The sequence below is a fragment of the Sceloporus occidentalis genome, unplaced genomic scaffold (assembly GCF_023333645.1).
Source record: "Sceloporus occidentalis isolate IW3139 unplaced genomic scaffold, rSceOcc1.0.p SCAF_361, whole genome shotgun sequence".
NCBI classification, from domain to species: Eukaryota; Metazoa; Chordata; class Lepidosauria; order Squamata; family Phrynosomatidae; genus Sceloporus; species Sceloporus occidentalis.
The window spans coordinates 260,235-329,948 of NW_028317341.1; the positions used below are offsets into that span (position 1 = coordinate 260,235).

Here is a 69,714-nt window from a genome sequence, read left to right on the forward strand (position 1 = left end):
GAGGAACTCCCACCACTTTTTTTTTATTGTCACATTTCCAGATATTGTGCTGTTTTCTTTTTTTGAAACCGTTCTAGTTTTTACATAATACAATAGAATAGCGAATTAAAGTCTACTGAGGAAGACACTTTATTACCATTCAAGTGAAATCATGTTAATTCAATAAAGATTGCGCATGCCGATCGGGTATTTTCGTTGTGGGCAGACTGCAGCTTCTCCCGTAAGTTGAAACAAGAGTCTCTTTAGCAGAAGTGATGTCTCCAGCATCTCCTTCGGTGGTCTGGAGGGTGAGTTTTTTTTTTTATCGTTTTTTGATGGGAATTACTATTAATAAGATCATAAATCTATTGTTTGTATTCTGTTAATGTGATGTTTATACTTTTAGCATTGATCAGGCTAGAACTCCTTTTACCTGGAAGCTTAGGTGTTGACCTTCTTAATGAGGAACAATTTCATGGAAGCCTGAGCTGTCTGTGCGTGTTTTTATAGCTGATGGAGATTAATTGCTCTTGTTTGCATTATTTAGATTGTGCATCGTCTGGAACCATGGATATGTCTCATTTGAAAGGCATTGTGAGGTCCTTCAGGTTTCCTATTTATGTTCAGACAACATCACGCTTATAGAGAATTTAGTTATGTCTTTATTTTCTTTTTTTTTTTTTCTTCAGATTTGTTATTCTTTCCTTTATTTCCTTGCGTTTTCCCATGGATTCGCACCCTTACCTTATATAAGTATCTACATGGATAGTCTTTATAAAGCTCTTCCTCCAGTTATGCCTCTAATCATCCCTACGATGCCCAACAGTCCCGGTTTTCACAGGACAGTCCAGATTTTCAGGCACTGTCCCAGGTAGCTGCCTCACTGTCCTGCTTTTGCGGGCCACCACAGGGATTATGGGCCAGTTGAGGAGATCCTCTGATCACCAGCCCAGGAAGCTGTAAAATCTATGGAGGTAAGCACCGCAAGGTGGCTCTTCTGGTAAGGCAGTTGGTGGCATCAGCTTCGTCCATGCCAACTTCTAGCGCTGGATACAACCCTCCAACACTGGTGCCCTTGATTGGACACCTAAAATTTTGGGATATACCCTACGGGTGCCCCACATTGGCCTTTCAGAATGTTGGGAGGTGGGTTTTTGTATATTTCCTTTTTTAAATGGCTATGCAGTCCCCGTGTGCAGATAAATGAATAGTCTGTATATGGACCTGTACTCTACAAAGCTTGATAAAAAAAACCCTTCCTCCCCCCGATGCGCACAACAGCAATAGCACAAAACAGTTCTGTGTCCTTACACCAATCACTTTAAAACAATTTTTATTGACTGTTTTAAATGTTTTTTCTGCCTCGCTCCCCTTTTTTCTTGATGTCTAATTCTGGCCATGTGTCCTGTCTCTGTGAGTTTGCAAATGTTTTCCACTTAACCATTTACCTCCCCCTGACCTCTCGTAGCAAATTTTCCATCTTCTGTATTATGTAATAGAAAAATGCATTCAAATAGTTTGATTAAAACATGTGCGGTGTATCCAGCCACCGTTCTTTTTTTGGCATATGCACTGGCGCTAATTGGCACAACGTCAAATATGGGACCGGGAAGCCGTCTTTCTTTTCTAGGTGGACCCACTGAAGGTCACTTTTATAACTGTGGAGTCATGATCACGTAAATCTTTTGCTTGTTGAATGCCATATGAGTAACAGCAATGCTGCCAACCTCAAATCTTAGATCAAATGTCACTTAATGTGACTGCCACTTGATGTCTCCTACAAGCATCAACTTCCATGATGTGTTTTGATCCTGCTGTGTCTTCCAATCCCCCCTCCCCAACTCATCTGTCCATGCAGCTCATCTTTTCTAGAGCTTTATTAACATTTTATACCCTTAGGCACAGAATCTGCGGCTCTGTTGTTCTGCTGGAATCAAATTGAGCTTTGTATCTTTATTACGGCTCTACTGCATGCAGAAGTGGAGACCCTTACTGCCGTTATGCCCAGGAGCTACAATTTTGTGAAATCTATAATCTAAAGTGATCTAAAAAATGATTTACTCCTATTTAGTCCATGATAAATAAGATGATTGTCAAACAATGGCATGGCGGTGCATTCATGGTGAAATAGAAGTCCCCTAGTTGAGCGTTTCTTGACATTTTCCAACCTAATAACTGGTTTCTCCAATCCAATATGTCCATTATTAAACTTTTCTTTAATAAGACCGGTTTATATAAATATTCATATCAAATGTCATTGATTTTCAAGTGGAAGTCTGTTGACCTTGAGGGTATACACATCACAGGTTCAGATACTGTTCTCTATATAGCTGACCGTCCAACTCTTTGACCTACTTGTTCTTCAGGGACAGCTCTGGGTATGTTGAAGGCTATTGAGTATTATTGTAAGTGTTTACTGCCATCTGGGAAACCACCACATGGTATTGCATCCTCCAACTTTGGGTCGTGTCTGTTCCTAGCAGTAAGTTAAACTGTTTTATCTGGGTAACGGCGAAGACAGAGACCTTTGCTGGTCCATAAAATAAACTCAAGGGCTTATCTTCTAAAAAAGGTTTGGAAGAGCCAACACTGGTGGGTTTCTCGTGTGAGAAGGGCTGATTTGGGCCCTAAATAAACATAACTTTGATTCCAAGAGGTAAAATTGTTTATCAACTCACCATTTATCGTAGAAGCCAAACAATCAATAGCCTTGTAGCACTTCTGCCAGAGCCCAAAGCCCTTACATGCAACAGCTATAGAAGAGTCTGCTGTTCAGGGAGGTTCTGACGCTCTGCGTCGGCTGTGGTTAATTTAAGTAATGCGCAAAATAATAAAATTGTTTTTAAAGCCAACTTAATTTTTTTTTATATTCTTCTCACCTTTTTTTTTTTTATTTGGAATATGTCAACACATTATGCTTCCTGTAGCTGATACTTAGTTACACTGTATCACTCAGTTACGCCGTACAAATCACTGCAATTTCATCTACAAGGCAGGGGAAGATGGCAGGGTTAAAATATGCGTACGGGCTGTTCGCCAGATTCCATTGGCTGGCATCCAGGGCAGCCACTAATGATTGGTTGTTGGGAGTGATATGGCAATATTCAGATAGCTGGCGTGGCTGCCTGCATTGCATCGGCACAGGCTGTAGTGCAGATATCCCGGGCTTGTGATAGTTGCAAGGAATTTGTTAGGGGCGGAATGTAGGGCCCTGCTTTGGAGCTATGGACAACAAGATCTTACGGGTCCTCCAAAGTTTACCAACATACAACCTCAAGAACTGCTACGATCCGCACACAACTCTTCCATTAGAAGCTCCTCATTACCAAGAGGACCGCTAGAGAACTCGTTCTGGATCCTCCCCTGTGTTCAGTGTAAATACTTCTGTCACCCGCCTGTGTACACTGACAACTTTTAGTGTAGTTGGAGGCAGTGGGTCTACAGCCAGGTCCTGAAACACCCAAATAAACCGAGCCTTTGCTCAGATGTTGCTGGTTATCTCATTAACATCTCGGGGAGTGTCGGGGGGGGGGGTAAAAAGTCAGCTAGTAAGAGGATGGTCCTGGTTTTGAAGGCAATCCTATTATCCGCCGTCGGCCAGTTGATGAGTGCATGTGTGCCATTTTTGACCTATAAAGTGTGATCCCATTATAGTATTTCCGTGGCTGCTGACGTGTGTAAGGAGGTGATCCTATCGAGGCGACTTGTGGCAGCTGTAGCGGTGGGTGATCCTAGCGATTTCTTGCTGATGTGTGTGTAGGAGAGACTCCATCAAGAGCCATGTCCGAGTGCTGGTGTCTGAACGAGAGAAGGCGCTGTCAAGTCATCCACAGAGACAGTACAACAAAGATTGACAGCGGTTAAAGATCCCTGAATTCATTCTCTGCTTATTGGAACTAGAAAGCACATAAAGTTATATCGTATTAATGAAAAGCAATTAGAAGAATGCATTTGAGCTTTTGTCCCACCTTGATATCGAATATGTTTAATATGAAAATGTAATATGAGTACAGGTAACCAGGTGCTCCTCATATATTATACAGGGATGCACATACCTATATCACCCAGATAAGGATCATGTGGGCCCTGGGGCAGTAGAGTTACAAGGACCACCCTCCTGTGAATTAATGTACATTTTTTACATCAAAATAAGTATCTGAAACGTAAAAGTCATGATTTTATTCTTTTTTTTTTTTAGGCTCCAGCTAACCACATCTTTTCTCCTGCCTGCCAGAATGGAACCCCACTTATAAAGGCGCCTTGGGGTATCTGCTTCTTTTTACCCCAAACAATAATCGGTCCATGTATATTATCACGTGAGATCCATAAACCCACCACCCTACTGCCTCCTCATATTTCCATTAACCCTTAGAGTACTGGGGGGGGGCACGCAGCTGTCGACCCCAAAGGATTAAATCAGAAAATCTCTAGAATCATCAGGGCTGTTTCTGGACTATTTCTCTTGCTGCAGTTATAGGGCCTGATAACAAAAATATCAACTTTGTCGCATAAAACTCATTATTTCCTTTAGATTGTAAAATAGATTGTAAGCTTCCTGTAGAGGTTTCTAAATTGGGTCAGATATCTAATATATGTACCCTGTGCAGGGGATTTATTCTCTTGTATTTACTGCACCCCCCCCCCCCCCGTCTATTACAGAAGAAATACTTTATAATGGATATAATATAGTCCTCCATTTATAAATAACATTAGCTTCAGCATGCGATGGCATCAATTCTTATTAGTTGTGGTTACTTAAATAAAAGTTGCCATTATGGCCCTGAAAGAAAAGTATCTAAAACTAGGAAGAAGTTTACAAACACTAATGTATATATATATATATTACAACATTTCAAATATATATATATTTTGATGGTGGAATTTGATGGCGCTATATAAAACAATAAATAATAATAATATATATAATTTGTCAACAGGACAGATATTAGAGAAGCCTCCATAATATTTTTGAAGTCTTCAGAAGGTGCTTCTCTAGAGGATGTATATGGCTGAAATGATTACTGTGCGAAGTCACAACCACATGCTGTCTCAATGCCTTTTTCAATTCTGCTCTCTCCCCTCTCTCCTCTAGCTCTCTCCCCTCTCTCTCTTCCTCCACACCCCCCCCCCCCAACCTCACATACTGTTTAGAGAGCAAATGGTGGAGAGTGCTATACCACAAGTGTCCTCCAGGGGGCGAGCCATGGCAGCCTTACTGTATTGAAAGGATATGATACACAGACAGAGAGGGAGGAGCTGACTATAACTAGATTTTTCCCCCTTTCCTCTCTGCCTGTATTCCTGACACACGGAGGGAAGAGAAGAAAGAGAGAGAGAGAATCAGCCAGGGAAAAACCTTTAAACATCAACAAAGCCAATAAAAAAACATTAAAAACCCAGGATTTACAAAACTACCAGTTGTTTCCCCCCCCAGCATTCTTTTAGGGGTGAAAGACTTGTTATTTTGGGGGAGGTTTCAGTGGGAGGAGGAAAGCCTGCACCCCTCATTTTTATTTTTCTATTTTGCCATTCCCTCACTCCTTTTTTTTTTTTTTTTTTTTTGCCCCCCCCCCCCCCAAGTTGTCTGCACCCTGTTCCTGCCACCCCAGGAGAGCTGAAGAAGGGGATTGAAAGCTTCTGCCCTGTTCTGCACAGAGGTGAGTTGTCTTGCACAAACTGCACATGGGGTGGGGGCTCTGGAGAAGGGGGCCTGGTGCTATAGGGTGATAATGTATGGCTGGGCACATTGATAGATCCAGGTCCTCTCAGTCTTAACCTGCTGGGGGAGGCCCTGCATGTATGGAGATTTCGCAAGGATGAGAGGCATGTTCTGTTTGTACAGTATTGCTTTTTCATGTGTAAGGGGGTGGGGTGGAGGTGGCGGGGGGAATAAGCTTATCCAAAGCCACCCTGTGATCTTGACCCTAATCAGCGTCATTCCCCACCCCCTTTAAATATTTGCAATGTGGATGGTGGTCTGACTATAACATTTTACAGGGTGACCCCCCCCCCGTCCCCGTCCCCGTCCAACCACACAGTCTCTCCTTCCTCTTTCTTTTGAGCGTCACCCCTAAATAAAATGCACGCTCAGGGGGTGACTCGGGTTGTGCCTGGCTCCTAAAAGTGCAAACAAGGAGAGAAGTGCTGTGTTAATAGGAGTCTCGGACTCCGTTCTGCATGCTTACAAGGCCTATGTAAATAATTCCTCCGATCGCTGCGTATTTGTGAAAGGTTTTGGCAGGGAAGTGGTTAACCCCACTGTATTTTGACAGCATGGGCCATACCCAATCGCTTGACCTGCCACAAGGATACCCTAAGACCCCTCGGATACCCTAAAGCCCCACGAATACCCCTAAAGCCACCCATGGTTCCTTGCTGAATCTGAAGCGTGGCATCATAGCCCCCTTCTCTACCACTGGACTTATGATAAGAGACTTGCGTATGATCCTATGCTCTAAGTATACATACGTGTAAGTGGCGTGTGGCTCTGGCGTTTGTAATAACCTTGCAATGCTTCCGTGAGATCTACATTAGATGTGTATGTAGATATGGGACGTGTGGACAGGACAGCATAGGGTCAACGTTGGGGACAGAATAAAAATGTTTTCCCCCCTTTAGCCCAAATAATGTGCCGTCTGTTACATGCCGTTCACTCCCCGTCCCGGAGTGTCTAATCTGAGAAGCTGAGTTATTGCCGTCTTCTTTCCACGAGGATACGTTGAGTTCCTTCTGGTGTCACAACTCTCGTTGACGCATTTCGAACCACCGAGAGCCACCCGTGCCAAACTTTAACGTCTTAGGTGCTTTAGGCCTCGTTGCCTGCCGTAGGCCGTGCTTGGAGTCAGAATGCGGGTTTACCGTCTACGCACTCTTTTAGTAAATCTCACATGATTAACACCGCGATGTCCGTGCCCATTTGAGCACACAGATATTTTCTGCAGCCATCTTTCCGAAGATCTCTTAGATTCTATCTGGGACAGTTGCGTCGTCTACATATTCTAACGTGTCCTCTTTGGATGATAACGCCATTCCGTCTTGACCGATTGTGCTTCTCTTTGGTTGAAATGTATGGTGTAGGGTGCTGGGTTTGTGCGTCACATAGTTGTGTAGAAGCTTGTGTGTTTGTGTTGCTAGCCAGAGCTAGTTTTGTGACTGCGTGTTTCCATAAGCGTGTTTGTATGTGTTGGCTCTCTTTGTTGGCCACCCTGCGTGTAGGTCAGTTTTAACGCATAGCCGTTTCCCTCTGCCCGCGTGTTAGTGTGTCCTGCAGGTGGCCTTTGAAGTGGTGTTGGCGCTCTGTCACGCAGGCAGCTGTCGTGATTTGTGTCTTGTGTTTAGAGAGGGGGTGTGGAGCTTAGAGAGAAAATGCAGAGAGGTCTCAAAGCCATCCCCAAAAATGAAATGGATATAAACATGATCTCGGGTGGCGTGACATTAATCGGCTGAAGGAGAGCTGTGTGCATGACGAGGGGTCTCTCCTTTTGTGTGCACTCTATAAAGCCGTGTATACTTGGTTCTAATGGAGTTCCATAGTATTTACAAACGGAACCACCCAAACGACGCGCACAAAGCTCACATTCTTTGTGTGACAGCGAGAGGCTTGATCATCCGTGTGTATCACACATACATGTGTAGGGTATCTGAGAATGGTCTGTGTGTTTGAGAGACAGGTAAACTGGGAGTCTCTACCGAGATCTCCTGCTCGACATATCGAAGGATCGGGGAGCTCTTTATGTTTGTGACAACTGGGAGGCTGTTTTTAACACTAACTTGGGGGGGAGGTTCATGGCCACGTGCGTCACTTGTGATGCCCACCGTAGGACGTATGTCTCTGCTGTCTCATTGAGCTTCGTAGCTTCGTATTCAGGATGAAGACCTGGAATATTGCTGTTGAGCACTTGTTCTCTAGATCAATGTTCCTTCAATTTTTTCTTCAACTATATACTATATTAAATATTAGTTTTTTTCCAATCAAGTATCTCCAATATCAATGTTTTTTAATGTGGAAGACCAAAAACTGATGTTTATTTTTAAAACTGAATGAGATTTGATAGTAAACACATTTTGAAGGACACCCTGACTCCATCATGATTACTCCCTGGGGTACACATAGCAGGAGCCGGGAAACCCTGGTTTGGCTATCACTTTATGTGTCCGGTTCTGACTGTCTGCCTTCAAAGTGCCTGCTACGTTCAGCCGCCACCAATGTGTTAATAAGACAGCAACAGTCTGAACTCCAAACAGAGTCTGAAATTCTAGTTAAACCCTGAATATCTACATTTTCCTTCAAGACTTATTTCCTCTGCATACTTCTTGTGTAATCCTTGTGTTATCCTGAGGACCGCTGGTGATCCACAGTTTGAGAACATCTGGTCTAGGACATTGCTGTTTGTGTGACACGGGCTGTCTAGCTGAGCGCTGATTATCCAGGATACTGACTTTGTTGTTGACTTCTACGTCTGCTCTAGATTTTCTGGTTAAGCTCTGTTTGCGTTGACTCAGTCTAGTTGCGCCCTTTACTCTCAGGATTCCGACTGACCAAGTTCTGGCCAACGCATATGGCTCCAGACCATTCACCACCCTTCCCTGCAAGGACGGCCACTCTTTAATCAATGATGAAATACAACGAAACCTGAGAGATTTTGGGTTGGATGAGGGATATTAAATAATGTTGAGATCCACATCTGGATAAAAGATGCCAGCTCAACATAAGATTCTAGAATACTGGCGTTATCCAACTGGTTACTTTTCATCGTTTCCGTAGTGTGTGGGAGACGCTGTTACTTGCTTTTTTTTTTTCTGGGTGCCATATGAGAATATAGAACAGGGGTCTCCAATAAGTAGACCACCAAACCCACCACACTCTATATCTGGAGGGTATGGGGTGGCCCTATAACCATCAAAAAAAAAAACAAATGGACATAAAATTCTAATATGTCTATATTATGTAATTTAATCGGTAAACTCCATTAAGTCTTTACTATACTAAAGTAAAGAATGTTATATTTGGGGGAAAAAACAACAGATCGGCTTTAATCCTAAGTAGCACTTATTAATTATGAATTCATTATTAATAAAAAGAGTTTGTATGGGACACTGGCTTTTATTTTTGTTCTATTTTTTTTAAACAAACTATTAAGTGATGGATGCAAGAAGAGCAGAAGTAACATCCTCGGGAATTTAAAAGCAAAACACAAAAGATTATTTAGTAACAATTTAGTGTATCGGTAAAAAAATGTTACCCATAAACAGAAGAATGACTGGGACGATTTGGAAAAGTGTTACAATGAAAGAGCCTCCTCCCGCGGCATCAATTAATTCTATGAATAGGCATTAAAAAAAAAAAAACCCGGAGAACGTGGACTTAATGTGCTTTTATTGGAGTTTTGTGATTCAAGAACTCTGAAGGATCGGTGCCAGGCTACATTTAGAAACGCGGATTTCTTTGACCTAGACAGACCACGTGATCACTGACATAGCGATAGAAAAGTGTGCAGGTTACAAGAGAACTTGTGAGCTGCAGCCAGAAAAAAAAACCCCGTGTGTGACTTACTGAAAAAATGATTTTGTGTGTGACAGCCGCACTCCGACCAAAAACATTGTATGTGACGTTGAGGAACCAGAGAAGCCCTCTGTATCAGACCAACACTCAAAGGACCTCTGTGTGAATGAGCGAGAGTGTAGGGGACACTCTCAGCCTCATGTGTATAGCCTGAAAGTGCCATGTCTGCTAAACAGCGAGTCTATAAATGAGTTTGGCGTGTTACACGCCAACAGTGCATAATAGCAGTGTGTCTGTGTAACTGTTAATGGCAGACAGTGAACACGCTAAGAAGGGCTCCCTCTGTTTAGCACATCAGGTTTCTGGAGGTGTTTGCGCGGCGGCACAATAAACACGTCTTTTGTGCATGCATGCGCGGTTACGCACCGAATCCGCCGTGCCCGAGTGTCACTGATTAACAGAAACTATCTTTTAAATTATAAACAACGTATGCTTTGAATATTTCATTGAATTATAAATGGAACTAATTAGCGGGAGGTTTAAAGAAAAAAGAAAAAAAAGAGATTTATCTTGGAGGAGAAACCAAAACCGGTCTGGAGTTCTTTGAATTTCTGTCATCTGAGCTCTGTAGCTGTAGATGCCAAGTAAATACATATTTTACAGATTTGTCATTGGGGATGTTTAAAAACCCCTCGTTCGAGCGTGATTTAACCCTTCGCTCAAGCGTGGTGCTCTGCAACACTGCAGCCAGTGACAGGAACCTGTGTGCGGGTGACACCTGGAGATAAGGAGAACCCTTCGCTGATAGCCGTGTTGCCAGCGTGTCCTCTTCTGCTCATCAGATCACCCCCCCTGACACTAATGGGACTTTGACAAGACAAATTAAAGGGGGTCCCCGCTCTTGCTGCTTAATTATTTTACCGATCAACCCCCAGCAAAGCTTTGGCGAGAGCGGGGACCCCCTTTAATATATACCTAGCAGAACCCCCTCATTTTATTACCAATACCTTTCTACACCCTCTCTTGCACATGGAAGTCACTATATTCGATTTTCTTTTTTTTTTTGTTACTGGGTTTTTTTATCAGATACCTCCATAGGTTTTGAATGTATATATTACATATACGTTGTCGTTTTCCATAACGTTTGTATAATTGGCAAACAATACAAAAAAAAAAAAAAAGCATGAAATGTATCGCAGATGACATCAGAAAGACGTGAAATCTATCAGAGCTGTCCAGATCCAGGTCCTCGGGGTAATACTTTGCAAATTGGAATAAGTCTCATAGCAGGTCCCTTTAAGATTTTTTTGGACGTCCATATTAACGATTCCTCATTTTGTACATGAATGTGCGCCTTTTACACAATTACACAGCTCTTGTGTGACGGCGCACTGTATTTTTTTTGCCGATAGGAACCCTCTTCCTATAACTGGAAGGCTTTGTCTATAAATAGCTTTTGCTGCGTTTTTTGAAGTTTAAAGTGAATTGCGTTAGGAGAAATGTATGTAATTAGAAACATATTTAATATGCTCGGTTTTCGGCTGGGTTCATGTTGTGGAAACGGTTCTTTTAAACGTGAATTACCAAGAACTACCTTAAAAAGCAATTCGACTTCTTTTTGTTTGCCATCTCCATAAACAGCTTAAACGCCCCAAGTCAGGGGTGAAGATCCGGCGGCACGTGTGGCCCCCGGCCGCCTGTCCGTACGGTGGGCTACTGGATCTGCCCACCCCGAGAGGAAAAAAGATTTAATGAAGAGTTCCATTTAAAGGGGCAGCATTTGTAAACCTCTTAGGGTTTTACACCGAGTCTCAGGGGTTTTTGCCCCGGTCTCAGGGCGAAGGGGCAGATTCTTGATCTGATTGGTACTTTTGCTACCGGTCTGTTTTGGTTGCTTTCCCTGCTTGAATGCAGGTGCCTCAGTTAAGTGTTCTTCAAATAATGAAAACTCAAAGATTCCATTTGGTTAAACCATTTGGAGATTCGCCACATACAATGTTCACTATGAGCTGTTAAAGGGTTAACATTTTAAGAGTCTCAGAAAGTTCTGAGGTTCACTGGTGGCCCTAAGAGCCCTAGGGGCCTATATTTACTTCAGTGGCACTTGATGCATTAGTTCTTTAGGATTTTATGTGGCTTTTTAGCGCATCTGGATCATTTTTTAAAGTGATGTAAAAGAATGCCGGGAACCTTTGTTCCTGGGGACGTTGTGCGTGCGCTTCACTGGTCCTCCCACTTCCTGTTTCCTGCACAAGTTACGAAAAAAGTGCAGCGACCAATCAGAATAAAGATACTTGGTCCAGCCTAGTAAATGTTATGCTCTAAATGGAATTTCAGGTGCTGAACATGCTTAAAATATTGTGGTAAAGTGTATGGGAGAGTGGTGGATGGGATATATATCTCACCTGGTTTCCTCAGCCAGGCACGGTAGCAAACCCAGGAGCCCTCAGGTGAGGCTTCCTAAGCTCATTACTGGGGAGGAAGCCTTAAAAGAGAGGGCTGTTAGATTTGCAGGGGGAGGAGAGACTGAGTGAAGGAGCAGCTACTGCCAGCGCTGCAGCCCACCAGGTATGAAGCTTTACCTATGGACAACCTGTTACTTTGCTTTGCGTCAGACCTTAGGCTTGTAGAGAGGGATCCGGATGTTTAGTTGGAGCCGGACAGGCTTAGAGTTTGTTTTGTTTACAAGGTGCTCTGTGCCTACAGCATCCAAATAAACACGCTTTACGTTTGAAACCTGTGTGAATACAGTCATTGCCGCCCCATGCGTGAGCTGTCCCCTACAATATTTTAAAAAGTGTTGAATTGTTCAAAAAGAAACAAAAAAACGAAGGTAAGCGAACTCCTGCAGGAAAGAAGCACGGCTTACCCTGAAAGCTTTTTAGTTATACGAGCCGTAGCCTGCACTTTGATCGTTGCCGTTGGTTGAAATTTGATTTCCATTCCTGAGCAAAGTTTCATTTGCAGGCAATAAAATAAATATTTACAGCGAAAGTTCTACAGTTTTCACTTCCTAAAAACTCCAATGCCGGATGTAAACAAATTCCAGTCAGGGCTTTGTTCGATTTTAAGATAACTGCAAACTCACGAGTAATTAATTTGCGCGCAGGGTTTGTCCCTGGCGCCTTCTGTCTTCCTGCCATAGGAGGCGTTATAGGGAGGAGTAATACGAGTTATGGGGTGGGGTTATATGGCGTAGTAGGAGGAGTTATGAGGAGGGGTTATATGGAGTAATAGGAGGAGTTATATGAAGTAATAGGAGTTATGGGGAGGGGTTATATGGAGTAATAGGAGGAGTTATGGGGAGGGGTTATACGGAATTATAGAAGTTATAGGGAAGGGTTATATAGAATAAAAGGAGTAGTCACGAGGAGAGGTTATATGAGTAATAGGAGGCGTTATGGGGAGGGGTCATATGGCATAATAGGAGGAGTTATATGGAAGGGTTATATGTAGTAATAGGAGGAGTCACGAGGAGAGGCTATATGAGTAATAGGAGGAATTATATGGAATAATAGGAGGCGTTATGGGTAGGGGTTATATGGAATAATAGGAGGAGTTATGGAAGGGGTTAAAGATGATGTTAATGAGAGGAGGCGCTGATTAATGTGGAGTTGGAAGTTTGTGTTGTTTCTATCACCGTTTAGTTGTCAGATTGGCATCTCTGCCGTGTTTTAAATAACCGCGTTATATCGATTAACACGTTTTAGGCTCCTAGGGAACGGAGCAGGAATGCATCGCGTCGCAGTAAAGTGCACCGACACAATGGGACGGGGGGGGGGGGGGGTAAAAATAGCCGCTGCGCTGCCGCCACTCCAGTCTGCACAACAGGGCTGAGAGGGAGGCTTGGCCTGGGAGACATGTGGGATTTTGGCTGACCGCAGGGAAGGCGAGGGGCCAGGACAGACTGGGCTGGGTTCCCACGCTCTCACGCGTGGCTTACGAGGTCTGATGTAAGATTTCATAATATCCCAGGCAGACGACAAGAGGAGGAGGAGGAGCAGGTCCTGTTTGGTGGCCTCTGGAGTGGGAGTGCCATTGGAAGCACAGTGGCCTCCTTGGATCCTTTATCCCCCGAGTTCTATAGTTTGAAGGCTGTCCGAGTTAATGGTTGAATTCACTTTGTTCGTGCTCGGAAACGTAAGAAGGAAGAGCACTGGCGCTGTGTTGTTTTAAGGGGGTGCTATTATAATAGGGTCTCCTCCCCCCCCGAGCCGGTTGTTGACACACCCCTGTATTTTCTTGTTTGGACAGGAATTAAAGTTTTCTAGATTCTGAGCGAGAGGGGGGAGGGCAAGGGGAAGAAAAAAAAATGACTGTATGGAGAACAAGAGCAAAAAAAAAAAAAAATGTTCTGGGGGCAAAACCGGCGCAAGACAGAGCACCAAATAACCAGATAAGATATTTTTGACATATTTTTCATTTGTTCGACCCCCATCTTGGCCTTTGGAGACTTTGCTAAACAACTTTGAATGTGACCTAAAGTGACAGCTATGCAGACGGCGATACTGGAGAAGGAATAAGCGTCAGAGGCTTAGTCTCGGGGAACAACCATGAGATACGGCTTACTAAATGTGACCATTTCGCTGACTTCCTTAAACCAGTCCCGCCGTGCCGGGGGGCCAAGGCGGCGGAGTCGGCCCACGTTTTAGTATTAATACTCGCCAGGCTTTATGAGCAGCACAGTAACTGCAGATCTTTTCGAGAATAATAAGAATTATAGAAAAGCAAATGTTGGAGGGACCAGTGCTGATTAAACTGGTTTAGAAGATAAAGTCCTATCATTGTGTGAAGTCCTAACACTCCTTCATCAAGGTGACTATGTTAATGTATCAGAACCGTATCTAAGTCTGAGCTGGGAGGGCCAGTTGGGGCTAGTAAAAGTTTTTAGTTGAATGCCTGGCTTGGCGTAGCTGTCCGTGAGAGTCAGAGTAGAAACAATCCAGCTAATTTGGCTTCTTCTGTTCGTGTTCGGGTCCTTGGTGGCCCACCCAGCAGGTCTACCCCGGGGTCGGGTATCGGACACACTAGTGCCCCTCTCAGCTGCAGAATCCCACAAAATGCATTTGTCCCTTTCCACACACCCCAGCCTAATGCCCCGTAGGAATTGTGTTTGGCGGAACACATCTCCCGGCACATGCGTCCTCCTGAGCTGGCTCGAGGAAGGATTTTCATAGGGGACTCTTCAGACCCCCTGTGCTCGTGTGGGGAAAGAGCTCCTATTGATTTGAATGGAAGCACTTTCCTGCCGCTGATTGACAACTTCAAGCAGCCAATCAGTGACAAGGAATGTCAGATCATAGAGCAGAAGGGCAGCTGCTGCAGCAGGACTGTAGCTTCTAGGTCCGATAATTACTTTACATTTTGTTTTTTGTTGTGGAAGAATGTATAGTAAAGTACTCACAAAGGGTTAAGGTTATTCACAAAGCCATTTAATACACATTCTTCTATAGCAGGGGTGTCAGGAACACGTCTACGATGGCGTGTGCATCATATCTTCAAACGGCTATTTTCCGTAAATGTATTTTAGATACATTTTGTAATAACTTACGTTTGTTTTATTATTCTGCGCATGGCTTTGTTTACATAATTACGACCTTATTTGTAAATAAACTATGCTAGCGTTCGGTACCCTGATGTCACCCCACTCTTATCAGAAACAGCGCAGACGACAACAGAAAGCGCCTTATCTTCTCCTACCAACAGCTCTGACGTGTTTAACTCTTTGCAGGTCAGGGGGTTGTGTCCCTTTATCTATTTGGTCGTTCTCTGTCATCTGGTCCTAGAGGGCATTGACACCATAGCCATGTCATTAGCATGAGTACAGCCTATAGCCCGAGCTGGGGCCGGGCTCACACCGGTCCGGGAGCCAGCCGGGGGGAAATGTTGTATTTGCATGTGATTGCGTCGTATCGCCTAACGTTATCTCACCCACCATACCCGCAAAGATAAACTCAAAGCAGAGGACGTGCCGGGTGCATAACCACGTGCTTTCTTAACTGTTCCACTTCTAAAATGCATCTCTAACCTACCGGCATTTAGGTTTTTTTTATTATAGGAAAAGCTAAATAAATTAAATATTTAATTATTTATTAACTAGTAGCCATTATTATTATTATTTTTTTATTATTACTATTTTATTATCTTTTATTTATCGTACATTTAAAGGGTCCGACAAAACTAGACTAAGCGGTACATTGGGTAAAGAGGGTCCGGGGGCACTGGCATGTATCGGTGGGCCAGGTGGGGATATATATATATATATATATATATATATATATATATATATATATATATATATATATATATATATATATATATATATATATATATATATATATATATATATATATATATATATATATATATATATATATATATATATGGAAGTACCGGTATATATGTATGTTAGGTGAATGGGTACATATATAGTTAATGTATATGAAACCGGGTCGTGCTTATCTTTTCCTTTGTGAAAGCGAGATTGTACGCTCAGTCGTGGCAGCTGCCGGTGTGGAGGGTAAAGTTCTCCTCCCCGCCTTTTGTCTGCCCCGTCCGTGTTGTGACTGAGTGCAATTATGTAATTGGGGTAATTGAAGGTTGTGTGTTGGTGACTCCAAACGGTGTCCAGCGCAGCAGCTGTTTGCGCGGCAGGTGCGCCCGAAAATACGTGGAGGCATCTCGGTGACGCCTGTTGCCCCTTTACCCATGGGGTGGCCATGCGCTGTGCAGAGTATTGATCCTTGGATGAGAAAGCACTAAAAAAACATGTCTGTATATGTATTGAAAAGCCACCATATGTGTATAGCAGATGCTTAAACTTCCTTTTCTCTGGATCTGCAGATTTATTCCTCCCCATTAAGTTACACTTACTCTTTTGTTCTGTTTGTGGATGGAAAATGAGTTCATATATTAGTTTTGCCACCTTATTTTTAAACCAAAGCCAAACCATTCGTACCGATTAATTAACAAAAAGTAGCATCTGTGAGTAGTTGTTTTTAAATGAGTTTAGTTCTATTAAAGGCTGTGAGGGTGAAGGGTCTTTTGGGGATAATGCGGTTTGGAAGGGCCATTGCGTGGCTCTTATCTGCTGCGGTTGGATAGATTTACGTGTGTCAGCCTTTAGGATCTCGTGTGTTGTTTGCTCGTTTCATGTTCAGGTAAGCAAAGCGGCTCATTGTTATGACTGAGCTAATAGTGTTCAATAGAGCTCAAAGAGCAGAGGTCATCACCCTTACCCTGTAGGTCAGACCCATTAGGATAATGCTGCGTGAACAGCAGACCCTCATCACTTGTTTTTCCACCTCTTCTGGAAGACCAGACCAAGCTGAGCTTCCGTCTGTAGATCACCACGGACATTCCACTCAACTTGGTCACGTCAAGGCTGACACGGAACCTCAGCAAGTTCAAATGCCTCAAAGCCGCCAAGGTTCATGTTAGTGAAAATCCACATTAATCATTTACTCCGCAATCATCATCTTGAGTGTTTTTGACTCAAAGGATAGTCGGGTATGACAGCGATCTTTTATGGCTCCGTCCTTTTGAACATATGCAATAACGATCTTCTGCTCGGTTTTGGAGGTCCTGCTTTAGTTGGCCATAATATTCATGTTCCTTTACTCCTCGTGTAACTAAATGTCTATGGTTTCCGGAGTATTAAAGATAATCTTTATATTGTATACTCGTATAACCTCTTCCTGTTGACCCAGAGATGTCTCGCACCTGAAGGAGAGCCCTTGGTGGTCCAGGGAGCTTGTGGGACCCTACAATTAACCCAATAAAAGTTAATTATAGTTAAGCACTTTTTGATTCTGCATTCCCTATAGCATATGACCCCTGTACATGGCAGAGGTTACCCCTTAACGTGACCCTGCTGTGCCCCGCTCTCGCCCCTTTGGCAGGGACCCTGCATGGTTGTAGTAGTCTGCAGGTCTGCGGGATTTCTCCAGAATTTGTTTAGGTCCCGTACTTTTCTCCCCGCAGGCAGAGGAAGCTGAACCTCCGAGCAAACAGGTTTTGACAGCTGTGGACTGGTGTCACGGTGGGGAACCTTGTGCTGTTGGGGGAGTTACTGGGGGGGGGGTTAAAGAGTTTCCAAGGATCAAGAGCTGCTGGCATTGTTGTGTTTTAAAGGGATATTACCAAGTCCTTTTCAATGCATGGTATAAGACAAGTAGCATATTACACACCATGAGCTGCTCTAGGAGGCCACCATTTATTTATTCGCTTTACAGAGCTATGCTGATGAGCATTTTAGAAAACCAGTAGAGATGTCTGCTTTTTCAGTTTCCATCATTTTAGCATTTTAAATAGACTTTAAAGGTCGGATACCTGGACAGCTGTGGCCGTTGGTACATTTGTTCTGTACGCTATTGATCTCTATAGACGCATTTCCTGGCTTCTCCCTATTTTGCTCGTTTTTTAATCTATTATTGTGAGCGGCAATGCCTGTGACCTGTGACCCCGCCGCAGCTTTTGGCCTCCGCGTTGAATGATAATTAACTTTGATAATAACAACTTAACAGAAAATGGTCATCGTTCTATTATAATTACATTTTATTGCTGAGCCAGCAGATTCCATAGCAATATTACAAGGTAGGAGTTACCAATAAACCAAATGAATAATATCATTAACTTAAGACACTGGCACAGAGGGAGATCTTCCGCCTTTTTTATACAGCATTTGATCTATAATAATGAATATTGCTGGATATATATATATTTATATAGCAGTGTGGCTGTTTACTTAACTAAGAATCCATTGATGGGAATGGAGTTGGATTCTTGTCCAAGAGTGTCTGCCCTCGCATTAATTTCCATTGTGTGCCGAGCGTCGCTTATGTTCCCCTAATGGTCTATTCCTCTCGCCCCTCAGCTCCCTTCTCACCCCTCCGCTTTTCACCCCACTCCCTTCGACATTACTATGCGTGCATTGTTCTCAGTGCGTGGCATATACATATAGCGCATAGTGTCTTCATTCTTGTATGATGTGGCCAGTTGGTTTCCGTTGCATACAGAATGTTTCATTGCTGTGTATAGATACTCGGCGCCGCTATACATTTCAGCAATGTATTGTAGCCGCTGAGCGCTAGCTGTCAGTATGTATATACTTAGTATCATTCTATAGTGGTGTGGGTCAGTTGTCAGTATACAGATACACTGTATCACTATACAATGCTTTGTGTTACTCGGTGTTAATATACTCTGTATCATACCTTAGTTGATACTCTGTACCACTATACAGCGTATTGTGTTCTTGATCACTTGTATCTTTATGCTTTGTGCTTGTTTTCAGTGTATGGATACTCAGTATCATTATATGGTGGCGCATGCTCGTTATCAGTGTATAAACAGTGTGTTACTGTGCAGCTCGGGGCGTTTATTATTGTACTAATACGCAGCGGGATTACTATAATCGCAATAATACTTGGCATCAATGAGACGTGGGCTTTATGAGAACGGAGTCCCGCTGGCAGACATTTACAGAATGGATTCAAATATTCCCCATGCCCTTGAGCTTTTAAAAGCCCCCATATTTCTTTCCGACTCCCCAATAGCTGCTGGAGCCGTAAAATCTAGGTGTAAATACACATCTAGCTGTATGTGCAGGAAACACGGTGGCTATTATGAGTGTGGGGCTACTGTGCATCCCCGTAAAGTGCGGTAATATCTGGGGGGGGGGTCACGCTCCTGCCTGGTGTATCCACGCGGTGCTGCGTTGTGTAATAATGGGTTAATGAGATGGTTATTCCATTCTGCGATGTTAACGGGGGGGGGGGTGGAGCCCTCGCCTGTGCCAGGTCATGTGACCTGGGCGCTGATCCTTTGCCAGTCGATTTGACAGCCGGCCACGTGCGTCCCAAAAACAGGCCAGCTCTGTGACGGAGCCCCGGTGCCAAGACCCACGCCCTCAACGAGGAACGGCTCCGGACTTTTACGCATTATACGCAAAGTGCAAGCTCAGCAGCCTAGAAAGCGCTTGTGTTGTGTCTTTAGAGTGTGAGCTCCGCAGCAGGATCTTTCGATAGATGAAAGTTATACACCTCTAGATTGTAAGCTCTTAGGGCCCTCCTTACCTGTTGTTTCTGTAAGTCAAATTGTTATGTTATATACTACTTGTTATTACCCATTGTACAGCGCCACGGAATATGATGGTGCTATATAGAACAATAAATAATAATAATACACATATTTGTTAATGTGTGTTTATGATATTTTTTATGGGCCAGTACAGTCTATAGGGTAGAGCTAGTTTGTATAACACATAATGCATTGTTTAAAATAAAAAAATATATTTAAAATTCTTAAAAACACATTTATTTTAAACAAAGTGTATATGTTTGTGTGTGTGTGTATATATGTGTGTGTGTGTGTATATATATATATATATATATATATATATATATATATATATATATATATATATATAGACGTAACACAGTAATTGTGTCTCGTTATTAAATGTTATGGAAGAATATCCCTTTATGGCTGCAGTAAGTCTTGCCCTTGTGTTGAGTCAGGGAGGAGGGTGACCACGAGTGCCTGTGTGTGACACGGAAATTTACCCCGTGACACATTGGCGGCAGTAAGGGGAGGGAGAGGCGGGTGATGAGAGGGAAATAGAAAACTCCAGAGAGAGAGCGATGGAGGCGCCGGGGACACGTGGTGGGAGATAAGGGTAGGAGGGTGAGATTGGAGGAAAGGGAAGAGATTTAGAAAGAAGGTAAGGGTGAGTCTTGACTCCTCGAGAGGAACCTGGAGAGAAACCGGGAGCGAGGTGGTGTAGGTGAGGGCGACGGGCTGCAAGCTGTACAGATGTACGTCAGCTGGCCAGGGGGGCCGGTGCCATTGCTCTGATACAGGGTGAGGTGGGCAGGAGGGGAGACACCATTCTTTGAGTGGATGTCTGAGCGACAATTAGAGAGGAAGGAAAGAGAGGGTAATAAAACTACGGAAGTTATGACTGTGGTAGGTTATGTGCAAAGGGGGGGGCTCGGTGCAGGATTTCCATTAGGGGAAAGAGCCACGTGTATCAGGCACCTTTGAGCTCGGACCATCTGGTTGCCAGCAGACACGTGGAAAAATATTTAAACATTTTATTTGTTGATGAATTCCTTGCGTGGAATAATCCTCTTGATTAACATCTCAACTTCTTGATTCTGCTAAAACAACACAGGTTTTCTGTTTGCCGAGAGTTCATTGTTCAGTGGGTAGGAAGACATAAAGTATTCAGGTTCCCTGTGACCATCCCATGTGGATTATACTATGGGCAGGTTACCTTTGGCACTTTCTTTGTATGCTGATGTATTAGTTGGTGATCTAATGCAGAGATAACCATGTCTGTGCGTAATAATGTGAATACCGGGGGTTAATAACCATTTACAAAGAAACAAAACACTGGTCCTTGATGTCCATCTACATACATGCCACATTCTATAATGATACAATAAATGCCACATTGTATAACAATGATGACGCATATCCATACTGTCATACAATATACATGCCTCGTTGTATAATCTAATAAAACACATGCTCCATCATATACAGCGATAATATACACGCTGCATCATATAATAGTGCAGAGCATCCGTACACTAATGATATACGTGCTGAAACTATATAATGATGAAGAATGTCTTGGATAACCATCTATTAACGTATTACACCTGTGATGATGATGAGCAGCAATTAAAAATTAATAAACTCCACATAATTATGTTAATTATGGACATAGATTATAAATATGGGGCATTGTATAATGAGTCCACAAATTAAGAGTGACCAGATTTAAATCTTTAAAAGGAGGATGCCTCTAATGGGCGCACCACAGGCTGCATTTAAAAGTTACCTTCCCAAATTCTGTATTCCTATGAGACAAAAAAAACGGGGAATGCGATAGCGGGTGGCTTTTGCAGTGAAAGGGTTAAATCATTTCACAGTCTAAATCAGGGGAAAGGTATGGTTTTGCCTTCCCGTGCATCTGCGTGTGAGGACCTGCTGCTGGGAGGGAGGATAATCCCACAAAGGGGTCATGAACCAGCGCTGTGCATGCCGCATTGGCAGGTAGGGGGTTAATTCACCAACCTATGGAAGGGGCGTAAAAAAAGTCAACGGCAGCTCACTGCAAAGAAGTGCGGTGCGCTCGCCCCTCTGGTGTAGTTTTGGTTAAGGTAACCACAGGTTCCCTGGCAGGGGCAGGTTAAGTATATTTGGGCATGGAAAAGAGGAACTCCAGCAATGATTTATTTTTACAAATTGTGTTTTCATTTACAAACGATGGCAGTTTACAAAATACAATATTTAGATTTACTATTTTGCTTTACTTACTCTTTAAGTTTCTTGACTTATCACATACTGGCAAACAACGGAATTCCTCGGTCATAATCTTCACTCACCAAGGTCTGTAGAGAAAGGCTGTAACGTAGACTTTTCATTTCTGCCATAAAGCAATCACCTCCGTGTGTGTGTGTGCTGTACCCAAGTATCACATGACCGCGAGCAATGGCGATCCCCAAGTGTGGATGTGTTAAAGCAGATTAATCTGTTTCCTATTTCCCCCTAACCACCAAGAAACCCATCAAAGAGAAGATATACATGCACTCCAGATCTGCATTCAAATTAATTCTGCCCTGCGTGATACATGCTTTATCCCCGGTTAAAGGAACCATCTGGTCACCTTACTTTATGGGACAAAGATGAAAGACATAATCTCATGGAATTGATTGTTCATTGTGAAGGGCCAACGTATCGGGGTCCCTCACATCCTCAGACCCCGGAGACCCTCACTGAGATCCACCACAGCTGTAGATCTACTATGGCATTAATTTAAAAGCATACATCCGTCTCTGTAGACGCTAAGGAGTTAATTTTGCACTCTTTCCACAGGTACTGGACTTTCCAGGAAATTTCAGTACAGCTGATTGCATTGAAGTCTCCAGAAAAACCTTAATGGCATAGTTCAGTCAATGAATGCATTATAGAGTCAGATGCCTGTTAAATCTCCATCAATTGTGTCCGTAATAGCTGGCAACATTACTGTGATGGCAGCTTCTGCGCTTTTAATGTCGACTGCGTGAGTAAACCATGTTCTCACTGTGAAAACGCTTGGATCTGCAAAATGTTAACTCTGTAGTTGTTGATCCTGCTTTCATAATGATGGAGCTTGGCAACACGATGGTTAATGTTTGAATATTTCTTCATGTGGCTGACTATGCTTATGTTAACCCTGAAGTCATTCTGCAGATAGAATCTGGCAGTGAAGAGGTTACTTATCCAGCCATGTACACACTCTCTGTTTCTCTGCTGGTGCCACGCAGTATGGGCTCTGAATTTTTCAATTTCTCAGCTGCCTGGCAGTGCTGGGGTTAATTGTATTTCTGCACATGCTGGGCTATGTAGGAGTTAGTGCTGTACTCCGTTTGGGGTGCCTCTTACAGCCGAGGTTAATTCTATCAGCAGGTGACTGGCTCTGCAGTGAACTGAATAATTCTGATATATTTCTTTATATGCCGGCAGAGCAGGGGTTAAATTAAGTAGTCAAGTAGCTGTTAATTCTGTGCTGTATGTATGATTTAATTTCACATTCTTTTCAGGTACCTGGCATGGCAAAGGTTAACTTGGCACTCGCTTGGTGTTACATGCATTAATTCGACACTTGATTTGCAGGGGTTAATTCGGCATCCTGTTTCTAGGTAAAGGGCATTACAGGGGTAAATTGTATGTTCTCTTTGGAAGCACCTGGCATTGCAGGGGTTAATTCTGCACTCTGCTTCCAGGTACTTGGCAGAGCAAGGGTTAATTCTATGTGCTGCTTGCTGGTGCCTGGCAGTGCATGGGGTTAATTCTATGTCCTGCTTGCAGGCACCTGGTAGTGCAGGGGCTAATTCTATGTCCTGCTTGCAGGCACCTGACAGTGCAGGGGTTAATTCTACGCTCTACTTGCAGTTGCCTGGCAGTGCCGGGATTAATTCTACACTCTGGTTGTTGATGCCTGGCAGTGCGGGGGTTAATTCTACATTCTGCTTGCAGCGCAGGGGTTAATTCTGTGCAGTGCTTGCAGGTGCCTGGCAGTGCAGGGGTTAATTCTGTGCTCTGCTTGCCGGTGCCTGGCAGTGCAGGGGTTAATTCTGTGCTCTGCTTGCCGGTGCCTGGCAGTGCAGGGGTTAATTCTGTCCTCCGCTTGCCAGCGCCTGGCAGTGCAGGGGTTAATTTCATGCTCTGCTTGCAGGTGCCTGGCAGTGCAAGGGTTAATTTTGTGCTCTGCTTGCAGGTGCCTGGCAGTGCAGGGGTCGAGCCAGTGCTCTTGTTTCCTGCATCCTTAGACGCTCCCTCCTCTATTTTTAGAGCCTCCAGCGCGCACGCTGTTCGCCTTAACCCCTTCACGGCAGCGGAGGCCCAGGAAGTGTGTTTGTGTCACATGACTGAGAATCAGAGGACACAGCGGTCAGTCAGGCAGAGAGTATTAAACAGGCAGCGCTTTTCAGCGCGATGCGTGGCCCAGTTACAAGCATTTCCATATTTAATGTCTGCCGTCTACATGCCGGTCCAGAGAAGAATAACGAAAGCCCCGAAAGACATGCGCTTGCGTTTGGAATCCTTTAAGAAACGTATCTTATATTTTTATTTCCCAATGCATTTTATTATTGCCCGCCATAGACTGACAGCCGCTGTGTGTTGTGGATGCTGTAGAGATGGCTGCAGTGTTTCAGGGGCTGTCGTTGGCCGCATCGCACCTGGCCATAAGCCTTCGCGTAATAGCCATAGGCCAGCGGGTTTCACCGGTGGATAGATCATGGTTGGCCCTTTCGTTCTTCCTCACTGTCTCCCGGTACCTTTCTCCTCTTACTCATTGTTTCTTCCTGTTTCTTTCCTCCCCGCTTCCTCTCTGTGGATCTGTCACTCCCCGACCATATTTCTTCCTCTCTCCCATTCTATCTCCATTTCTGTTCTTCTTTCCATCACTTTCTCCCATTCATTTCCTTTCCTCCCTTGGCATTACCCCTGGACCATTTAGCCCTCCCTCACTCATTCCTTCCCGTGCCCTCTCCCCCCCCCCCCCTTATATGGATTGAGTTAGTAAACAGATTAAGATGTGGATCTGCATGTGATTGAAGTGCGACGCGGCAGTCCAGTGATTCCCACGCTGCATTTAGCGTGCTTATAACTAATATTAGGCCTGTCCGCCCTTCCTGGCCCGCTTCTGCACGTTTATTCGGCAGTGGGTAGAATTCAGCCATTCTGTACAAGGCCTAGCCATTTCAAAACGCCAGCGACCGTTTCAGTTTATTCAAAATGGCTGCTTTTGCTTATGGCATCATACTTTTTTTTTCTTGAGATATTGGCGGCAAAGCCATAAAGCGATTATCAGAGACGTTTCACAGATTACTATGGCGACAGCGCAACTTTTGGCGCTTTGTACCTTGGATTGCTCTTATACGTAAGCTTCTTTGTTCCCGTGATCTCATTTCTAGTTCATGTTTTTCCAGGTGTATTTGTTTAAATTATTGTGAAAACATGAAATCTTGACCATAGTAAAAATGGAGTCATTGTAAATATAGTGGGCAGTCCTTATATGAGATCCACCATTACAGACTCCTTTGTCCCGCCCATTCCCTGGGAACCTTCGGAGTGCTGGCTATCAACAGATTCCCCCCCTGCTCATATTGAAGCCAGGAAGGGTGGAGTCATGCCATAAAAGGCGTGGCTAGCTGCAGGACCCAGGAAAGAGCCAGTGGCATGAACTGGGTAGGGAGTGGGCGGAGTTTAATACCAGTTTCCTACCCACAGATCAAAATGACTACACATCGGCCATTTTTTTTTTCCTGGTCGTATGTTGCTGACCTTCATAGGTAACGTTCTACCCAACAGAATGGAGGAAATGAATCAGTCCCAACATGGGAAGGCTCTTTGTGTCCTGGGAAAAAAGGCGGATGTGGTCACCCTATATCGGAGTATGGTGACCATCAGCCATGTTTTCTAGGACACACACATTTTTTACATATTGCTGACCAGCCCAGATAAAATGCTGCCCTGCAGTATGGGGGATGTATAACTGACTAATCGGTTTCTTTCCATAAGTCTATACATCCCACATACTGCCGGGCAGCATTTTATCTGGGGTGGTCAGCGATATGTAAAAATTCTATGTGTCCTGGAAAACATGGCCGACGTGGTCACCCTATTTCAGAGGCCTGGTAGCCATCTGCCATAGCCAGACCTTCTGGTTCCCTGACACCCTCGTCTGGCTACCACTGCATATTTATTACGAGAATAACCAATCTCGTCCGTGTGCATCACACGGACATCTGCGCGGTTGGAAAACACGGACTCCACCGCAGGCCACCTCCGTGTCCTCATAACGCCCGTGTGTATGTTGTGCGTGTTCCACGGTTCTCTTGCCCCAGTAACATCCAAGCGATCTGTAACCCAAGTGCCGCAGTATCCGGGTTAGTGGATCAAAAGAATGTGGCTCACGTGGCGCTGAGTTATATAACACGACCTGCTCACCCAGGAGTCCCGTCCCCAGCCCCTGTTTGTCAGGCATTCAGCGAAGCATCGCCTGTCAAAGGTTCTGGTTACAGACAAACATTAACCCAGCGCTCGGCCTTCTTAAGCAAAGAAAACCAGGCTGATCCGCCATTTCAATATAACTTTTTGAAACAAGAAAAAGAAATTATTCGGCCCCAAAAAAGTTTTTCACCTTTTCAGTGGCCTCTTTATGCGGCTACAGACTAGAATGAAGGCGCCCCTGAGAAAAGCCACGGGTCAGCGTCTGACATGAATGATTATTATTATGAAGGAATTATTTCTGGGTGAGGTCTGAATATTCCGAAGTAATGGGGCTGATGTTTTTTTAATGCTATATTTAGTGCTCTAGGTGTAGGTGGAAGTGTGTCTTAGATTCAGAAGGGCGTCCTGGGATTCCTGTTGGTGCAGAGGACTTGTTTTCCTGCGATGGGCTACTAAAAACATCTTAAAGGCGAGTACCACCAACTTAAGCCTTTTATGGAACAGATACTACTAATGGAAGTACTGAGCTCCTAAAGAGGGACACTTGGGAGGTATGCAGTAGGCACATATGTGCACCAGCGAAGACTGATTTGGAAGACCTTAACAAAATGTTGCCGGTACATTCTGCTCCACACTTCTCCTGCACTCTATGGTCCCCCCTTCGATGGTACCTTCTCTCCTGTTTCCATACCCACCAGTATTTTAGCTGTCCAGATCTAGGCACTTGTGTCATGTGGTTACATGCGGTGTGGGGGCTCGTCGGCTCCTAAAAGGATCTGGCTGGACCTGGGAGAGGGTGCGGTCAAGGGAGGTCCAGCTGCCCACCATACCTGAAGAGCCACCTTGTGGCTCTCGGCTTCTGCCACACAAGAGCTGCTGTAACTGCACAGACCTCTATTGAATTTACAGCTTCCTGGGCAGATCAGAGGATCTCCCAACTGACCCATAATCCGCACCGTCCGCAAACACCGGTTGGTATTCGGACTGCATCCAACAGGCATGAGAAAACCAGGACGCTTGGGAGCTATGCATTGTCTCCTCTTGTGTCCTTCTCATCTTCCAGGCCCATGTCCCCTCTCCTCATGATATAACTTTCCACCATCGTCCACAAACTCGCATCTCCGCTAGCATCTGTCTCGCCCAGACTTTTTTGAGATCAGAGGTCTTTGTTTCGCCATCGAGCCCCTAAGCTTGGTAGTTTTTTGTTTTTTTTCTTGGCTTCGTCCTTTACGTGTGCGAATGCTGTATGTGCGTTTTTATTTACGCAGCCCGCATTTCTACCTCTTCATGTTTTATTCATCGGTCTGATTCTTATCAGTCCGTACATGTGAGTGATACCTAATCAGTTTTTATCTAATAAACCCCGGGCTAAGGGTTATATGAAAGAGCGATGATGTGTTTGCAACAACTGCAGGCGCTCCTCACTTTTTAAAGCAGAAGTTACAACACAAATGTGCTGTGCAGACTCCATATATTTATACCCACACACTCTCATATGTGCAATCGTGTTTGTATGCGTGTGTGTGTGTATATGTATAGAATCGCTGGATTGCAGACATGTCTGATTTTCATGCAGCAAACACAAAGCAGCTGTTGATTTCAAAAAGTTACCTCAATAAACCACGTGGAAGTCACAGCCGAAAGGTAAGACTCTTTATCTGACGAAAAACGGCTCTCCGCCTCACCCCCTTTTCTGGACTGCGTGGGATCGCAAGGGTTAACCCCTGCTCTGCCAGCTCTGCAGCTGCTCCCTATCCCACACACTAATGTATTTATCAATAGCAGAGGGACGAGGGGGGTGCACCCTGCGGCTCTGCTACTGTGGGGTGGGTGGGAGAAGGAAAAAAGGGGAGCACTGCCTTTTATCTTATCCTCTCTGTCTCTTTTTATGCACTCCATCAATTTACACATCTCCGTGTCTCTTTCCCTCTCGCGCCATGATCCTGCTCTCCCTTTTATTCTTCTTTCTCACCCTTATTTCTTTGGTTCCTCACAGTCTCTCACCCCCGCGTCCCCCCTTCTTCACTGTTTGCCCGCGTCGCCCCCAGCCTCCCATGTGTCTCTCCTGCTTGTGCTCTCCCCATGTTCCACGTACCTTATCCCTCTCCCTACCTTTCTCTTCTTTTCAGTCGTTTCCCTCTCCTTGCTTTTATTTGATGCACATTATCCTGCGCCTCGTGGTAGACAGACATACGTTACAATTAACAGGATCATTTCTCCCAGTGCCTGTCTCTTATTTCCCAAAGGCTGTCTGCCTTTTCTTTTTCATCTTATTACCTTTTACTAGTCCTCTCTCATTTTTATACCCACTTTTTATCTCTTCCGCTTTTCAGCCTTCTAAAATCCGTCCATTGTCTATATTTCTATGTACTTTTTTCTCCCCCTTAAATCCATGGCTTTTCTGGCTCTCTCGCCTGCATTCTTCTCTCCCCAGCCTCTATTATCTCGTTTTCCTTGGGGCCCCCAAGAAAGACTCACAGTACCACCTCTGCACTACTTCTCCACCTTCTCTTCCATTGGCATTGGTGACACAGCCCATGGTAATGTACAGGCTGCCAGCAGCCACCCTCTTTACATTCACAGGCAGTCGCTTCCCCCCAACCGCTGCAGCTCGCGGAGTCACATTGTAAGCTAAGGAGAGCCGAGAAACGTCTTTATGTTTGCTTTTTCAAACCATGACCCAAATCCCAGTAGAAGTCCGAAATAGGCCTTAAATTAAATGGGGAGTCGCTGTGATATTATCAGTATCAATATTACACTGGGTATTTAAAGGGACACTCCAACAACTTCCATGCATATAAAAGCTGAGAGGTCCCTTTAAATTTAAGCGGTGTCCCTGTTGCAAATGCACAGGGAGGTTCTGCCCACCGCCATCTATTTTATGTGCAGGAGATATGTTGAACCAAACACATCTCCCGACACGTAATCTACTTACCACCAGTCAGCTCCAGCATTGGCTCGGCAAATGTCACATGGGGGGGGGGTCTAATGCCAAAAGAGTGCCCATTGGTTTCAACTGCAAGTGGTATAAAAGTAATCCTTAACAAGCCCACTCCTAAAAGCACCTATATCCAACAGCATACGTACATACGTAAACAGAGAAGGATGCACATTCTATTGACATGCATGTGAGATTAACATGTTTATGTTTCCAGGCCCTGGTGTTGTTGTGCATTAATTTAATTACATGTCCTTATTCATGTGTGTACGTCCGCCACAAGTAAGAGTCCGCGCTCTCCATGATAATGAGGGATTAGGCCAGGAAAGAGGATAGGGAGAGCAGGTGCAGTCCTAAATCTTGCTGACCCCTTCTTGTCCTGCAGGACGTTACTGCAATTCATTGATCCCAGAGTAGCCGGCTCAGTCCTTCTGCTGTTTCTGTGCTGTCCCCTAATCGATGGGTCTATTCCAACTAAGGAAGAGACATCTGAGGTCCCAAAAGCATGTGACTCTATATTAGAAATATAGGCTCTATAAAAGGTATCGCCTTCTAAAGGCTCGACCATGCCAGACCACACATTCTGCTCTGTCACTACACCTCTACCTAAATTATGTTTGAGCAGCAGCGAGTGTTGCTTTTGGGTAGTGACCCCATGCATACAGAATATTTCCAGTGCAGCTGCACACTGCTGCTCAGCCATCTCCTATAATCCTAGTCTTATTCACCCCGCATACTCACATCTGTCATCGCAGCCCTCCCTGTTCCAGGTTTTAACCCCATAACTCTCTCTGTCTGTCCTCTGAGCAAATAATGTCACTTATGCATTTTACTTTCCCATGCAATAGTAACTACCATTTATATTCTGAGCTATGAAACACACAGCGTTGAATTCAGTCCAGATCCACAAGTGACTATGACTTATACGTACGTCAATGTGCCATTCCTCTACCTACCCCACATAAAGCATTTCGGGTAAAACATCTACATTCTACATTGAGACCCTCCTCTATGCCTGTGCTACACCTTCTTGTAAACCCTCCTAATGGAGGCTCGTGTTTGTCCCATGCTGTCAACAGTGACGTTCCATGTTCCAGTGTTTCTCCAACCTCTATTCTAGTACCGAAACCAAATAGACTGCTCCTGCTCTGTTTGTCGATGCTACTCTGAAGTCCTCTCTGCTATTCCTGTTTTACTCTGCCTTTCCAAGCTCACACTCTACTTCTTCTGAGGATCTGATTAAACTCAGTAGTCACTGCACCATCATCTTCCTCCTCAACTATTCTATCATTGTGTTAGGCAGAAGGGGCCTCCTTACCCCTTATTATCTACTGACTCTTCCACCTAGCCCCCTGGGACACTTCATTGATCCCTTAATGTCCTACAGCCCAGACAGAACAATGAGTTATGGCCCCTAATGCACTCACTGTCTGAACCTACGGCTTTTACAGAGTTTTAACTCCTTCCATGCCCGGGGTTTTGTTTCAGGGGGCCCGCTTCCTCCCTTCCGCATAAATCTTAACCATGGACTGAGAAACTGGTGGAAGAGTTTTCTAGTACGATGATTCCATGCTCAGGAACCGTGTTCTTTAGGGTCACTTTTTAGGATTCTTTAGCAGTCACTCCATCATTTCTGATGAAGAAGGTCTAGATGTTCCTCTTCTATAATCTCTGGGCCTCTTTTTTCCATCCTCTGGATAGGAAAACAATCTAAACGATGATCTGAGACCCTTTAAGGATTAACCTTATCATAGCCCAGTGTGTAGACTGAACATATAAGCCAACGTCTTAATTCAGATCTTGTGGAAACTCTGACAGGGTTCTATGCCTTTCTGTACCTCTTCGTCCTTCTCAAATTTTATTTTCTTTATTAACCCCTTAATGACAAAGCCTGTACATGTACGGGCTCAAAATGCATTATTTTCAATGGGTTTAGGGACCGCCCATTTTCCTTAAGGGGTTAATAGTGTCTCCCGTGTTTGGTCAGTATCTCTGTCTTGCTTCCCACATATTCTCTCTGTTTTGGCGCTCTCGCTCTGTGTTCCAGTGTCTGCTGCAGTCCCCATCCCTTGCTTGGTCCTTCTTGTCACCAATGTTCTGACTCACTCTGGAGGCAGTAGAATAGGGAAATAAAGTGGTAACCATAGAGACAGCCTGAGCAGAGGTGTGTGGAGGGACACCCTCTGTAAAAGGGCGCTCTTTATTAAGCTGCACCCCACCTGGAGATGCCTCCAACTTGTTGTTTTGAGATGTGTACAGGCCAAACCAGCTAAAATTCACATCTCACTAATCATGATGGATTTTGGAAGTAAAGACCATATTACATAAACATGGCTACCTATTTGCATGGTCTTTATGAAGTTTCAATGCCCTGGGCTATTCCTGGTAATTTAAATGAGGTCAGAAGTATTATTTAACTATGAAAGAGGTTTTGTGTTTTGCTCCAGAACCCATTAAAAAGAATGCTTCATAAATATTTAAGCTTTAGGTAGAACAGTTTGACATTATTCTGTAACATATGGAAGGATATTTCAATAAACATCATCTTTGGAGTATGGTTCCTCGTCCCTCCAGTCTTGGTTGATGAACATCTTTTTTGATTTTATTGTTTTGTGTTAGACATTAGCTGGTTGTTTACAATGTCCTGATCCATCAGTGTCTTCATGGCTGGAAGCAGTCCATGCATACGGTCAACCAGGTTGGTCAGCTGGTGAAATGAAGGGTTCGCATGTCATTTGACTTCTTGTTGGTTGTTTTGTCGATGGCACTGGATATATGGCGTAATAGGTGGGATTATAGGTTAAAATTGGAGCAGTTATAGGCAGGGGTTCTATGAAGTAACAGAGAGAGAGAGGTTATAGGGCACTTTATACAGAATAATGAGGAGTCATAATGAAGATTATATGGAGCAGTATGATGACTTATAGGTAGAGGTTATATTAAGTAATAGGAGAGTTGTAGGGAGTTGTTAAGGTGTTACAAAGAGGTGTTATATGGAGTAATAGGGGTGTTAAAGGAAGTTGTTAGGAGTAACAGGGAGGTGTTATATGAAGTAATAGGAGAATTATAGATGTTATAAGGAGTAACAGCTAGGTATTATATGGAGTATTAATAGAGTTATAGGGAGTTGTAATTGGGAGTAACTGAGGTGTTATATGGAGTAATAGGAGGTTGTGCTTTTTTTTTTACTTTACAAAACATAGACTTGTATGTTTAAGCACCTAGGGGAGGAAAGCAATAGAGGAACAGAGAATGCTTAGCAGTCATATTCAATATTATATATATATTCTATAGAGTAATGTGATCATTGAGAGGGACTTATATCATGGGGCATCTATTTAAAGAATTTAAAAGCAGTATTGGGGAGGTTTAGCATCCCGTGCGGGAGCCGTGTTCTTGCAGACTGAAGTCTTTATGTGGGGCTCTGTCCCCTTCACGTCTCTCTCCTCTATAATTCACTAAATCCTGACTCCCGCAAGTGGAATTCCTGCCCCCCCCCCCCCTTCAAGCATCTTTAGAAAGAGGGCAGATTGTTCGGTAGCCCAGTGGGTCTGGCAGAGAGAGAAGCCGCTTGGCTCCTTCCACTGTCTGTACCTCCTCCTATCCATCTTCTGAATTTCACACGGGTGTTTTCTAATTTTATTTCCCAAGTCTAAAGAAATGACTCCTGTCTGATGTTGGGGGGGGGATTAATGTAAAGGACAGAGATAAGGGGACTGGTCTTATATAAATTTTCTTGCCAAGTTGTAGCAAAGACCTTGGGGCAAATGCGGTTTATCCATCCTGCCTGTCGAGCTGCATATATATATAATATGGCGTACACCGTCGGCGATGAGGAGACCCCAAAGGGCTTATAAAACGAGAACCTTTTGCATGTTCTTTGCCTCTGTTCTATTAGAAAGTTTATTCGAGCCCCTCTGTGCCTGCGGTTGGCAGAGTTCATGGCATGGCTGGGTGCCAAGAGGACGGAAGAGTTCATAGAGATGTATTCCTTTTGGTAGCGTCTAGGCTGCCTGGTTGCCAGGCAACAGATCTGGGCCCTGGCAGCTGGGTGGTATGGGCAGAGGACCAGCGTATTTTGCCCAGAAGCCAAATGGCATGGACAGGGGGCTCAGCAGAAGCGGGGTGGATGAAATGAGCTGGGGGCTTGACAAAGCCTTTTTTTTTTTTTTTTTTTAGGGATTTATATAAAGGAATGCAAATCGCAATCCATCACACCGCCCCCCCCCCCAACCCCTATCCCAGTTACGGCCTCCTTTAAAATGTATTCTGTTAGGTGGAAATAGATCCCAGATGAGTAGAAGTATTCACCGTGTACATGTAAGATATATGTGTAATATCGGATGAGAGACAGGAGACCGACTTATTTGCATTAGTGATATATGTAGAGCCTGAGAAATGACATTGATATTTGCCAGGTATCCTGATACCCAGTAGTATGAATGATAGTTGTACAGCGCTGCGGAATATGACGGTGCTAAATAAAACAATAAATGGTAATAGCGAGCAGTATATCGCTGGCGGGACAGATGAAATGGTAGGCGCTGTCTGCCTTCATTAAAAGGAACTGCCGTTATTTGGAGAGGGGCCTCGGCCTGACATATAGCTTGTGACCTCTCCCTGTTTGCCGCCTTCAAAGGGGAAAGCAACGAATATTTCTCTGGTTACAGCAGAGTCTCTATGTTGAAAGCAGACTCTGCGGTTAGTCCAGACGCAGACCCCGGCGCACTCACACCCTGGAGAGGGGGAGTTGAGACTGGGGGAAGACGCCCCTCAGACCCGTAGGCTCTTTTTGGGGGGGGGGGGCAGTCACAGTGACTTTCTATGCAGCATACACAAGTGATTTACTGCCTTTTGGAAAATTACCCATGATTTTAAGTTGTGTTGTAACAAAAGACTTAATGTCACCCTATGGATCTATCGTCAGGATGGACTTGGTTGAAGTTCAGTTCCCACTGGTGAACCTGAGGTTTATGCTTAAAAAGTAAAAATACCATACGAGGGGGGGGGTTCAAACACATGGAGAACCCATTGGTTGAGAAACTCAAAAGCAACATGATTGTTTTAAATGGATAGTTGGCATCTTTTTTAGTTACCACCTATTCCAGGGTTCGGAGGTTTTTATAGACCATCAATCTGCTCCCTTCTCACATGTTGGTACGTCAACCATCGTGCCCTCAACTCAACAAAGCTGGTTTCCTCAACATACCTCGTCCTTAAGTTTAAACCTACAATATTGTAACTCATTCAGGAGTTAGTATTTATGGTTGGGACTTTATGTAGAACCTTCCTGTCTTCCAACTCAATTGTTGGGCTCTTTTTCTTTTCACTCGTTTTTATCCAAAGTTAGTGATTTGACAATGTTAGGTCATCGCAAGAAAGTAGCCTGGGAGACACTTTTATCCTCCAGAAACAGATATTTAAGATGTAACGACACCCCTTCAGTTTGAAAAGGAGAAAAGACAGTCGTTTCTTTAAAGATACAATCTTCAAAACCTCTTTCTGAGATTCAGTAGGTTGAAGAGGATTCAAGAGATGTCCTCCTTGAAAGCCTTGTGGGTGAATTGAGTAGCCGACCCATGCAGGCAAGAGAAAGGCAAAAGTACTTAAAGACATCTTGTTGGGGCCACAATTAAATCTGAAACATCAGAGGGCTGTAATATCATACACAGTCTGGAGTTTTATGATAAAAAAAAAAAAAAAAAAGCACAATGGGTGGCCCAGTGTTTTATCTGCCATCTGATTCAGTGTTTCCGAGGCTGTAAATATGTTTCTCCCCTAAACTCCATACAGTTAATTTAAGACAGCCGGATGTAAAGGATGTGGCATTTAGTACAATACATACTAACTTAGCACAAGAAGAACTTTAGTCGTAGGCAGTTTTATACATTAGCAGTGTCTGGTCTATGGCGCTGAAGGAGATGTTGTATGGAGCAGAGGAGAACAGCTATACTGATGTGTTATGTGAATTCAGCCCCTTGTATGCGTAGTCAATGATGTACTTCTCTGACTGGACCAGGGATACTCTAAAACCTATTTTAATTTTAGATCTTAGAGGGGCAGAACACCAGTCCCAGGCTGGAAAGGTACAATCTGCTTTGGCAGCAGCCGATAAATCGCCAGTCTGCGGCAGCAAGCGAAAGGTGTCGGGAGATGTCTTCAGGCACTGGCCATTTAACCAGCAGGTGGCCAAGCCCTGGTATGTTTACGCTGCTGTCCTTAAAGTGCCAGCGGACCTTTTCACCCCAGTCAAATCCCGCTTGCTGGACAGAAAAGAGTAGGGGGATTACGAGCCATACAGAGAGTTTCACATAGATACTCTCCAGAGAGCATGGGAGGACTTTGTTTTTTTTTTGTTTTTTTTACATTAATAGACGCCATATATCCTTGTTTCATTACTTAATCCATTATGCCCATAGTACAGTCTGGGTGTTAAAGACACCTCTGTTGATCGGGTAACAAACAGTTGACTCATTGCAGGCTTAAACCAGTCTCAAGCTTCATTACCATCCGAAGAATAGCCGGCGTTACCAGGGTTTTTCCCCATACTGTGTATCCATTGGAGCTGAGCGGCAGGAAATATATCGTAATTGGCTCGTTAATAAGGAAGTATTTGTGGGCAGACTGGGTGTGTGCGCCTGTTCCAATTCTGAAATTAATGTGACTTGATCTAAACAGTGAAGGTGCCAACGCTAATGTCAACAACATATCCTTCAATTGGCAGCGCAGAATTTTCAGCCAAGTCCAGGAAATGCTTGCTTTTTTCTGTCGGCAGAGAACCCATTCAAAAGCACCTGTCTATAAGGGGTAAGGCAACCCATCAATCCGGAACCCATCACTTGGGATAAGTACTCGCCATTTGTATATAGTGCTTTGAGAAGGACTTGTATGCACACGTCGGGCTGCCCGTAATCCGCTTTATTTCTGAGACTCGGAGCTGATGTTTACAAAGTAGAAGGTCTTGATTCAGCTATATCACAAAAAATTTAATTTCCTGTAATCTTCTCTTATATTATATGTTGACCTACAATTTTACGTGCTGCAATTTGGATCTGTGCTTTTCCCCAGCTCTGTGTGTTGGATGGAAGAGGACGTAGTAAGGAAAAAGTGAACACCCACAGTGACTTGTTATGAAACTTTGTGTCCTAGTTATAGTTATTTCTGTAACAGTTTGAGTTGTAAATATATTGTTGCTGTTTCTATATATATTATGACTTTGATGACCAGCCGATCCATATAGAGTCCCTAACCCTGTCTAGATCAGCCATTCCTTCAAACAAGACTGAATCTTATCTTAAATAATAATAATAGTATAAACCTCGTCTCAGGTGAATCATAGGAACCCACCTGAGAATTGGTGGCATGATTGTGAGATGGCCCTGGCGTAGGTTGAGCCCGGAAGACTTGCCAAATATTGCCTAATGTAGGTGTATACTCAGTAGAGAGCTATTCCAACACTCTGTAACTGCTGCCAAGGGATCTTCGTTTAAGTAATTAAATCAGGGGAGTGGAGACTTGCATTTCTCATTGAAAGTCTGAGACACAACAAATTGTTACAGCATTTAAAAGGGTGTAAAGTATGTGTGTATATCCATACACGTACACACACACACTAGTGGGTTAATGCCTTTGCATTTATTGTGTGTGTATATAATGAATATGTATTTGTTGCTTTTGCACTGTTAAGTTGTTTACTTGCTGAACTTTTCTCCTGTTTCCTTCTTGTTTAGTGGCTCTCATTGTGAAAGGTACTTTTCTCACCTGCTCGCCCCCCCTCTGTCTGAAGAGGGAATGTTCTACCTTCGGCAGGCGTAATCTCCATGTAAACCATCTACCCCATGACCCTTGGGCAGCTGGGGGCGGAGCCCACCTTGGTCTCTTCTGATTGGTTCTGGATGGAATTACGTTGAATGGACCAGAATCTTAGCGGGCTGGACTGCTTGTCAGAGCCAGATGAAAAAAGGTAAGGACCGTCAATATCGCCATAGTGGCTCCCCCCCCCTCCTGTTGGCTTAGTTCTTAGTCTGCCCATCAAGTCTTCTGTGACCTTTCCAAACACTCCACTCGTTCTGCCAATCCCCATTCCAAATTGGTTTGTCCCCCATGTTTTTCTTGATGCATCTGCCACCTTTACTAGGCTGACCGTTGCCTTAATTGCAAGCCACGTACAATATTCAAATATTTTAATGTAAAAACAAATCACTAACGCTTTGTGTAATCTTATGTAATATAATAAAGAATGTAAATGTGATATATGTGATATGTATACCATAGGTTCAGCCATCTTTACTTCCAGTCCGCAGGTTGTGTATGATTATTGCCCAACGCTTATCAGTAAATAATTATTTCTGTCTTGAATCTGGGCATTTAGACGTACTAGGAATTATTCTAATTCTGCAATTAGTTACAAAAGTGATAAATTCAGTAGCGTAGGTGGGACAGCCCAATTAATCAGATAATATTTAGCCCTTTGGAAATAACCTATAGACTCATGTAACAATTACGAGACTATGCGTAAACTCGCTGAAGGCTCTGTAATCCCAAATTAAACCCATATGTCTCAGCACCTCCCTTTTCTCCGTATCAGTGAATTCCTTCCTCACCGCATTTTTATATCATTCCTTTAAGGGCATGTGCTCTATATATGCTCACCGTCCATGACAATTTACCCCTTGTGTTACGCCACGTCGCATTCCTTACTCTACCTGTTGACTCCTAGTGACCCACATAGAGCATAACTACCTTAAATTCACCCTTTGGAGTCTTATTTTTAATTGCAATTCTTGACTAAGAAGTTTTTTTTTTTTTTTTACGTAGGTCTTGTGTAGTTCCCAAGTGGTCATGCTTGCAGCCATGTTGGTTTTCCATTACCACATATAAAGTTGCGTGATGCCTGGTTTGTGCAAGTAATGGGTTGGATGGGCTTCTGCATTAATGGGTGTTAACCTAGTGGATCCGGTGTATTTTTCATTATCATCAATAGATAATCAATATTCTCATGTCTATTTGTGTGGGTCGGACGATGTGTATCCACTGTATTTCTCCGTTATTCTGGTTGTAGTCATCTGGGTTTGATGCGGCTCTCCATTATTCTTTGTCTAGTGATGTGGTTCTGTGGTAGCCCTGTGTTATTCTCTGTAGTCACATGGGTCCAATGCAGCTCTCCATTATTCTGTGTCTAGTCCCATAGGCTGGCGGTAGACCTTTGTTATTCTGTGTAGTCGCATGGGTCCAAGATGGCTCTCCGTTATTCTTTGTATTGTCACATGGGCCGTTGGTAGACCACTATTGTTCTGTTTAGTCACATAGTACCATAGTGTGTCCATGTCTAGCTTAAGGGTTTCAGTGGGAATTTTTTGATCTCCCCAACCACGCTATTGATGTTATGGACACTGTCCCGGCTCAGCACAGCCTCCATAGATTTCATTAAAAGGCAACACTTCCGCCGGGGCTTCTAAGACTGAGCAGCAGATGGTCATGTGCTCCATCATAGAAGCTACAGCGGAAGTGGCGGACGGAAGCGCAGGGTGTCATCGGCTGCCAGAGGGGAGGATCCCCGCAGCGCCACAGGGGACCTGAATCCTCCTCTCTGGCAGAACTTCCACTGGGGCTTCTATTTGAGGTCCGATTATAAGACAACCTCGATTATTATAAGATGAGGGGTATTTTTCAACCAATAAGGCGGAGGGGATTGAGGTTGCTGCCTTAGGTCAGGCATAGGATAAGGGTGGATACACCTAGTCACTGGGGTTCACAGATGTCAAGAACTTTGTGATGCAGACAGACAAGATGATTTTAAACAGACAGAAAGCAAGATTTCCTATGAATAAACTAGACCTTTATGCATCATCTACACAGATTTCATCGATACTATTATGGCTTTATAAAACGCTTTTTCCTGTGATTAATTAGGCTGTTGTCTACAATTAAGCATGGCGTGTGAGTAGAACTTCATCGCTTACATAACAGAATTTGCTGTTGCTTTTTCTATTGAGTCATCCACAAAATTAACGAGGTTAATGTATTTTTAAATGTCCTGATGTAGATCTAGATTTTTCATCTACAAATTACAATAATATGCATGTTATGTAGAAATATACACTAAAAACTAAACATTAAAAAAGGTGTATATCCGCCTCGAGCCAGGGATATAAATAGATGATAATTACTACAATTGTTTGTGCTACTTTCACAAATCATCGTTATAAAACAAGCAGTCACATTTTGAAAGATTTTCTTGAAGCTTCTCACAAGTAGAGATGTTTTCAAACTTATTGCAGCAGTAAATTAAGAGGGAAAAATTTCAAATTTGACAGTCAGGTGCTATTTCATTGGCCACACCCCTAAATCATACATCATTAGTTCCAGACAACGCTGGCATTCCTGTTTGTTCTAGAAAACAAAATGGCCGCCTCTAAACAGTTTGCTTGTCTCAGTTCACAAAACCAAAGTGGGAAATTTCAACTCATGGATTTAGGTGATTTAACACTGATCTACAACCTAATTCTAAATTTTTATAGTCCTTCATGTGAATTAAACAGCGATCTCAAGCAAGACAAATATGAGATGCTCAACCAAGAATGGACAGCCGCTTCATAGCCTGTCCTAAGGTGCATCTCGCTTGGGAGGTCTCAAGTTCTCACTGTCCACCATCATATCAGTCCACAAGGGCATTCCAGAACCGAAACGTGAGGTAAATATCCCCTACATGGGGGAACCCAACTACCCCAGATGTATGTTTTGGCCTTCATTGGCCTCATCAGTGGGGCACAATTGCTCTAGGCATGAGAGAGTAAGGAGGTCCACGTCTGGATCCACCATTTGACTTATAGTGATCCCCAAGAGATCCCCAAAGGGTAAAATATTAAACAAATCAAATATGGAAAATTCTCAGACACTCCACGTGTCATGCCCTTTAATTCATATGATAGCTGCATGGCCTCTTTGTTCACGTTGTCTGTTTTTGTAAATACGTGGAGGGATTCTACAGAATGTGACTATGCGTTTGCCCCTTTCCCCCCACCGCCGTTAAATGCCTTGCAGGAGATGTGTCCGGCCAACATCTCCATGCTTGTGATTTAGTTACCTCCAGTCGACTCCAGAGCTGCTTCGGGCAGCGATGCGTGCCGGGGACTATTCGGACCCCCATGTGCTGCCATTAACTTTAAAAAAAGCTCTTTCCTGCCACTGATTGGCTGCTTCTGTGGTAGATTAGTGTTTATTTAAGGGTTAAGGTTACTCACAGGGTACTTTAACATACATTCTTCTATAGTAGGTGTATAGTATGAGTCTATAATGCTGGCCCAAGCCACCAGCTGGAAGTAGCTTTAGTAAGTGAAGTTATGGTAAAAGCTTTGATGTGACGTCTCCCCCTTTAAATGACTGGACTCCATCCAGGTTACTCTTTCCCCTTTAAAAGCACCCGAGTTTCTGCCAAGACTGTCTCGTCTCTGGCCAACGCAGCCGCGATGAGTCAGCCCGTCCCGTACCAATGGCAATTACAGCAAGTGAAATAACAGCATTCCATTCATGCAATTTTGCGCAACGATGTTTTTTAATAATTAACCCCTCCCAAAATAATAGATGAGGCCAAACAGATAAGTTGAAAGATCGTTATATATTTAAAACAGACTAAATTCATTATTTGACAGGTCAGCACAGTAAATAAACCCATGTAATAACAGTAATATGCACCTAATGTGCCTTCCTTCGGGAGCAGCCATATTAACATGCTTTTCTCAGATTATTCCTCCCCATTAAAATAATCTGTCCTGTTGCTGATTGGTTCAGGCAGCCTTTGTAAGGATAGAGCGAGGAGATGGGAGATAATTTCAGCTTCCACAACGTAAACTTTGAAACTAAATCTCTTCTAAACAATAACCCTAATGAAAAACAGAAGTACAAGGTAGGTGGTCCTGATAAATACAATTGGCTAAAACGCATAAAGTTATCTCCCCCTACGTTATCTCTCTGGTTGCTGATTGGTTCAGGCAGTTTTGTAAGGGGGGGTTCAGGATATCATACTCGTTAAAGGCTTTTGCGACAGATGTTGGCAAACGTTTAGATACTTCTCATTCATTTACACGGATTGACAAACAAGAAGTAGCTTTAATGAATGAACGTATTAATGCTGAACGTTGGGACAATGAAGTAACGCCTCTGTTATGTTTGTTAATAATCGAAACAGTGTGACATACTACGTATAATTACTCGTGGCAGCAATCTCTTTCCCCAGGAAGTATAAAGTATAACAATATTTTTGTTTGTGTGTAATCCACGTGCGTTCGTTATAAACATTACAAAACAGCAGAGTTCAGGGAGCCGTCGGGGGATGAAGGAATGAATCTCGTTGCGTTAACAATGCATTATGAAGTGCCATCTCTAGAAAAAGGGGCAAATGGACAAGGAGGGGGGCTGGTAAGGCGGGCAGGAGGCAATTGTGCCCTGTGGGGTGTCCTGGAGTACTGTGTCCGCTTGGGCATGGATACCAGTGCGTTTTGTTAGAAAACGTGACTTCCGTCTCGCGTAACTCCTCCCCCTGCTGCCTCCACTGAAAACAGGAAGCGTTCGTCAGTACATTTCATGCACATGCTCAGTAGAACTTGCATTCAATGGGAGCAGCAGTAGCCAATCCCATGCATGCCGTATCTTTTTATGTTATTATAATAGATTTTATTTGTAGAGTGCCAGCAGTTTCCATTGTGCTATCAAGACATGAAGAATAAAACAATAACCTTTAAATTGTCGACTAGCATTTCTATAAGTTAACACATACTGCCGCAGAAGGTGAAGAGAGTCCTAGAAGAACTGGGAGAGCTTTGGGACAGACGTTAAGAAGACTGCGGAGCTCTGCAGGACTGATATGAGATGAATTGTTTCTGAGTTTAGTGAATGATCCCCAGTTTATTGGCTTTAGTTTAGCAGGCAGAATATCTAAGAATACTCGGATAAAGGTTTCTATCGCAATTTTCCCAGAATTTAATGAAAAGGTGAACTTTTAGGGGACATTTAAGCGAGGAATCGGTAGAGACTTTACAATTCTTCTCTTTTCATACTCTCTCTAAGTGATTATTTCTCGTTGTCATAATGTGACAATATAGAACATTATAATCTGCAAACTAATTATTAGCTCTGAGGATCTACAAAGCAATGTGAAACAGATCGCCGGGCCAAAGTATTTTTACCGACGTCTAAGGAAAGATGAAGTCCCCCGTGGAGAAAAATGTTCCTCCTTGAGCATTGAATATGGTGCGGCATACAATACCAATCTCCGACAAAAGCCTGATCTTTAACTCATTTTGTTCCAATTAACGCTCCTTTTCTGCAGACCTGGAGGCTGTCGTCGTCGTCGTCATTGGTGATATTTTGGGTGACTTTCCCTGTTCAAACATCTCTTTAAGTGCCCTCCAGCTTTTTAGATGTGGAAAATTTGCAATTGGTGCCTTTTCATACTGGTCACATAATGGTGAACTAGTGGAAATTTCCAGTCTTGCATTATTATGTCATAATGATACAGCAGCGCTGGCTCCGGTAAGGGAGTGATCGGATCGGTTCTTCCCGGGTGTTTTATAGGAACAGGGAAGTTTCGTATGCAGCAACAAGAAGGGTTACAGAATCAGGTTGTGGAGCTTTGACCCACAGGGTATTCTAGGTGAGGTCTCACAAGTTATTATTGTTTATTCTGGTGACACGCTGTGGAACTTGGCCACAAGCTTCAAGAATGGCAACTATTCTTTTCCACTGGCGGCACCCAAAGCGGCATATCAAGAGTAGGGACGCTATTTTGGCTGTTTGAGCATAAATCTAGTTATGCGAGTTTACATATTGCAATAGGACTTGTTGGTACCAACTGGTTTTTGCTGATCTTTCAGGAGTTAAAACTTGTTATTGGTTATCTTTGGACTCTGTACAGAAACTACACACCTGGAGGTGAACTTTAACCGTTCATGTGCCAGGGACACTGAGGCAGCATCTTAGCGCCAGCTCAATGCGACCTTAGTCATCCGATATTGAGTTCACGGCAGAAAGGGTTATGTAATGTGTATAAAAACAAAATACCTTTGGTAAAGCCTTTTGGTCCGAAGGATTTCATGCAAAACAAAGGTTTCTGAATTTCATAACATTCCGCAACCAAGGCCGTTTACAAAACGAATAACCACCACGGAGAATTGAGATTTTTGCCTATAAAGTTTGTTTGTTTTTAGATCTCAATGCCAGGTCGTAGACGTATTAGCAGCGAGCCTGCCAAAGCTAATCTCTGGCACAGGGACCTTCCCAGGAAGGGATGTGTGCGCAAAGATCATTCTAAAAACAGCACGCAACTCTGTGGCAAGGTTGCTTCTCTTGAGCCCCAAGTGGTGGACCTGCTTCATCTCAGCTGTGAGCCTGCAACTGCTCAGTCCCTCAACTCGGTGAGTTGGGGGGGGTAAGAAGAGAGAGAGAATCTTAGATGGAGTAGGATATAAACACTTATATGGGATTAGAAATAATCTGAGAGAAGTGAAAATTCCAGATCCAACATTTGGCGCCAAACCCTGATCTCCACCAGTCCTTGAAGCATCCAAGGATGGTCTTTGAGTAATTTGTTTGGAGATGGCTTTCTCTGGTATCGATAAGCAGGTTTTTCCATACCTATCTTGGTGGCATCTGAAATAGCATCCAAGACTTTTTACTGAGAGCAGCTTTCACTTACACATTTTATTTATACTATTCTAGATCTCCACGATTGGGGATTCTCCTGTAGGTTTCCATGAATGTTGCCCTGTTCCTATAGTTGGAGACCTCCGTTACAAACTACCTCCCACAGCATCGCAATGTACTGAGCACTGGGTAAGGGGAGTCAGTGATTCAACAAAAAAGTCTGAAATAGTGAAATCAAAAATAATTTAAATGCAAGCGTGAGGTAATTAGCACAATGGAATAAACAATTTTAAGATAAAAAAACATAAATTTGCTATTTAAACAAAGTTTAAATAAGGGGGTAATGCCACATGTTGAAGTGCTTGGCCAGTATTGACCAGGAATGTTTTTATTGGTCTGTGTGGAAATGGAGTATAATGCAAAGTATGAAAAGGGGTCTTATCACATAACAATCCATGGGATGGTCCAGGCTTTGGTCACTATGGTGGTAAGACCACTTTGAAGGTCCATGCATGAAAGCCAGTTTTATACATAACCCACTTTGAGTACTGCTATTGTAGGCTCACAGGTAAGGTATCCCATTAGTCTCACCTTTAGTGGTACATCTTCCCTGACTCATGTATAACCCTAGGTATTGTTTCTTAGATGCCCCTTTGAGAACTTCTGGAGGAGCTCTTGGGAGTTTCTACCACCCCCTTGTAGGTTGACGATACCAATTGGCACTTACTGTAGCTTTGTGTTTTTTTGGAGAGTCTTTCATCTGACTGGTTGTCTTCTGTATTTAATGGATATATCTCTAAAGTTCCCTGGACGTTTGTCTCTCACACATTCTGCAAGTTCTGGTTCTGCTTTTGGAATTCCTTTGTTCTTCAGGCTGAAAGCTCACGGCGTTTTGGGAACATGCGGTATATATCATGTGGCCCTCGGATAGGCTGATTAGTGCCACATGTAACAGATGAACATGTAGATGTATATATTATATATGCATACAACATAACATATACAAAGACGTGTCTACGGTGATTTAAACCATAGTAACCAAACTGGCTCTGTTTGCACACAAACTTTCAGATTTACATGTGTTTGCCTATGAAGCATCACTGTTTATACATGTCAAATGCATACAAACAGATTTTACGCCCAAATGTGGTTTTTCCCGCATTCTCAGTGTACAAGATGCCTTTTGTGCAGCCACTGCCAGCGCATGGCAAGGGAGTAGTGCCAGGGAGTGTGGGCAGAGGAGAGGACTTGTGTGTGTTTTGGCAACTAAAATGACACCGTTAATGTCACAGTAATGCCTCTCCGGTGGTCTTGCCTCCTCTAATTTAGATTTAAAGCTTCTTTTTGTCTCATAATTTCTTCACACTTAGGTCCATCACAATATTTGGATGTTAAAGTTCCTTTTTATATTGGAAATCGAAACCGTTTCCCAAGAGGTTACGGCGATTCCAGACTCTCCTCCCGTTACCGAGTAGTGTGTTAGGATTCAGAGCAATCTCCTCTCTTGTTGCTAGCATACCAAGTTGTCTCGACTCCCGTATCAAGGAACTACGTCTCCTCCAGCGAGTAGGACTGCGACCCTATTCCTGCTTCTAATTATACCATATATACTGTACATTAACACATTCACCGCTGGCACAATGCACAGCAACGCTGGGTATCTGTACTAAACTACTGAACACATAACTCCTTCTGCCATGGTCACGGAAGCCTGAAGAATGGAAATAGAATACTTTGCTCCATCGGCTCGGTATATAGTGCAAACCAGACCTGGGAACTTTCTATATGAGATGAGACATAATTTACCCTTTAATAGCCCATCATGAAGATTCTATGTAGCAACTCGCCAAAAGGCTCTAATAGTGGCCATCATTAAAGCATCGACTTGCCATTATGTAACCATACACTTAATTGAGTCACCTGCAACATACTGGTAGCCAAATCATCTCTTGGGATGTTTAAGATCACAGCAGTGTGACCCTGAGAAGCTGCACCTTCACATTGAGATTGGGGCAAAACCCTGAAAGTTGCCAGGTATGGTGATACTCGGTATCCATCTCCGATCCTTGTTTCCCAAAACACTCGGCCGATAGACTGCCCGTTGTCCAAATGTTCTCCGTTTCATTCTGCCACATTTTCACCTTTCCTTCAGAAAATGACTTTTCCGCTCACCTTGTGTATTACCCCAAGCATCGCGTTGTATGTATTAGTTAACGGTTTGGAAGAATAACTATTGATTTACCAAAATCTTAGACGTCTGCTGCCCTGAAATAGTCTCTCTTTATACTACTGTAAAAAGAGAATTATCGGAACAATAGTAAAAACTAGAGGTGTCTGACATAGCCCTCCTGCGGTAAATCAATATGGGAAGTCATTACACTCCAGACAATTCTTTCTTTCGGTAACGGTTCCTTAAGTTTTCCCAATACTGATGTCTCGCTCACCGCCTTGGGTTGCAATTCTGATGCAAAGTTTTAAAAGTGGTCTTATTGCCATAGCAACCAATATAATAAACATTTTGATCATGGAACAGAAGGTGTGTATAGATCAGGAAGGGAGATGGTATAAAGTTCCAGTGAGGGGTTTATTAAAATGCATTTGGCATCAAATTAACTCCATGATGTGCAAACTCAACTGAAACTGAAGCACTAATTAAATACGCTGCTATCTCTGCTGAACAAGAACATCTAATTAACGCCCTGCGATCCAGGCAGAAACTGCCGCTGCGTTTCCGGGTCACGCGGCCGCGTTTGTGGCATGTCACGATACGGGGCTGTGTGAGAGGAGGAGGCTGGCATCGCCGCTGCCCTGTAATCTGTAAAAACACAAGCTTGGCAGCGCGTGTGTTTGTGCGAGAGGGGAAATCCCTCGCTTACATATAAATCGGGATCCTGTGCCAGTGACGATCCTCATCCTGCAGCTACGTCAGTGGCAGGGGTGGGTGAGCGCTCGCCCGCCCGCGGAGACAATGTACTCCTGGGTATTAGCACCCGCGTGAATCGCGTGAAAGGAAACTGCTTGCTAATGAGATTTTTGGAAGTAAATTACCAAAGCGGCAAAGAAAAAGGATATCTGCACTTCACATATTCCGTAACGGTCTCGTTTCTGCAAATGTCACTTCTTAAAACACCGTCTAAACCTGTCTGTCTCTGAGTCTTCTTACGATTTCCTTCCTGTACATTTCCCTTATTTAGACATTTAACAGTCGCTAAGAGTTAGTTGGCCCGTCTCGCCTGTGTATTTATATCTATAACCCCTCCCATTACTTTATAACTCCTCCTATTACGATGTATAACTCCTCCCCCTGCACTGCGTAATTCTGCTATTGATTTGCACTGGAATACACGGTATGGATGATGTATTCTGGGAAGAGATGCCTGTACGTCAGACCTACACCTTATCGTATGAGCCCATGCGTGTCTGCTCCCTGATAACATGCCAGGGACATGCATGATGTGTCGAAGTTTTCTTCTGTGTACAAAACTAAGTTAATTGTCGATCGGCCCGTGTCCTCTGTAGACGAATCGGATCGCAATCTAGTTGGCTAATCCCGTTTTAAAGAAGACCCCCGTTATTATACATCAGTATTACGCATGCCTTTGTGTTTAGATTAATGTATGCTCAAATTGTTCATGCGTGTTCCGAACAGCACATGTTAACTTTTATCCAGCAGGTGAAAGCATTGTACTCCATGTGTACATACGTGACTATATGTTACATGGGGGTTTTCAGCGATCACGTGGCAACTCACCCAGGACGATGGCCGCCACAGCAGTGTGTGTGTGATGAGGTTGTGTGTTCTGCGTGTAATCATGACAAGTAAGGAGGTTTGGGAGTGAAGGTCGGACGGGTATGTACAGGCGGCCGCGCTATCGTTAATGTTTGTTTTGTGTGTTTGTTAATCCCGCATTGGAGAGATTTTGATTGCATGACTCATGTGTGCAAGGCGTGTATGCGTGTGGCATGTGTGCCTGTTTTGGGAGAGCGCTGTGTGATGTGATCGTGTGCCATGTCTGCTTGATCATGATCAGGCTTGCGCTCGTTCTTGGGTTGTTGTGCCTGCCGACTGTCCAAAGTACAGTCCCAACGCACCTGACTAGTTCTGCGTGTTTCTAGGGATGTAATGCGATAATTTGATTTGAAAGCGCTTCCAGATTAATTCCCCAATTAGACGGGGTACATGGAAAATAACGAACATACATCGCCGTGACTCACGCAGTATAGATAGAAAGTCACAAGTTGGATGACCGTGTGAACGTTGGAAGATCTGACTGCATATAAGGGTAGCTGTGTTCTTCCTGTTATCTGCTCTGGTACCCAGAGCTGACAGTCTAATAGCATGAGAGAGTGTGGAGAAGGCGCCGATGACTGTTTGCCTTTGAGGTCAAGCAGGAGGCGGATGTTTATCCCCAGGCCCTGTGTCCCGTGACAGCCCCTGCTTCTCTCCTGTTTGTCCCCTCCCTGTCACAGGGGGGGTATTTCAGGTGTCAGGATGCAGGCCTTGGCTGGGAGCCATGAACTGGGAAGACCTCAGGAGCTGGCAAATTGCCCAGGCCCCTGTCTGGTACAGCATGTACTTTACCCCTGGGTGGGGGGACCTAAGGAGAGGGAGAGGCGGACAGAGGGGGGAATTCTACATATATTCGGCTTCAAGGAGTACTCCACCTGCGAATTAACCACTGAAGTGCTGAAGGAAGAGGAACTTCCTCTTGTCTTGACATGAGGCTCCAGAAAGAGTTAATGTACTTTGAACGACATTGTGGTCTGGCTCTTCTGCTGCAAGTTTTAGAACATGAGGTTGGTGGATGTGGACATAGTGACTTAGATGTCAGCATAACGTGTCTATGATTCCTCAGTCGGCAAGATTACACAGCAGCCATGGTCCGGGGCTTGTGTCTTTACCTGAGCAGACATGGGACGGTACCTTTCAACCATGCCGTCCTCACGCAGGGACTGGAGATAACTGCCCAGACACTGGGCAAGTGCAGCAATTCCCTCCCCGCGAAGGGTGTACTCTACAGAAAAAGCCTGTGAATCATATGGGGTTTATTGGGTAAAGCAGGTACGTCATCTTGGTAACTTCACTCTGGTACATACCAGCAGCCTCAACTGGCTACCAGCAGCCTGATCCGGCAATGCACAATGCATGGATCATTCACAGAGGAAGCCTTTAAGAAACCCTATTGATCTATCTATGCATTATGCAGGGCGAGCTGAAGGAGAACTTCTCCAGGGTTGGCTCTTCCTGTTGCATAGTGAAACGTGGGAGATGAAACTGCAACGTTCCTGCAAACTCCTCCGAGATCTGCCTGTTTAGTGAATAAAGCCCATAGCCAGAGTCCTTTCACTTTGCAGGGTGTTTGGATTTTGTAGCGGGAATTGAGGATCTTTCAAGTTCTGAACTCCTGAACGCCGAGACATCTGGAAAATCTCAGAAACAAAATGTAAGAAATGAAGTCAGTTCCACTCACTGCGGGGAATCAGGCGGCTTGGATTCTGCCCCTTCCGTATGTGTGAACCGTGTGACCCTACGTCTGTCCCACTGCTGGCTGACCTTTAGGTGAGACAGACGTTGGAAGGCTATGAGACCTACAGCCTTTGGGTGAGACAGACATTAGAAGGCTATGAGGCCTACAGCCGTTGGGTGAGACAGGCACAAGAAATCTATGAGGCCTACAGCCGTTGGGTGAGACAGGCACAAGAAATCTATGAGGCCTACAGCCGTTGGGTGAGACAGGCACAAGAAATCTATGAGGCCTACAGCCGTTGGGTGAGACAGGCACAAGAAATCTATGAGTCCTACAGTCTTTGGGTGAGACAGGCACAAGAAAGCTATGAGACCTACAGCCTTTGGGTGAGACAGAAGTTAGAAGGCTATGAGTTCTACAGCCTTTGGGTGAGACAGAAGTTAGAAGGCTATGAGTTCTACAGCCTTTGGGTGAGACAGAAGTTAGAAGGCTATGAGTTCTACAGCCTTTGGGTGAGACAGGCGTTAGAAAGCTACGAGACCTACAGCCTTTGGGTGAGACAGGTAGAACCTGAACCTGCGAGGCAGACAGGAGGTGCCTGCAATCCCACATAGACTTTTATCTTTAGGAGAACAATAAAAAAGTTTGCCTTACCCCGTGCAACCTTTGGTATGGTATGTATGACTGAGCTAATGTATATAATGTTTATCTTTATGAAAAGCAGGGCCTTTCACCGGAACCGCGCCCTGCCACATATTATGCGACTTCCGCATAACTGCAGAGACCTGCTTCTCACCGCAGCACCTGCATGTCTGCCCCTCTAGGCGTCCCGCGTACGTCTGTATGGCACCCGAGGCCGTGGGACCGTTTTTGGTGACGTTAAATCGTCTGCATGAAGGGTAACGTCAGCGTTAGAAGAATATAACGACGAGACAGCCCGGCTCATATACGACGTATATAATATCTATATATCCGCCGTTCCAGACATGATGAGTAACGATTGCCATGTCACTTCTCTCTGTGGTCGTCTAATTGTGTTGCTAAGAGGCGGTTGCCGGGAGCAACAGATGCTGATTGCGACAGAGGTCCACGTGCGGTGCATTGGTTCGTATGAGGAGTGACGCTGCGGAAGGAAACGGCCGGCTGCTCATAGGTGTTTGTGAGAAGAAGATACCGTTTTTCACTCTTACTGCAGAAGTACCGTATTTGCTCGATTATAAGACGACCCTGATTATAAGACGACCCCCCAAAATCTGAATATTAACTTAGGAAAAAAAGAAAAAGCCTGAATATAAGACGACCCTAAAGGAAAAAAGTTTTACCAGTAAATGCTAATTCATGTAAACTATTTTTTTAAATAAAAGCTATGATTGAGAAAAATATTTTTTTTGTTTTTATTTCCTTGTATTTTCCAACCTGTCCCCCAGTTACGCACATCTGCCCCCAGGCTTGCCACACCAATATGGCACTGTGGCCCATGATATGCCTTGTAACCCCCTATATGCCACTGTGCCCCATGGTATGCCTTTTGACCCCCTATGTGCCACTCTGCCTCCAGAAATGCCTTATACCCCTATATGCCACTCTGGCATTTAGGGGGTTAAAAGGCATATTATGGGGCAGAGTGGCATATAGGGAGGTATAAGGCATTTCAGGAGGCAGAGTGCTCTATTAAATGCCCCCTTAACGCCACTCTGCCTCCTGAAATGCCTTATACCTCCCTATATGCCACTCTGCCCCATAATATGCCTTTTAACCCCCTAAGTGCCAGAGTGGCATATAGGGGTATAAGGCATTCCAGAAATGCCCTATGTCCCCATTTAACACACACACACGCGCACACACACACACACTTACCGGTGCTTTCTAATTTCCTGCTGTATTGCCGGGGCAGCGGGTTGACGTCTCCTTCCGCTGCAGCCAGAAGGAGGTGTGGCTAGCAGCGGGGGTTTGTCTGCGTCCGTCGCGGATACCTTCCCCGGCTGTCAGAGATCAGAGTTCCCCGCACCGGTGGGGGGAACTCTGATCTCTGACAGTCGGGGAAGGTATCCGCGACGGACGCAGACAACCCCCGCTGCTAGCCACACCTCCTTCCGGCTGCAGCGGATCTGGATCTTAGTCTCATAATCAGACCTCTATTTGAGGTCTGATTAGAAGACGACCCCGATTAGAAGACGAGGGGTATTTTTCAGAGCATTTGCTCTGAAAAAAACCTCGTCTTATAATCGAGCAAATACGGTATAAGCTGCCCGGGCTGCAGTTAAAGCATTTTATTCGTAAATGTATAATAAGTGATCAAAAGCCTTTCGGACAAACCTGTTCTGGAACTTATCATTCTCCCTTCTCCCTTATCGCTTCTCACTTCCTACGCATTGCTCCATTACCGCTCTCCCGGTCGCCTCCTGGCTCTCTCCCGGTCGCCTCCTGGCTCTCTCCCGGTCGCCTCCTGGCTCTCTCCCGGTCTCCTCCTGGCTCTCTCCCGGTCTCCTCCTGGCTCTCTCCCGGTCTCCTCCTGGCTCTCTCCCGGTCTCCTCCTGGCTCTCTCCCGGTCTCCTCCTGGCTCTCTCCCGGTCTCCTCCTGGCTCTCTCCCGGTCTCCTCCTGGCTCTCTCCCGGTCGCCTCCTGGCTCTCTCCCGGTCGCCTCCTGGCTCTCTCCCGGTCACCTCCTGGCTCTCTCCCGGTCGCCTCCTGACTCTCTCCCGGTCTCTTCCTGACTCTCTCCCGGTCGCCTCCTGACTCTCTCCCGGTCGCCTCCTAACTCTCTCCTGTTCAGTTTCTTTAGATTGTCTCCCTTTTTCATATGCATTCCTTCTCGCATTTTTTACTCTCGTTTCCCATGTACAGCCACGTTTTAGCGTACAGGGTTAATGGGTAGGATCTCTCCATATGAGCTTCTTTCCCACCCATCATCTGTCCCAAATTTTTCTCTGGTTGGATTTTTTTTCCCCCTCATCTGGTGGAAATCAGAGTTGTTTATGGCAGAACCGGCTTGGACTTTTCTTCCGATCAGCATCCTGCACGGACATCCAAAAATAACATTCCTGCCTTTTGAAATTTTGTGCAAATCAGAACCAAACAGAGCGGGTTTAACGAGCAGATAACCTTAACGTGAGCACGGCGTAGGAAACGCGGGAGTGTCTACTGTGATCCCCGCGCCGGGTGACACATAACGATGACACGCAAAATATACATATTTCCCAAATCCTGCGTCTTACGGCACAGTACACCGAATAAGAATATTCCGCTTATACACTCGAATATGCAATAAGTTCTAGGATCTGCATGATTATTCCTCCCCGTTTTTGTTATCTTCCACAGATACAGGGGATAGATTTGGAGAAAGGAGAGATCTTCAAAGAATCTTAGTGATCTCGAGATGAATATTTTAAATGACTCAAAAACAAAAAGCGCAAGTTCTAGGTAGTTTTAGTGAATAAATCGGGTTATGGAAAAAGATGCGACCTTTAAGATTTATAAGACATGGAGTTTTATTCACTAAAGAGAGAGTTTTTAGCTTGCAATAGAGGGTGATTTCTACTGCTTGACTTCTCTGTATGTTACGAAGGCCAACAAAGCCCCGAATAATGTATAGTTTAAAGAGATTTCTCCCAAACGAGAGGGAGATGGAACCAAAACTCTCCTGCCAGCTCTGCCTTTAGTGAATAGACCCCCCAAAGTGTCAGCGATGGTGTCACAGGAAATGTGAGGGGTGGAATTACGAGATCCCGGCCCGGGCTTTACTCACATGGAATGGCAAGTCAGGATCCGACACGTGCAAAGGGAGCGCCACGGAGCTCATTCATTCAGTCCCTCCGATATTAAAACGCCGCCTGGGGGAGGGGGGGGGGGTTATTGTTCCTGTCGGGTCCTAGAGACACGAAATAGAAAGCTACTGCGGTGGGAGGCAGCGTTCCCTCTAAGGTGAACAGTCCAGCGCTGAAACGGTTAATTAAAACCGAACGCTCTTATTAACTCTTATGACTTGCATAAGACGGATGCCCCGTCAGATCTGCTCAATGTAGGTCCAGTCTTTTAACCATTTCCACGCTGGACTGCTCGCTGGTTCTGTAGGTACAGGGAATTCTGGGTAGTGTTGGTGCATTCATGTGATATTATACAATATGGTTTCCTGGGTTTATAGCATCATGTTTTCTGCAGAGCGTCGCTCCGTGTCATAGGTCGGCCTTAGCGAAGAGCCGTAGTCTGGGCGTGATCATCAAAGTGGCCACGTTCTATTGGTGTAAACGTTTTTGCCCGTGAGCACACGGCCCCTAATGTGAGGAACGATAACACGCCGCGTCCTAGGCGGCCCTCGCTTCCCTCGCAGCGATGTGGAGTAGAAAGTGTCTTCGTTTCTCTTCTGCCAATCATGTCCTCCTTTCTCACACCGAATCTAATATTCCTTTTCGTGTTATTAGGTGGCCGGATGGGAAGCGAAAAAGAAAGAACAGTCAATGCATGGGGAAAAGCGGCATGTCAGGTAGGCACAGAGTACTGATCTATATAACCCCTCTCTATAGAATCCCATCCTACATCTCTACACAGCTCCTCCCATAACGCCATATATACCCTCTGTTTACCTCCTTCTATTGTGTCATATAACTCCTCCCATTACTCATATAACCCCTCTATATAACGCCTCCTATTCATATAAGCCCTCCCTATGACCCCTTCTATTACACCATATAACCCTTCCCTATAACTCCTCCCATTACTCATATAACCCCTCCCTATAGCTCTTATTACATCATATAACCTCTCTATAACTCCTCCTATTACGCCATATAACGCATCCCTGTAGCTCTTATGACTCCTCCTATTTGTGCATACATTGCATGTTTAGACCCCCCCGCCCCATGTGTGCAGTCTGCTCGGAATAGGCTGTCTCTGTTGGATTTTGGCCCCGTATGTGTAATATGCTGTCGTAACACCTGATGTATTCATGACATTTCATTTTCTTATTTTTTGCTTCACTTTTGTGATTTAGGAGAAGAAATGTCATTATTTTGCTCTTACACTCCAGCCTGGATACCCGAGCAGAGGATGTCCCCCACCATTCCCCTGCTTCACCCCACCATGCGCACTCTCAATCACACTCTGTTGGCCTGTGGCCACTGCTTTGGCACCCTTCGTCCCCATCCAGGCAATTCCCTTGACCCCTTCCTACACATGCCCCTTGCATCCAGTCCAGAGCCTCTCCCCACCCTCCATTCTCATACCCAGACCTCTAACCCCTCTCGCATCCTGCCCTTTATGCTTTTTCCCACCCCGCTCCTTGCCTTCCCTCTCACCCTGCTCACTATTCTCCCTCTCACTTTTTTTCCCTGCCCACCCTCCATGTGTTGTGTTCAAACAGAAGCTCTGTTATACAAAATAATTGCTTCCTAAATGGCAAGAGAAAGAGACACAATAATTACCCATCACGCACTGAACTGTCTTTGTGTGTCTGGTGTCTGCATACTGCGCTCTCTGTGCCTCCGGTTACATGTAAGGGCCCGACCTCCTCGCCCCGCCGGTGCATACGTGTGCGATGCCTTCTGAATGCTTTGCATTTCTTATGTGTTTGCATGTTGTGTTCATATTGTGTTTGTGTACTCATCCTTTGTATGTGCAATGTACTGTCTTATTAATATACCGCCGGGAGCTTTAAGACACTAAGTCTGTTCCTAGCCGCACTCTGCTTTTTGTGACAAGGACCTGAATGAGACTGTGTCCCTCCTTTCACCCGGTGACACAGGTGACAGCTCGGTATCTCTGCTCTCTGCAGGGTATATCCCTAGCTACCTGGACAAAGATGAGCCGTGCGTGGTGTGCAGCGACAAGGCCACAGGATACCACTACAGATGTATCACCTGCGAGGGTTGCAAGGTGAGTTCCCAACAGACGGGGTCGGCCGCCGCTCTTCTCTTCCTCTTGGCTGTTATCTTACAATATCCCACAACACAACATGTAGGAGAGCCGCGTTAGGTGAATTGCGTGACACAATAAGAAGGAGATGGTAGGAGAGGAGAAACACGTTCGAGAATAGGTTGGTGCAAATGTGCAGTTGGGATGTGACAACGCAAGTCCCAGGGGCGCATGAGTTTAAACAGAGGTTTAAAAAATAAATGGACGGGGGCGAGTTGGACAGAGGTCTTCTATGGGCCAAACCATTGCGTGTTGGGTCAGGCTGTAGGACGTGGTTCTGCCGTGAGATCTTTCCGTTGCGCTCACTGGATTGCTTTACTCTTTTTTTTTTTTTTTTCGTGCAGGGCTTCTTTCGTCGCACAATCCAGAAGAACCTGCATCCCTCCTACTCCTGCAAATATGATGGATGTTGCATCATTGACAAAATCACCCGAAATCAATGCCAGCTCTGCCGCTTCAAGAAATGTATCGCAGTGGGCATGGCAATGGATCGTGAGTATGAGAAGGGAGAAGAAGGGCTTGGGAAGCACTGGGACTTTATGGAGGAGAGCTATATATCATTGGCCCACCCTGCTCTCAGATTACTCCACCCAAGGGACCTATATATCTGGCACCTGCACCCAAATGCCAAACAAACCATCTCCCCGGGGTTTACAGCATCACAATATATGCAGCATTTAACTAGTCATCAAGGTCCTATATGTATATAATCGAGAGGCCTAACCAGCCTCGCTTTATTTGACTTCTCTCCTTCCCACTCTGTATTACTCTCTGATTTGTCCCTTTCACATCCTTGCCAGTTGTCCTGGATGATTCCAAGCGGGTAGCCAAGCGGAAACTGATCGAGGAGAATCGGGAACGGCGGCGAAAGGAGGAGATGATCAAGACATTACAGCAGCGTCCTGAGCCGAGCAGCGAGGAGTGGGAATTAATACGCATAGTGACGGAGGCTCACCGAAGCACGAACGCGCAGGGCAGCCACTGGAAGCAGAGGAGAAAGTTCTTGGTGAGATGGCAGGGAGTAGAAAGCAACAGGAGGGCTTGGGAGAGCAGGAGATAAGAGACGTACGGAAGGAGTTGGAAGCAGCTTTTTTACGTCACAGAGCAGACCTGTAGCTCCAAGCCAGCTCTGGCCAGAGGGTGCCGTGGGCACAGTATCTGGGCACAGCCTACTGTGAGCGTGGAGCGTTTGCTACTTCTTTAAGCAGACATTCTGTGCACATGGTGAGATTGCGACCTGGTAGAGATTGAGCAACATCTGTTAATCCCCACTAGCCATAGAGCAGGGGGTTTACTCACTTTGTATCATCGCGGGGTGCACAGTTTGAGAACGAAGTTCTTGAGCATGTCGTCCTTCTGCGATGCTCCAGTCCTGCTTTCTGGTTGTGTGATGCGTTATTGTGCCAGTATGTGTTATAAAGGGAGGTGGGCTGCTGGTGTAACCATTGATCGGTAACCGTCATGTATCCCGTTGCTATGTTTGGCTTCTCTTCCTTTGATTTCCAACCCGTCCGGATGCCATCTGTTTTCAATGGGTTATCAAGGTGGATCAGCAGGGCCAGCCATACCTCAATAGAAAAGGAGCAGCTCTTTGAGATGCGTGATAGGGTTAATAGAGATTTTTAACAGTCTAGCTGAAAACGGCCCCATATGCCACTTATATTAGGAAATCTCCTTTCATCGGTATATCCCGTTACCGGCCCTCTCTCTGCTGGGATCTGTGTGTTTGTAGATAATGCAGGTGGCACTCCATTACCCGGTCGGGTTTCTTTCTATAAGGGTGAGTTCTCCATTACGGTGCCCAACACCTTGTGACTGCTCATCGTTTGCCTGCGTAGCTGTTGTTTCTGGCGTCTGAGCTTTGCTTTTTGGCATCAGACTCTGTGTACCCGTGCATTCTGGCACCTGAGTGTAGCAGCGAAACGCGCACTCATCTGTTTGCACAGCAGTGAGTTTTGATACCTATGTCTTTGTGTAAATGTACATCCTGGTAGATTTCGCTCCTCTCTCCTCTTTTTTTTCTTTCCCCTCTCCTCTTTTTTTTCTTTCCCCTCTCCTCTTTTTTTTTTTTCTGTCCTCTCTCCTCTTTTTTTCTGTCCTCTCTCCTTTTTTTTTTTTCTCTTATCTCGCCTCTTTTTTTTTTCCTCTTATCTCGCCTCTTTTTTCTCTCCTCTCTCGGACCTTCTTTTACTTGTTACCTTGGGTTTACCCTGGTACCTGTCTTCAATTTCCTGTTTTGCAAGTAAATGTGGTTTGTTTCTCTGTGCGAATGTTCGTATGTTTCAAGACATTCTATCAGCTACCTGCATGTGTTCTTTCAGTTGCTTTCCGATGCCTTCCTCTCTGTGCAGTTGCTATGTCTGCAGCGAAGTCTATATCATTCTAGAATGTGGACCTGATTACAGTGTATAGAGGGCCGAGTATACATCTAATATCTAAATGCGAGTTCTGATGTTCAAAATAGGTGGATCTGCTGCATGCGCGTCAGACGTAATGACGAGATTTGATAATTATGGTCACTGGGGGGGGGGGTTTCGCACTTTTTAAACCAGTATAGGACTCAGGCCTCTGGGTGACGCAGGCATGTATATTTTGTCAGAGAAGGATAGAAGCAGCTGGGAGCAGCCGCCCCTTCCCTCCCTCCGTCTCATGCTGCCTCTCCTCCTCCCCATCACGTGGAAAGGACACGCTCTGTTTTCCCATCCGCTCTTCTGCCTTGTTGAACGGCACCCTCTGCTGAACCCTCGGAGGAACTGCAGAAATACTGGAAACCAGTAGCGTCAAGATGATACCTTTTTATTGGAGTGCTAGCTTTCGAGACAACTTAGGTCTCTTCTTCATTCAGGAATACACATTGTTTGTATGAATCCAGGTTCAATTTCAGTCTCATTTTCTATTCCCTGACACTTATGTTTTCCTCTTGTTCTTTCTTTCTTATCACAGCCTGATGACATTGGCCAGTCGCCAATGGCCTCCATGCCGGATGGTGATAAAGTTGACTTGGAGGCGTTCAGCGAGTTCACCAAAATAATCACCCCAGCAATTACTCGAGTGGTGGACTTCGCCAAGAAACTACCCATGTTCTCAGAGGTAAGTGTAAGCCTTGTTGCTGTTATTACTCCTATACCACCATGAGGTGTAGCCTCCATCATACACTAAAAGCCCATACCATCTGTCCTACACTGAATGTAAGTCCTCATCTTTATGTTGGTGTCTTCTTTAAAATCGTGGGGCTAATACACTAAATATTCCTACCTTAAATTCACAACGTCTGCACCGAACATCCCTCACCGTTTTTACCCTGTGTCCTCATATCCCGAATCTCCGACACGATGTTCTCCTACTTCTGACATCCAACATTCTTCTTTGTCCCACACTCTGCTTCTCTGTTTCATGGTCGTCGGTTTTTCCTTCCCCGTCGCAATGTCACTTTCTCTCTTACTGTAAGGATGTTAGTCTTGTGAATGACCCTGCTGGCCAAGAAATGGCCCATTCCTCCATTTGACGAATCCATCATTACGCGCAGTGTCATCCTCCCCTTTCCTGCTCCAGGGGTCAAGATTATCGACATTACTTATTATTTTAAGCAAACAAAGCATCTTAATCCAATTGATACATTGTTCCTGTTATCCCTATACCTAGAATTTGTATCCTTATTCGTAACACCTACACTTATATATGCCGTTCACACAGAGTGCCCCTCCTTTCATCTCTCACTTTTTTCCCTCCTTCACGCCTCTCCTGATTCCTTCACATCACACAATCTATTCTCATTCTATTTATTGCCAACAAGTTTACCTCTTAATGATCTTTCCGCTCAGTGCTTTCAAGAAACCTTTACACAAATTGACCACAATTGGCTACTTTTTTTGAGGCACCCGATACGGTTTACTTGATTCCACATACACTGTTGCCCTCACGCTTTTCTATCTTGCCCTTAGTTCCATAGACAATCACGGACTCTGCCAGGTGGACACCATCGTCCATACTTACTCCAGCTTCTTAGCAGTAGGTGCTCAGGTCCATACCTGCTCTGTACGCCTTCCATGTGGTTGACAAAACTATTCTTAGAACCTCACAAAATCTTGTGCCCGAATCTTTAATGACGACTCGGTTCTGTTTCCAAACCTTGAATTCGGAAATGAGTAACTTTTTTAGATGACTGTTTCAGTTGACATTTCATAATGTCCACCGCAGAGCTTCCCATTTTGCTTTGCGTAATCTGAGCGATTACAGTAAGTAAAATGTCAGCTGATTTAAAAATCTCATCAGAGAAGGAATCGGACCACAAATTCTATCAAAGTTGCCTGCTTTTGCTGTGATACTTTCAAGCGCTGTATATGTTTCTAAAAAAAACACTGAAAGTCAAACCACATGGGCTTAATGTGTTAAAGGGCCACTCAAGCCGTGAGTGAGTGAAGGCAGAGTAGGTGCGTTTAACTGCTCTAGAGCTGCAGAATCTTCAATAGTTAAGTTTTAATTTTTCAATGAACAAATATTGAAGTGCTTACAAATTACTTTTATATGCGTCCTTTGGGGTGGGGCATTAGACTGCCCCTTTAATTATTTTTTTATGTTCCATGTTTCTACATTTTAGAAATTGTAATAAATACAATGTTTTCTGCGTTTGTAATCATCTTGCTACGCAGTATATCCACCTCCAACCCCGTGTCCCTCTACCTACAGCTGCCCTGTGAAGACCAGATCATCCTGTTGAAAGGATGTTGTATGGAGATCATGTCTCTGCGTGCAGCTGTGCGTTATGACCCAGACAGTGAGACCCTGACGCTGAGCGGGGAGATGGCCGTGAAGCGCGAACAGCTGAAGAACGGAGGTCTTGGTGTGGTCTCTGATGCCATCTTTGACCTTGGGAGGTCTCTCGCTGCATTCAACCTCGATGATACCGAGGTTGCGCTGCTGCAAGCTGTCCTGCTCATGTCCTCAGGTAAACGCAGCTTGTGATTAAACGGGAAGGCTGTTGACTGTCTAGTATCTCTACTAGTATCTGAATAGTATCTCTAGATACTTTCTCTGCATCTTACTCTGTGTCTCTCTTCCCCAGACCGTACGGGTTTGATCTGCACGGATAAGATAGAGAAATGTCAGGAGACGTACCTCCTCGCCTTTGAACACTACATTAATCATCGCAAACACAACATTCCTCACTTCTGGCCTAAGCTCCTGATGAAGGTGACGGACCTCCGCATGATTGGGGCCTGTCACGCCAGCCGCTTCCTGCATATGAAAGTTGAGTGCCCCACAGAGCTCTTCCCACCACTCTTTCTTGAGGTCTTCGAGGACCAGGAAGTCTGAGGGGTAGTACATGCTTGTGGAGTGCAAATGGCCCTGTTCCTACCTGCCCTCCTGGCAGGCTCTTATGACCTGAAGAGAAGCGGACAGGTGCCATCTTGATAACTTGGACAACCCAGGAGCGTTCTGGCTGCCATCCTCGTTCATCCATTCAACCCAAGAACAGTTCTTTGAAATCCATTTAGTGCATCATGGTGAACAATAATCAAAGAATCTTTGGCTGCATATTGGTGCACACTGTGGTCCCATGAAAGTCAATCACCGTGGTTGTAGTTTCGTGTGACACCATTTTGCTGCACCCTAAAAGAACCAGGAAAGGAAGCTTCTTTGGTTGACCATGAATAACCAGTGGAGGCTGTCTGGGTGGCACTTAAACAACATTTCAGATATGGGAGGGTGAAAATAATAAGAGAGGCTCAAAGCCTTCCAGCCCTCCCCATTTGTGTGTGTATGATATATAATATATATATATATATATATATATTTCATACACATTTATAAACTCAAAGACAGTTTTCTATTGAGGCAGCACTTGGTCTTGTTGAGCTGGGATCCTTAGGAGCTCCAGAAGTTCGTAATACTCTCTCCATTCTCGGCCAGGGCTGACCTGTATAATATATATATATATATATATATATATATATATTAGTGTCCGGTAGTGATGCGGGACTGCCCATCTCTCTTTAATGTGCGAGACCCCTCGATCATAGGAACTGTCCAGCTGTCCCATTCCTTCGACAGTTGAACCAAGGACCTGTAAGAGATCAGAGCTTTGACACATTACATAATGCTTGTACATATTGGAAAATATCTGATTATGCACTCTCTCTCCCCCTCTCTCTCTCTATCTATCTATATATCAGTCTGGATATATATAGAGAGAAAAATAATGTGCGTGTGTTTACACACATGTGACTTTCTTTAAGTGCCAATTGTGAATGGTGCTTTTGCTGTGCGGCTGAAGCATTTTATAGAATTCAAAATTCAGTGCAGGAAGAAACTAGTCGATTATAGACTATTGCCTCTCACAAAAGCAGTATAGTGTGTGTGTGTGTGTGTGTGTGTGTATATATATATGTGTATATATATATATGTGTGTGTGTGTGTGTGTATATATATATATATATATATATATATATATATATATATATATATATATATATAATCTGGCACAATCAGATGTATTTCTGTCCCAGGCTCTGAATCCCTCTCTACAGGAAGCATTAACCCTTTCCCGTCATACCCACTATGTTAGGCAGGGAGAGTGGTGGGCAATGCAGTCGTCTATCCCACCCATGCACAGAATTCCCTCCATGGCACCCTCGGTTTATAAGAACTAGCCCCTCCATCCTATCCTTCCACCCTTTTTTGGTTTAAAAAATCGCACCAAAGCCGCTGATACTCGCCCCATACTGCCATGCGGAAAACCAGAGACCAAACCCCCCCCGAGCTACTAAAACCAAAAATATTTCTAGAAGCACTTTTAATAGCCTGCTTGCATGTGCTAACCCTACGTTTGCTGCTCTCCTGCATTCTTTTCTAGATCTCTCTAGACAAGATTCTACATGGCTTTATGAAGTTCCTGGCAGCCTTATTCTATAGCCAGATGTCAATCGTCGAACCCATTTTTGGGTTTCTATTGCCAATTTTTTTTATTACATGTTGGGGCAATCCCATGCTTTTAATCTAGACTATAATCCCCCCGCACCTTTTTCCTCTTCTTGCACTTTGCAGAAAGCACTTGTTACCAATGATAGACCTTGTTCTCAATTGTGTTTTTGAATGTTATGTTCTCAAAATAAGCTGGAGAAAAAGACGCACTTAATTTTCTTTAGATCCCTTTGTTATTTCAAGCTTGCACTGCATGCGAATTTTATATAGGTACCGCGTAGTTTTAATTTACTTACGGGGGACGAGTTCCTCCCGAGGACACAGCATTGTCTAAGTGTAGATTGTGTTCTTGTAGCTGGCACTTTTCTGAAATCTACTGGAATGTGGTAGAAAAAAAAAATATTTGCCAATTAAGTTTATTTGCCGCCAATAAGGTCTGCAAATGGCAGCAGGCAAATGTTTTTGGCCATTTAATTGAAGCACTTACCTATTTTAACCTACCCCCCAAAATCGAGCATCACTCTCGCAATCTCTGATTTCCGCAGGCAGCTTCCCCCCCCGACACCCAATCCCAAAAGCCGAATTAACCGAGCACTTAAATATATATATGTATATATATATATGTATATATTTTTTTTTTATTACATCCAGATTATTTTTTGGAAGCGAGGTTGGCTCTGAAAAGGGAATTCTGTGCCAAAAGCTTGGGTTATCGAAGTTGGACTGTTATCGTACGGCTGAATGCTTCTTAACTGGGTTTCGTCCCACCCAGCATCAGAGAGAACCGATGGCAAAAAAAAACAAAACATGGAGAGTGAGTTCACTTCCAGCTTCCGAAAACAACGGGTCGACCACGGTGCGTTCATCCAAACGGAGAAACGGAAGAGACGGAGTTACTGACCTGTTGACGTACAGTTACGGCAACTATCTTTCTCTCTGATCCTGGAGGCGATTTAATGGCGTTACATGACCGCTGTGGGTTTGTCTGAAGTCAGCTGTATGGGAGAGAAAGGACAAAGAAAAAAAAAATGAGATATATTTTTCTTTAATAGTGTTTTTTGTTTTTTTCTTGTTCGTGGACTCCCATGGCAGCCCGCCTTTCGCACTGTCGGCTGCCGACGCGAGGCCGGGCACACAGCTATCTCGCTTAGCTTAACGTCTGCGGACTGGACGTTCAAAAGAAACAAGGTCCGGTCCACTCAGTGGACATTAAAGATTCCAGGCCTCCGAGACCTGGCTAATTTACCCAGAGTCCCTTTCACCTCTGCCCCTTGTCTGTCTCTTTGTCTGTGCAGACTCGTGTGCTTAGCACACTCTAAAATATGAAAACAAAAATCTGTATATATGTGTATATATGTGCTGCTGTGGTTGCACCTCTGAGGTGGCTGCACTTCTTGTTTTATTATTTTTTTGTTTCTCCATCTTGTAATGTTATTTGAACCCGTTGGCCGCCACGGTTCCTTGCGGTCCTTTGTGGCACCCAACGGGTCGATGGGTCTTTTTATCGTATGGCTTGAGCAGACGTCATGTTGGAGGACGGCTCGGCGGGAGTTGACTCTGTCGCCGTTGGCCAGCAGTACGGAGTATCTCAGTATTCGTGGGTACATCATGGCTGGGCCGCCCGGCTGCTCCATCAGACGCCGGAATGCTCGTATTCCAGGATTGTGTTTAATGTTCTGCTCTTGAGGTTTTTGTAGCAGTTTGAATAAGCTCGGGATGTTGCCTTCGTCTCCGTACAATGCAGTTCCTTCTCCTTTAAATACGTAGCCCATTTATACCTGGTTGTCTTCAAACGTGCCGCTGGTCAAAATGGCATGAAATGGGTTAAATACGCAGGACGGGGATCTGTGTCGAGCGATGGGGTGGGAGCAGTAGTTCTGAATAGGAATTTCATGACTTGCAGAGCTATTAAGTGACACTTCTTACAAGTTCTATCACAATGCCCGTACCGTCACCAGCTTCTCATGGATACGTATAGCTATATCACCGCACTAGGGCAGCCAATAACCTTTGGTGGCCAATCCAGACGTGGATGGGATTGGCTTTTTTTTTTTTTTTTTTTTCCTGGGGAGGTGGCATCAGGTCATCCAATAAATACATCTTTGACCCAACATTTGCCCAATGTCCATGTGGAACCCATTCTTCTTCAGGAAGGACCACCTCATCCGTGGCCAATGGAAGACTACGCGAGGGTCTCCGTACCCCAGCTCCAAGATGCCAGCCGTATATATATATATAAACTCTTACAGCAATGCTATGGAACTTTTGGTGATATTGATCCTCCAATCCTTCGACACTACAATTTCTTTATTTCTCTGGGATATATTTCCGTTTTATGTGGTCAGAGGAAATTTTTTTGCAACTGACAGTAATGACGGGTGGCAACCTTCGGTACATATGCAACAGAAGGGGCGCAATTCTTGCACGCTCACACTTTACTTTAAAAAAAATAAAATATAAAAAAAAACAGAAATTTTTTTTCTCTCATACACTCATACCTCAAGCAGCAAACCCAACCCTCACTGTCCTGGCTTAGGGTGAGAAACTGTTTTTTGTGATTTTATTGCTCACCAGCTGAAAAACAAAATGCTAAAAAAAAAAAAGGGGGGGGTTAATACAAGATAACCCTTAAACTGGACTTAACAGACCGGAGATTCACCAAACTGGAGAAAACTTCAAGGAAAAGGGGTGCGCGTGGACTGGAGGACCCCCCTTCATCCTCGTGCCTGCAAGAATATCCTCAGACTGTCTAAGCCAGAGAAGATTATAAAGACCTCAGTTCTGTGCCACCCCCCAACCTTTTAGGACTCACTCAAAGGAATACTAAAAAAAAAAATATGAATTTCCCCGTAAGTGAGCTTTTTTGGTGTTTTTGTGTTTTTTTGTTTTTCGTTGACCCCACCTCTGCAGGATAGTTTCGAAAAGGGGGTTTAACAGATATTAGCCATAATTTGCAAAAGTGGTAAAGGGGAAAAAAAATATTTTTTTTCTCACCATTTTTTTTTGTCTTAATAGGACGGGGGGGGGGGGGGTGATACGCAATCCCACTGCTGCCACCTGGTTATAGTCTCATAATATTTTTTTTTGTGTAGCAAGATTAGAAGGGTTTGATGGGGAGGGGATACTTTGCCCTTTTAAACACTTTTTGCTTTCGGGGGTTTCTGGCAGTGTGGTGGATTTTCTTGTCATGGGGGGGTCATTTTATAGGAAGCTGTAGAAATATTGCACAGATATATGGCTTTAACATAGTGACGGAGGGGAGAGCTGACGGCCACTCACCTTTTAGAGTGCCTTACTGCCAGCTATACACAGATACTGTCTCTCTGTTTAGCCGTAATAACATTATATATATATATATATATATATATATATATATATATATATATATATATATATATAATTATACATTAAACTTAAAGGGATATTATACACAGAAAGTAGCCGGAAATAGAGAAATGTTTGTTTTATTGCCATCTGTGTGCAACTATTTTGCGAGGATGAATTTTGTTATATAAAATCAGAAATTACATTTATTACATGCATGTACAAATATTTTTATTGAATTTCTTTTCCTAACAAAGTAAGATGCAAATAAAGCTGAACGTTTGATAAGATAGATAACCCAATTTATCTTAATTTGTATTTTTTATTTCAAAGATTGTAGCTTATTCTTTGTGTATAATATCCCTTTAATTGAAAATTAGATTCTTCACTGCCAGAACCAGCACCCTGGCATTGAAGATGTTATTGGACAGCGCCCCCAGGTTGCCCCCAGGTACCCAGACCACCGAAGTGGAAGTATTAGGAAGATGCGTACATAGGGAGCACCCCTTATCCATTTTAAAAGGAATCGCGTCACCATGGCAACCAGTTAGATGCTCTTGCTGATTGGCATCAGCTGCATTGGTTGCTATGGTGATGAGACCACTTATCTAATTTTCACCAAAATTATTCTTTAAAAGTGACCCCAACAGAGTGGTATTTCTAGTGCAAACGAGGGACAATCAGTAACATTCCATCTGTTACCATGGTAATTGCTTCACTGGTAGAACTTGGTCCCATAATTGTTCTTTGTAAGTATGGAGATCAATGTAAGAATTGTGACACAATACAGTGTGCATGCGCGTGATATATAAGCCTGTCCATGCGTGCCGTCTATAGGGGTTTCCCGGTTGAAGTGTTCGGGGTCTCCTCGGATAAGTGCCGGGAGATCAATATGGAGGCAAAGCGGAAAGGCAGGACTTGTTGGGGGAAAAGTTGAGGATGGAGGCTGAGAGGCTCTGGTCTACGGGCATGAGAGCTGGAAGGACGTGTGGCGCATGTCAGCGGCACGTGATTGTGGCAGAGGTGGCCTCCGCGTGCATTACCAGTGATGCTTTCCAGTATTAGCGGGGGTGGGGGGGGCTTTCATCTTGGGGGGGGGGAACAAGCGTTTCTTCTTTATGACTATTTTATTGCCAGACGCCTGGCCTGCAGTCTCTCCCCTTAGCTCTAGATTTTTATTGTGTTCTCGGACAGATACAGCCATGTGTCTCAAGCAGGGAAAGGGTTAAAGCGCTCACAATGAGTGCCGGTGACCGTTGGGGTTAAAGCTAAGCTCAATGTTCTTGGGTCTGTATATTTAAGGAAATAAGACGCAAACTTTTTTTTTTTTTTTATGGGTTTTAAGGAAAGATTTTCTTTTTTTATTATATCCATTCGTGTAAATGTAACCCGTTCACTGCTGCCTCGATGCCAAGCAAGGAAGTTTCATTTGCTCCAAGGGGCAAAAAAAACAAAAAACCGATACTTTAATATTAAAGATCTTGGCTGGGGTGAGCCGGTGTGTACTAAAAGTGTAAAGTAACCAGATGGTCATTTTTAGATTATAATGTATCTATAAAAAGAATACGGAGAACCTTCTATCAGTGCACATATACATATGTATATATAAATTCTAAGATTAGGTAGATTGGGTTAATCTCTCAGCGCTGCATCCCTCCAGCAAAAACAGTAGGATTTTATTTTTAGCTTCCTTTTTGTTTTGTTTTATTTTTGTTTTTTTAATAGAGAGATTAAACGTGTTAACATTGTAAACTAATGTCCCGCACACTCTGAACCTCCCTGCCTCTGTCAACCCTCTGTTGCAAACAGCGGATCTGCCGCGACCCCCATTTGCTCTCCCTTCCCAGAACTTCAGGGGTTAACAGGCAGGGTTCTGTAAAACAGCTATGCAAGTGGCGTTAAACTGCAATGGGTTAAAAAAATAAACCGGATTTCTCCTATTTTAGGTGACCTGCTCACTGACTACAGGGTTAACGGCTCCAGAGAAACACACGGAAGCCTTTTATTTTTAGCGATCGCGGGTGTTAATGAGATGTTCAGGTATTATAAGGGAAGGAAAAAAAGCAAAGATTTATTGGAAAAGTCTTTATTCTGGATAGACTGTGAGTCTGGAGTATTATTTGGGGTTTTCTTTTGGGTCTATTCACTAAAGGGAGTGTTGGCAGGAGAGTTGTGTTTCGGCTCCTTGACTTCATTATACATTCCCAATGAGCTTCTGCTGTAGAAAGTGCTCGGCTGGCCCTGTATAATGTATAATTGGCGAGCCAGCTAACCCCTTTGTGCTGGAGAAACTTCATAATGAATAGTGACGTCCGCAAGTTGAAACCACAACTCACCTGCAAGCCCCCTCTTTAGTGAATAGACCCCTTTGGCATGTGTTGACCTAGAGGGTAGTGTTTACCCAGACCAAGTTGCTTGAAGCGGTGGAACTTCTAGATAAACTTTATCAGCTACACGAGACGGAATCTAGGTCTCTGTTCTGTGCTTTAGTTTGGAAAAGAACTTAATAGGCATCAAATTTAAAGGGACATTAATGTGTAGAAATTCAGTCTTTAATAGAATCACTACTTTTAGTTTGTTTGGATTAATTATTTAAAAAAAAAAAATGGTGAAGCAACATTTCAAAAAGCAAAACGTACAACGTCACTCTCCGGGGCTGACTGTGTTCATTTAAAGTTAACGGAGACGATAGCGAGCCGAGTACACCGACGGTTCTAGATGGGGGGCATAAGCCATATCTCCTAAATGCCGTGTCAGTTGGTCGGTGCCCATCCGCTTGGTACGTTGCGAGAAGAAAGAGAGAAGGGTTGGAGCTGCTAGCCTGTAAGGAGCCGTTCCCCACGTCTAGAACTAGTTCAGTAGAGATCAAGAAGGAACACCGCGCACGCTCTTTAGCAAATAAATAATGGAAATCTTGTGAACGTTTTGGCCACAAATAGCCTTCTTCAGGGCCGGGTTTTGCTCTGTGTGTGGCCGAAACGTTCTTTGGCGCATTAATATTTTCGGGATTCCTTCTTGCTTTTCACTCCCTTAGAGCAGTGGACAGAATCACGTTGGACCCTTTAACACAACGTTTTCATTTTAAAATATAAAGCATAATTCATGCAAAAGCACAAACTATTAACCCTCATTCATTCACTCTTACTGAATCATGCGCATCTTACTGTCCCTTTAAATGCGTGCCAAGTATTCGTGGCCGGCGTGTTATCCGCAGTATGGCGCAGTCCGCGGCTGACATGCCTGTCCTTGGGCGTCTGTCTTGTTTTACATCTTTCAATTCTAGAGAAATGGGCAATTTTTAGACCCGTGTCCAGAATCCCGATAGTTTTAACTCATGAGACGCCACAGCCTCCCTATGTCTCCCAGTCGAAGAAGACTTTTTTCTTGATATAGCATAAACATAAAAGGTCCTCAAATATGCCAAATAATAATGATAATTTTTGGATGATACTGAATGAAAACCTTGTTCTTCGCCTTTTGAGGCTGCAAGGATCTTGCATAAAAGCTGGTTAACCCTTTCTAGTGCTGTGGGTAGGTCATAGTATTACCTTTTTTAACCCATTGTGGCATCTGCCATATCACACACACACACACACACCTCCCGTACACCAGCACCTACCTACTCAGAACCTACGGAGAATATGCAGAAGGCTTTAGGTCATGCTTAGAATCGCTCTCTTTCTTGCCACTCTTGTACCATTTGCTGATTAGTCTGCAGGGAAATGATGTCATCAGTGACTTATTTTCTATGCCATTAAGCACCGACATTGAGGGTCTGTATATGTATATATATATATATATATATATATATATATACGTATTTTTAAAGTGTGGCTTATAGTGGCAAAATCAGTAATTGTTCTATCACATCCATGTGCAGGGATAATTTTTAATAATCTTGAGGTTTAAAAAAAACCAAACACATTGCCATGAGCTAAAATTAATATTTTACGAATCGAATATCTATATATCTCCACCTACCTCTGTATTCCAGCCATCCTCTACAATACTACAGGGAGGATCACTAGATCTGGCCTCTCAGGGGCTCCAAGGGTTAACCCTCTCGCTCCTATATTAGGATTCCCTGGAACCACCTTGTTCTCGATGCCTGCGCGCACACATAGCCCTATTATATAAGGATTGTTTGGCGCTTGTCCTTCAGAATCTTATAAGACGATAGTTCTCCTTCTGTTGGTTTGATATTTGAATTTTTTTTCCCATTTTTTTACTCAATTTATCATCTTTAGATCAAACCTCCCAGGAATTATCATTCCAGTGGGGTCAACTCCGACACAAGGTCAACTCCCCATGGCACCCGTCTTGTCAACCCCCCCCCCAATGCTTTTTTCGTATTTAAACATAGATATGGGTAAAATATTGGGCTTTGTAAAAAGCCTTATCAGTCCCATTTAGGAGCCCCGGTCCGATTGCCTTATTAAAAGTTTCCAATTTTCTTCTAATCGCGGATATTTAATAACAAATAGCTTTCTGTACTAAACCCTGCAGTAGGAGCGATCAGCGTG

General features: G+C 44.2%; 1 protein-coding gene across 1 annotated transcript; it reads left to right on the forward strand.

The window, feature by feature from the left end:
- The first annotated feature begins 36,845 nt into the window (after nt 1-36,845).
- On the forward strand, nt 36,846-60,259 carry LOC149273657 (thyroid hormone receptor alpha-A). Its single transcript, XM_089506064.1, has 8 exons — nt 36,846-36,894; nt 53,458-53,519; nt 54,807-54,907; nt 55,291-55,438; nt 55,747-55,952; nt 57,890-58,036; nt 59,633-59,891; nt 60,009-60,259. Exons 2-8 carry the CDS (start codon nt 53,498-53,500, stop codon nt 60,257-60,259), a joined length of 1,134 nt encoding a protein of 377 aa, XP_089362190.1. The 5' UTR covers nt 36,846-36,894; nt 53,458-53,497.
- The last annotated feature ends 9,455 nt before the right edge of the window (nt 60,260-69,714 follow it).

Bases quoted from the DNA above. Each gene is read 5' to 3' on its own strand.
- LOC149273657 (XM_089506064.1), top strand. From the start codon at position 53,498: ATGGGGAAAAGCGGCATGTCAG. The intron at 54,908-55,290 runs GTGAGTTCCCAA...TTTTTCGTGCAG, and splicing joins TCACCTGCGAGGGTTGCAAG to GGCTTCTTTCGTCGCACAAT. The intron at 55,953-57,889 runs GTGAGATGGCAG...TTCTTATCACAG, and splicing joins AGCAGAGGAGAAAGTTCTTG to CCTGATGACATTGGCCAGTC.